This window comes from Ostrea edulis, chromosome 8 (genome assembly GCF_947568905.1).
Source record: "Ostrea edulis chromosome 8, xbOstEdul1.1, whole genome shotgun sequence".
In the NCBI taxonomy this organism is placed as follows: domain Eukaryota; kingdom Metazoa; phylum Mollusca; class Bivalvia; order Ostreida; family Ostreidae; genus Ostrea; species Ostrea edulis.
In genome coordinates this window covers 47995558-48067646 of record NC_079171.1, presented here as the reverse complement: position 1 = coordinate 48067646, position 72089 = coordinate 47995558, and the positions used below count along the sequence as shown (strand labels likewise).

The 72089-nt window shown below is 34.5% G+C and overlaps 2 protein-coding genes and 1 non-coding gene across 3 annotated transcripts; 1 reads left to right on the top strand and 2 right to left on the bottom strand.

The window, feature by feature from the left end:
* The first annotated feature begins 9645 nt into the window (after nucleotides 1-9645).
* On the top strand, nucleotides 9646-9719 carry Trnaa-cgc (transfer RNA alanine (anticodon CGC)). Its single transcript has one exon. It is a non-coding gene; the product is annotated as a tRNA-Ala (tRNA).
* Nucleotides 9720-32482: 22763 nt separating this feature from the next.
* LOC130049136 (uncharacterized) lies at nucleotides 32483-56925 on the bottom strand. The gene is made up of 14 exons (XM_056146330.1): nucleotides 50622-56925; nucleotides 48358-48420; nucleotides 46455-46522; nucleotides 44002-44106; nucleotides 43723-43863; nucleotides 43465-43605; nucleotides 40730-43350; nucleotides 40439-40562; nucleotides 39499-39625; nucleotides 38441-38562; nucleotides 35145-35340; nucleotides 33708-33782; nucleotides 33518-33604; nucleotides 32483-32940 (listed from the first exon to the last, which is right to left on the bottom strand). Exons 1-14 carry the CDS (start codon nucleotides 50629-50631, stop codon nucleotides 32720-32722), a joined length of 4101 nt encoding a protein of 1366 aa, XP_056002305.1. The 5' UTR covers nucleotides 50632-56925; the 3' UTR covers nucleotides 32483-32719.
* An 8043-nt stretch (nucleotides 56926-64968) lies between these two features.
* LOC125657348 (ATP-dependent DNA helicase RecQ-like) lies at nucleotides 64969-70058 on the bottom strand. Its single transcript, XM_056146331.1, has 2 exons — nucleotides 69459-70058; nucleotides 64969-66164 (listed from the first exon to the last, which is right to left on the bottom strand). The coding sequence occupies exons 1-2, from the start codon at nucleotides 69926-69928 to the stop codon at nucleotides 65240-65242; spliced, it is 1395 nt and encodes a 464-aa protein (XP_056002306.1). The 5' UTR covers nucleotides 69929-70058; the 3' UTR covers nucleotides 64969-65239.
* Between the last annotated feature and the right edge of the window lie 2031 nt (nucleotides 70059-72089).

Sequence of the window (72089 nt, the reverse complement as noted above, 5' to 3'; positions counted from 1 at the left end):
AATATCAAAACTTTATGAAGAAATAAATGACAAATTGTCAATTAAACATGAAAGCATTCTTATGTATGGTGTTTATTCAAATTATTTCAACTGAAATTCCTAATGTACCTAAATTCGAAAGGGAAACAACTTATGAAAAACTTAAACACCAATGGGTTGAATTGTGTAATGAAGTTGTGTTGACATGCAAAAATGCATGTATAATGTGATGCATCATAGAATAGCTCAAATGGTCTATTTTATGCAATTTTTGGGCTCTTCACTCACCCCTTTCTGGATGGAGAAGGTAAATACACGAGTCACAACCCCTCCATTCCCACCCTTATATTTTTTTCTGGATCTGCCTCCGTTTTGTAAATATGTTCGTAACAAATATATTTCTGTGCTCATTTGTTCCTTTATCATGTTTATGCCTTGTTTGGGGTTACACTTTTAAAAAAGTATGATTTTGAAATAAAATTTTTAAGCTTCAAAGAACTCTTTCATGTACATTTTTCAGTATACAGTTTATAAAGGATCTGAACTTACAAGTTGCAACTGTTAAAAAATCTTATAGATAATGAAATATATTGCTGAAATAATTAAGAATTCATTTTCAATTCACTTTACAGACACTAATATCTACATGGATGATGTAAAACAGTTGTTTTGTCATCTGAAAGCAACCTGTAATCATACTTGGTAAAAAATAGTGCCATAGACATTATAAATGAGTCAACTTACATTTTTTAAACTACATTAGTGAATTTTAAAACAATCCCATTTCTACATTACATGTATTTTCATAAAATTGTATGAAGTCAATATAAACTGTCCAAATTTTACAATATTAATGACACAAATGTCTGCAGTTTCTGTTCTCATTTTTATTTTTTCCTGAACAAACATATATATTATACGACTGTAAAAACGTACATTTCACTAAATGTTTTGTTCCACTCTTACAAAGGATTCATAAGGAAATCATGTGCTAAAAAGTTTATTTTAAAATTTGAGCCCTCTCATGTTTCTAGAATTGTTAGCCAAAGTTTTAAATGTCCAGATGCTTTGTAATAAAAGTTTTGAATTTCATATTACACAGAGAAAAAATGAATTCAAAATGATTTTTCAAATAAAAGATACTTTCAATGAATTATTTAGGGTAAAATACAAAAGTTGATAAATTATATCTTAATGTTTTATCATAGGATTCCCTTGAACGTTTTTTCTAAAGATATACGTTTTAAAAGAGCATAGGCATTCATTCTCTTTATACTTGGGACTATAATGCCAATCTCTTGTCATTCGAGTAACCTACACCGTACGTCGTTGACCAGCCTCACAAGAGTTGTTGATAGGTGAATTTCAAAATGAAAAACAATTTCCAACCAAGCATTTTTTTCTTTAATCTGTTAATTACCCACACACTCACAACTATCCAGCCAAAAATACTTGCAAGTTAAACTCGAAATTCAGTGCAAAATATCCTATAAAGACCGGTCTAATAAGTTTGTTTACAATAACCTGAGGAAATCTGAAAGAAATGGGTTAATAATAAACGGACTTTCGATCCCGACCCAAAATGCTATGCATCGTTTCTTGCATTTACATTTATAGACATATCAATATGGTATGTAAACACATAAAGAAGATCATTTTAGATATTTATAAATATGATAATTACTAGAACATGACAGAAAAGTATACTTGTTGAATAATTTGTAAGTAGAAGAAAACTTAAAAAACATGAAAATATATTATTTTCCCGCCATTTTTCACAATCTTCATATATTTTGTTCCGAGTACAGTAAAAACTTTCAAAAAAAATATTGAGTAAAAATTATTCAATAGCATGTACTTTATCCGTCTAGTTATAAAACTCTTTTGAAAGTGTTTGCTGTTTCGAGAAAAATGGTCTTAAAGTTGGAATGTTTTTCCGTTAGAAAATCCTTTCGTTAACTGCAGCAACGGTTACCATGGTAACACATAACAAATACTCACTGTGACAACAGAAATTCGTAAACAGTAGCCTTCTTCTTCATTTTATATAAGCCATTTGAAAATGGATGATCTTTTCATTTAACAAAACCTTTAAGAATATATAGCATTTTTATGAGTCAATTTTGGTCAAAACATGGGTATTCTATTTTTAGTAACACAGCTCTGTGAAGGTGCGTCATATGAAAAAAATATTATCACCGAATGATTTCCTATAAACAATGTTACTATATATATAAGTATCGGCTCGATCCCTGACGGTCGACTTATCACCCTCTGCCTGATTTTTACATGTAACCATACTTAACTGTTTTCCTTCGATTATTTGCAGATTTTCATTGTTGAAAGCCCGTCTCCGAGACATTTTAAAATGATTGGTCAAATTCCCAACAATGTTTACCTGTCCTACATTCCATGCCAAAATGACTTGCACGATCTGTACATTTCTAAGGGCGTAGTTTGAACGATCTGTACGTTTCTATGGCCGTGCCTTGATCATGCACGGAAGTATTCTTGCACGAAACGATTTGTACGAAACGCTGAACGGTCTGCACGAAACGCTGAACGGTATGCACGGATAGCTGAACGATTTGCACGGAATGAAACGAAACGCTCTAGTGGTGTTGTAGCATGCTTCAGGGTCTGTATGTAAATGTCGCATCGAAGGCTACAGCAAGATGTTTTTCCCATGTAAACGTTTTTGATAAATAGACAAAACAGGTCAGCTACATATATGCCAAAGGAGCACAATTGGTGTCCATGGTAATTCCAAAAATCATAATTTTGTTTTGAATGATCACAAAGGGATAAGCTTTGACCTCATTTCACTGCGGTAGCGGATTATATTGGCTCATTTTATCTAATTCTACTTATGAAGAACAACCTGACTGCGTTGGTTCAGGTTAGCGTCGCTGTGGCCCAAGGCCTTCATGTTTCTTTCTCTTCGCGGGTGTAACATCTTTTCTCGTTCTAGGTACCTGATCCCACTTTTGGAATATCAAGGACTCGTATTTCCCCTTCTCTTGATTTTGTATGCTCTATTAGACCTGTTGAAAGGGGATGCTTGATCGTCCTAGGTACCTGATCCCACATCTGGTATTTACGGGGGTCCGTGTTTCTCATACTCTAAATTTTGTTTTTGTTATGAGATTGGACACTGTTTATTATCTATACTTTAAGAAGACCAAAGTGAGTGTTACGTACCTATTGAAACAGAATGAGATTTATATCCATTCTCTTCAAATCCTTGATATGTTCCACCATCACTCTCTGAAAGATCGTATATCCATAGACATCCAAAGTTGTCAAGATGATACTTGCTTTGATTTTGTCCATCGAAATCAATATCAACGCCGTTTTTTTGCCACGATAAGTCCTGGAAACTGCTTTGGAGTTTTATCTTGTTTTCAATTTGGTACACCCCTGAAACAACGTGATCATAACAATATAAATACATCTGCCCACCTATGTATTACGGTGAAGTGAGATTTTTTACATCTAAAAAGAATACAAAATTCAGAGTATAGCAAACATGAACCCCTCGACATACCAAATGTGGGATCAGGTTCGTAAGATTAAGCATATCCTGTCAACCGGTCACATCTAGTGAGAGCCCTATATCTTGATGAGGTATCACCAGCTATTGGTGAACGGCTACAAATTTAGATATATCCAGAATATCTGCCCGACTGTGATGAATGGTTTGTATCTAAGCATAAGATTTGAAATTCTGCATTTCGGACTCTTACAGCACATTTTACAAACAGATGCATTCAACAGTCTATTGGAAGTCCCATGGGTATGATTTATGTTCCTTTGTTAGCTTATTTGTTTTTATATTCCTATGAAGCAGAATTTATTCAAGAAAACTTCTACGTGAAAAAAAAATCTTATATATATTGACGAGGTTTTATTTATTAACAACAATAATTTATTTCATATGTCGATTCGACATTCCTCAGTGAACTCGAACTGAAAGGCACCATATAGTCATACAAGTCTACTTCATACTTAGATAACTATTGAAAGTAGACAAACTAACAACTAAACTCTATCACGAAGGGGGTGATTACAATTATGTCAGTAACCTGCCTTCATTTTAAAAACTAACCATACGCAGAACAAGCTCTTTCATATCGAATAAGTTGAGATATATCTATGTAGCAATATTCCATTATGACATGCATATGGTGTTTATATATCTCAACTGATTGGCTATGCTAGAGCTTGTTCTGGGTGCATTCAGTTTTCAAAGCGAGGCAGGCTAATTACAGCCAAGGTGATAGCAGGGGTTTCAACAATCTGAAGTCAGTATTTCGCAAATCCTTTGATACATGTAGTTAAAACGATATAGTTTGCCAATACGAACCAGCATTGGGATAAAATGTTGTCTGGCGTGTTTCATACCGATTGTTACGCCGTTTTGGTACACTGATTTTGACCAAGGATAACTTCGTTTGCCTGATCAAGATATAGGGCTCAAGACGGGCGTGACCGGATGACAAGGTATACTTAGTACTCCTGGGCACCTGCTCCTACCAGGGGTCCCTGTTTGCCTAACTCTTTATTTTGTTTTGGTTATAGTTGTTTTAAGATTGGTCCCTATTCGTTATTTTTGCCTCTCATGTAATGCTGTTTAGGTTAAAGACTAGAGACAAGATGTGTATTTGATATCAATAGAGAATTTATTTTGAATGGCTATGAAATTTTACATAAATTATATAAGATGTTGGTAATTTTGAACCAATACAATATTCCAACTGATTTTCAGATTGAATGTCATATTATTGTTATGCCCTTCTTCAAATAAGAGGGGTATATTGCTGTCGTTCGGCCAGTATGTCAGTAAAGGCTCAATATCTCGAGAACTAGACATTCGATTTTTCATATTTGGTTTGGTTATGAGTATTTAAGGACCCTTATTTATTCGTTCTTAAATTGCAGGTAAAAAAGGTCAAAGATCATTCCACTCTGGATATAGCAATGCACTGTCTATTCAATATTTGAATAACCCTTTCATAAAACCTAGGCTGAGAAGTATTAAACCTAGGATATTGACAAACAAATTGATGGTGCAAGGGTTTCAAACGTCTCGTTTAAAGTCAGCATTTCGCAATTTCTATGGTCGTTATTAAGATATATTTCGTCAATACAACCTATCATTGGGTCAAATGCTGTCTGACGTGTTTCATGGCGATTGATAGGCCGTTCTTGGGACGCTGAACTTTACTACGGATAACTCCGTTTACCTGATCAAGATATAAGTCTCACAGCGGGTGTGATCGGTCGACAGGGGATGCTTAGTCCTCCTAGGCATCTGATCCCACTTCTGGTGTATCCAGGAATCCGTGTTTTTCCAACTCTCTTTTTTGTATTACATATATTTAGCTCTAAAACTTCATAGTTATTTCGGATTTCAAACATTTCGGTTGAGCATCACTGAAGAGACATTATTTGTCGAAATGCGCATCTGGTGCATCAAAATTGGTACCGTATAAGTTTTACATATAAGAGTTATGATATTGATCACTGCTCGTTATCTTCACCTGTCATGGTTATGCATATAACATATAGACATACATATATTAGATATATGCTCACTGCTCATTATCTTCACCTTTCATGCAAAACAGTGAAAAAGAATTTCATTATCTACTATGTAAATTAATATAACTGTGTACAATGAAAAATAAGATAGACAAGCCTTGCAGTTCATTGCATGGTCGCCTCAGAAATACAAAAGAATGTCATTCACATTGTATTACTTAATATTACATGTATTATATATTGAAAATTATGTACTGCTTGTAACATTTCACACATGAAATAATTTACGCTTGTCTGTTAGTGAGCTAGGATAGATAATGTTGATTGCATTCATTGTGAAATCATATTATTCGTAGTTAATTTACACATTATAACATAATCTGAATAGGACATCCTTTTGAATGTTTATGTATGATATAAATTGTATTTTCAGATTGGTATATTTATTGTTAAAGACAAAATTTTGCTCTAAAAATGTGTTGTATAACTCAAAAATGTAATGTAATGTATGTTTGAACTCATTCGTGAATGCAATATGATGATATTTAGCATTAACCGCCGTGAGTCTTATATTTTGTTCAGGTAAACTGAGTAATGTGCAAATGCAACATTTTCTTGAAAAACTTAGAGGTTCTATATTCCTTATATCCCAGTGCAGTTTGTGTTATACTTACTAATATAAAGTGTATCAGTCTCGTTTTGAATCCTTCTCGAAAGTTCATCCCTTTGCAATTCTACTCTTCTCGTTTTCCTCCGTTTTGCTTTAAGTCTTTTAATGTGCAATCTGATTGCTACAAGCACCAGCAATGAAACCACAAGTAATATAACTACCGGAATAATGATTTTAACAAATATTCCACTGCTTTGATTGTCCTCATATGTCTCTGTTGTACAGTTTGTTATTGTTCTGTTACACAAGTGAGTGGTCGTATTCCAAATCATCATGGTTTTTTGGGGAGGATGTAAACATACCTTCTTTCAGACTTATCTCCCTTTCACTACAAAAAAGGTGACTAGACATGTTATTACATATAAAATGAATTCAAATCCCTGTGCACCTTATTTTTGATTACTTGTATACAATGTGAAAATAACGAACAGTGATCAATCTCATAAATCCAATACACAATACAAAATAGATACTTGGGCAAACACGGACCCCTGGACACATCAGAGGTGGGATCAGGTGCCTAGGAGGAGTAAGCTTCCCCTGTTGACCGGTCATACCCGCCGTCAGCCCTATATCCAGATCAGGTAAACGGAGTTATCCGCAGTCAAAATCAATGTGCCAAGAACGGCTTAACAATCGGTATGAAACACGTCAGACAGCATTTGAGCCAATGTGAGGTTGTATTGACGAACTAGATCGTTATAACGACCATAGAATTTGCGAAATGCTGAATTCAATCGAGACTGTTGAAACTCTTGTACCATCAACTTGTTTGCCAGTAGCTTACCTCGATTTAAAAACCGACTACCGGTATACGCAGAACAAGCTCTTGCATATCGAATCAGTTGAGATATATAAACACCATATGCAGGTAATAATGGAAAATTGCTGCATAAATATGGGAAGTTGACGATGAAGAAACTGAAATCATCCCGCTTGTCATACAGTTGAGTTGTCAGTTTGCCGTTAATGCCTACTTTCAATTAAATATCTAAGTATGAAGCAGAAGTGGACGACTATGTGGTGTCCTTTATTTCGAGCTCACAGGGATATATCAAATCGACATACGAATGAAAGTTAGTATTGTTAATAGACAAATCGTCATCGATATATCTAAATGTCAAATTGAAGGCCATAGCGAGAGATTCTTTCTTCTCGTGAAGAAGATTTTGCTTCATATGAGTATAGAAACAGGTCAGCTAACATAGGAGCACAATTCGTGCCCATGGGAATTCCAACAGACTGTTGGAAGACCTGATCACCAAAGACCACGAAGATATTGTCAATGAGGAACTTGTGCGTGGAATCAGAGTGGTGTTTAACAAAGTAAGTTTTTGAATGACTGATCACTGGATATGAATATTTCTGTTTTCCGTTTTTGTTGAAGAAGCAACTGTCTATGATGTCAAAAAGTCTAGTCTTTAATTTATCGTGAGGAATTGTCATGTATAGTGTTGAAAAGGCATAGGTTTTAATGTTATTGATTTGGGGAAAATTCGGCGATTTCAAGGTTACTAAAAGTTCTTTAGAATTTTTTAGAATCCACATTTGATTAACACCACTTCTGGCATATGTAGTCGCACAGTAAGTTTGAAGTTTCTCCTTCACAGCTGTTAATATTTTCGTGAGGAGCAAAGATAGGGGCTTGGTAGAGTACTTACTGGATCCAGCAACGTATCTTTGTTTGTAAGGGTTTTTATGTAGTTTAGGAATCCAGTATAAGTACGATAACTCATATTCATTCGATCCATTGACTGGGACATTAAATGTGTCTAAAACCGAAGCATGGTTTTGAAGAAATTCATCGTTTGAAAAGGCAGTTGGAGTATAAGTATGATTACCAAAAGTGGAATTAATACCAAGTTCGTTAGAATACAGTTGTAATAATGAGCCTTACAAACAAAGACAATGTTGTTGCTAGCTTTTTCAGCTGGAACTAAAACACATTCGTCATGTAACATATTTAATTCTTTTAGCACTTCTGTTTTACTAAACACAGAAGGATATATGGTACGTACTTTTGTTTTCATGTGTGTAATGCGGGATTTTAATATCCGTCTTATGATTTTAACCCATTCTGACAATGTATCAAGTTCTTTTTTTTCATATTTAGCCCATCGTCTGGCATAATCTTCGACATAATCCTTAATAGAGATGAATTTCTGTCACCAATTAATAGACCAAAGTTCTCTGTATTTAGGACCTTTTAGAATAAGCGATTTGAGGTCCTCATGTTCAACTGTATCAACATCACTAGTAATGACATGTCCAGCTGGACTATAGTTGAAAGAAGATGAAGAACAAGAACATGTTGGTGGATTACGTATAAGATGGTCTATATTTAGGCACTTCAAAGTTTGTTTATAATTAAAAACTTTGGATGCAATAGTAGAAGTATAGCTGTAGGAAATACAGAGTGTAGACTTGAACTGAAATAAGTTGGAATACACGACTGAACCCTTTTATGATGAAGAATGTTGCTTATGTTGACGGCATATATTCCTTTGTTTGTAAAGGACAAGGTACGGTTTTAGCCAAATTCTGCCCGGCGTTTATGGAGGAAAATTATTTTGCGTTGCAGATATTTTCCTGTCAAATTCCTAAAAGAGTAACTTATAGTAACTCTCAAAAGCATATGGAAATCAACTCATCTACGCGCATGCGTAGTACATAATCAAATAAAGTAAGGGCTTTCAGGCTATTTGTGGTGTTTTCATGGTTTTTGTATTGATAAACTTGTGAAATTGAACACCTCTTCCCTCGTCGCCCGGAATAATTTTTATATGGATTAAAAATTTACTAAATAACTTACAATTCCTCTTAGTTTCAGCCCGGGCGACGATGGAAGAGGGGTTAAAATATCAGTTGAAAGATGCTAACAAATTCGCCATCGTGACGCAATTTGCGTTGATCGTGGCGGTTGAAGAGGAAACGAGAATCATTTGAGTAGTAAATATATTTTCAAATAATATATGCTCATATAGTTATTTATTTAAACACATTGACATTTATTAAAATCATCATAATAATAATAAAAATCCGGATAAATTTAAGCCTATCTTACAGACCGGATGCCATTTTTGTTGTTATGACTATAGTGTAAACAGAACGGTATATAAATAGCACCAACCGACGATTCGTGAGAATTCATGTTACATACCAGGCAAACTACATTTAAATAGTTTATATAACGATGGACGATTCTTTTAATAAATAATATATTCCTTGAAGATTCAAGCATTATTTTTTACCATTCACATTCATTTGATTAAATGGGAAACGGCATGTAACAGCAGACGACAATATCCACCTAGGTACGTACGTACATCAGTGACGTATTCAGCGCGAGTGTAACATTTTATATTTTTCAAAGACAACAATTTATGTCAGAAAGTTTACGATGGTTATTCAGAAATATAAAATTTTAAGCACACTATTTGTAAATTTACACCACCGCGGTGGCCGAGCGGTTAGAGCGTTCGCCTCGCAAGCGGAAGGCCCGGGGGTTCGAATCCCGGCCGCGACAGACTGAAGTCGTTAAAACAGGTAGTGACAGTTTCATCGCCAAAATGCTCGGCATCAAGTGTGAATGTCACGGGTCCTTGGAGATGACCTTAACACCGGATGACCGGTGTCACAATATGGCACTGGGGGTCTTCAGTGTTCTTCTATATCTGCAATGGTTACAAAACTATTTCATTGTTTGGGGAACACTAATTCACTTTCATTTTTGAAAACACAATACAAAACAAAAAAATTTTGTGTAGCTAAGATAGGGATTAATATACATTTCTTGCAAGGCACTTTTTACTAAGGAATATATGTTACTCATTAAAATTATTTTTAAATTGAGGTGCCTGAAAGATAATTTGCTCCATATGTGTTACTCGGATCGTATTAGGCCTACTATATGCATTTTAATTTACAATGATTGAAATAGATTATAGGCGCATAGATCGTTTTTTGGTTTTTAAAAAAAAAAGGGGGGGGGTTGACTTCTCGAAAACATTGACAAACACAAAAATAGGGATTTTGGTATCATTGGAGTGGGTTGATTACATGTATCCAGTGTATCACTTACAATTACATTTCATCTATCTTTCTCTACTACTATTTAAAATGCAGTCCGGGGGAGGGGGGGGGGTACACAAAGCGAATACACAACATATGAATAGATCTATATATAAATATAATATTGAGACTCGCAGTATTGAGCATTCCGTCAAAATTTTGTTTTTCTCCATTCAAGATAAATATACAATGTATGTATATACTTGCATAATGAGAAAATGCAGTTTAGATTTGAATGGTTTTCTTTTATCATGGGGCAGGGGTTGGTTAGCAAGTCTTAAGTTTTATTTCTCTTGTATAAACTATCGAATGATTTTTGTATTTAACAACTTTTAAGAGGGTTTCTTTGAGCAAAAGTGGATACAATGACACTAAATTGCGCAAACCAAGTGTTGGGGTGTACCAGCTTTGTATCGCTCAGTTGTACAGTACCGAACACATTGACGATTTTTTGTGGAGAAGCGTGATAGTGGTGAGAGAGAGAGAGAGAGAGAGAGAGAGAGAGAGAGAGAGAGAGGAGAGGAGATAGCGAGAGAAGAGAGAGAGAGAGTTTTGTTTGTTTATTTATTTTACGTCCTTTCGAGAACTTTTCTCTCAAATTGAGAAATCATCAGCTGTATGTGAAGTACCACATATAAAACCTATGATTAGCATTTAAGGCTATAGCATTGATTTTTTTTAACGTGCCAATACCTGTTGTGACACAGGACCTCCTTTTTTAAGGTCACGAAAAGCTGAAGATATCGAATAGTGATGAATTCGAATTTGCGTAATTTCTATAAAGAATACAAAATAAAGAGTAGGGCAAACACGGACCCCTGGACACAGTCGAGGTGGCATCAGGTGCCTATCTGAAAGACCCGTGATTCTCACTTTTGTCGAGCGTTTGTCGAAGAGCACATGTATGTCTACGTCTCAGGTTCGACGTGGCATGTCATGAGCGGGGTTCAAACACACTATACCTCCCGGTCACGAAGCGATGGCCATACCACTGATAATCCTAACCGTTTCATAATTATCTTCCCTTTGAAGTTGTGTTTCTAGTTTCTCAGAAACAATGCGTTTTTTCCTGAGTATACCTATGAAATGACATTTTGCTCCAACTTAATACCACGCATATAATATTGAGAATATACATATATGGAATATTGCGTATGCCAATTAAAAACAAATACCGATGAATTCTATTGTGTTCCTATTCGTGAAGAATTACATTGGTGATAACCCAAACTTCGCATAAAATTCAGTGATTTGAATTTGAGCTGCCTTTGATGTCATCATTTTTTTCCGAATGCACGCGAGACTCTAACAAATATAAAAAAAATAATCTTAAAATTCGCCACAATAAAGGAAGTTGGAGACAGAAATAAGAAATCACTGTTACCAGCATATAACTGTTTCTTTAATTAATTTGGTGTTCAAACCATTATATTTCTGCACCAGTAAAGCTTTCCGCGAATACCTGCAGTTTTTGCCCCTGTGCGGCATATCTGATGTGGTTTCAATTTCCATTTAATACCCATTCAAATCAGTACAAAAACCAATAATTTCTCATTTATTAAGAATTAATAGTTCTATGTGTGATACAGTTTTTATTTCCTACTCAAAACATCACTTGGGGAGAACTCTCGTATATTACGTCAAAATTAACGTCAAATTTGGTGACGTCGTCAGGTTAATATAAAGTTTTCCGTTGAATATATTACAGCTACTATTGTAGATAAAGAATAACAATGCTCATTTTCATAAATGGCACATTCTCAAATACCAGATTTAGTATTTTGGTGAATTTCCTTGACAGGGCAGATTTTGGCTAAAACCGTACCTTGTTCTTTGAGCTGAAGGAACTGACGGCATGATTTGGAAGGAATATCACCCATGGTCCGTGCTGGATAATAGAGCCTGTGGTAGGCAACATCCATAACTGTTTATATATTGTTTAACGTCCTTCTCGAGAATATATCACTCATATGGAGATGTCACCATTGCCGGTGTTGTAGAGTGAGCCTCCCCCATAATGAGACTTCCCCTCGGAAGCCTGGCTCTAGAGTGAGCCTTCCCCCGGATTCCTGGCTCTAGAGTGAGCCTTCCCCCCTGGGGGAAGGTTCACTCTAGAGCAGGAGAACCCCGGGGAAGTCTCACTCTAGAACCAGACATCCCCGTGGGAAGACCTACTCTTTCACTAGTTGTAGAGTCAGACTTCCCCTCATAGCAGGACTTCCCCCTCCATTTATTACTGGTAAACTACTACATGTATCACTTTATAAAGATTGTTTAGATACCAGGACCTTTTTCAGCAGGACATTAAATGATTTTGCTTAAGCTGTTCATCAAACTCAAGAGAGGAAAACGGGGGATAAAACACATTGGAATTGATAAGCCATTTTGTTTGACCCATATACCTTGAACTTTGACCCACACAATACCTATGCCGTGGTTAGTTTTAGAAGTATGAAAAATGAAATGAGGATATTTCGAATTTATGTTTCTTCTCATCTGCGTACAAATATCAGTTATACTTTTAAACGTGTACAACTTCAGCTAGAGAGGTAGGTAAGTTGGTAGATAGGGTACTTTTGAAATAAGACAATAATAGCTCAAAAAGTTCTTTGTACCAACCACATATTTTACATCAGTAATGTATTTGAATGTTTTGAATGTTTCACTCTGCAAAACTAAGTCATTCAAGGTCTTTTAAAATGCCTCTACCAACCCAATTTGTATTAAAATTCCATTATTTAACATCAACAAAGTTTCTTCTATCTAAATTCAAATAATCTGTAACAGAAATAGGGCTTTCTTTAACTCTTGATAGAGCTTTAAACACATCTTTCCAAAACACATTGTCAATATGATTTACAAATTCATTAAGTTTTTCTTTGGATAGGTGAAAAATGAAATCCACATTTCTAAGATTTAAAATACTATGCAATATATGCTGTCATATACCCTCATTATCAGCAATAAATAAATAAAATAATAATACCATATATATATAACACCCTTTTCATACACTATGTACGCTCAAAGGTGCTTTACAATGCATATATACTTTACAACAGAATGTTATAAACATAATACATAGGAAATAAATAAAACATTAAAAGCTGTACCTATCCTAATCGTACATATAAAACATGAAATCACAAGATACCATAAATATGCTAGATATGAATAAACATCAGCAAGGTACCTTTTGACCCATTTCAGCTTAATATAAGATACCAAATGTACCATATTTAGTCCCCCTTCATCATAATTACCCACAATTGTATTTCTTTTCAACTTTTCTACCTTGTATCCCCAAATAAATTTTAAAAAAATATTTTATTCAACTCTTCCAGTACTTGTTTACGTGGCTCAGGCAATGCTGAAAATAAGTGTATGGGTTTGGGAGTGCTAAAGTTTTGATAATTGTGATTTTACCTATTGAAGTTAAATCCCGTTTATTCCACAAACCTAGCAATTTTTAATGGCATTGAATTTAGATTGATAATTACATAAAGTCATGTCTTCCAGATGTTCTGTAAATACTATTTCGAAGAGCTTAAAATTGCTATTTCCCCATTTTATTTTCAGATCATTAAACAAAGTTTCCGTCGAACCTGATTTGCTCCCCAACCAAATTGCTTGTGATTTTGAAATATTTAAACGTAGTCCAGAAATCATTCTAAACATATCAATAACTCTCATAGATTCTCTAAGTGATTTCTCACTGCCATCTAACGTTAAAAAAGTCGTCCGCATACTGGCCTAATTTATTTTATTTTCCACCACAGTTACACCCTTAATATTTCGATTTTCTTTAAGTGCTTTTGCCAACAATTCTACTGTAATAATAAAGATATATGGTGCCAATGGATCTCCTTGTCTACAGCCTCGTTCAAGACTGAATAATTTATATAAGTTTCAATCGTTAATTATACAACTGGTACTAGAGGTGTATAAAGTAAGAGCCATTTTACAATAGATTCCCCAAAATTGAAGGACCTGAGTGCCTTTACAATAAAATCCCATTCCAATAAATCAAACGCTTTTTCAAAATTTAATAATGATAACAATCCTGGCTGATTTTCCTTTTTTAAATTGTCAATCAAATCATACAAAAAACTAATGTTTTCACCAATAAACCGTCCCTTTATAAAACCCTTATGAGAGTCACCTATGATACTTGTTAGTACTTCCTTTAAACGATTTGTTAAGGCACTAAAACCAATTTTGTAATCAATATTAATAATGATATTGGTCGCCAATTTATTATATAGCGTATATCTTTTTCTTCTTTGGGAATGCAAGTTATTACACCTTGGGATTAAAACTAAAAGACAAATTGCTGATTTAAAAAACGATGCAAAGTACATCATGAATTGTTGGGTCCAAATCAGTGTATTGTACAGAAAATGAACTCTAGTTCTTATGTTAAATTTTTATAACAAGTTTTGAAGGAAAAGGAGTTCATAGCACCACAACTCAAAAGAGAGAAGTGGGAAGCTTATCTCAGTGAAACTATTTCAGAAAAAATGTTGGGAATTTCATTATATGAATTCATCTTTATGCACAAAAGAAACAAAATTAATTTATTTTCAATACCGTATTCTTATGTGTTATATAAATGTAGCTACAAATTCTTTCCTTCGCAAACTTCAACTTTTAGATAATGAAACAGTCAATCATATTTTTTATGACTGGGTGTATCTATCTGCCTTCTGGAGAGATTTTGTGAAATTGTACAATGCATTTGTCAAAGGTTATAAAATCAAAAAAAGAAGTGTGTTACTGGGCAATATTGATGGAAGTTGTTTGGAAAATTTTCTTTTGTTTTGTTAGCAAAAAAGCACATTTATTACTCCAGATCACGGGACTCAAAACCCAAATTGTCAGATGCAATTAATTTGTTTAAATACTATAGAAATTTAGAAAAATATTGTCAAAATGTATTTCATAGCAAATCCAAAATGCTTGGTAAATGGGCATTGTATGATAATATAATGGACAAGTAGTTTGTTGAAAATCATAATACATTTATATGAAAAATAAAATAATTACCCTTATCTTTGAATGTGTATGTGTATATATGTATGTTTATGTGTATATATACTTATGTGTGTGTATGTATATATCATATATGCAAATCATATATATAATTCACTGTTAATGTTGATACAGAAGGTGCACAGAGTAATTGCAAGTGTGAATAAGCGAGTGTAGATTATACAGTTTGAATGTTTGTATGTATAAATGTGTTGAAAATACACAAATAAAACTTTTTTTTTAAAGTAGGTAGGTAGGTAGATAGGTATAGATAGGTAAAGAGGTAGATAGGTAAGTAATTCCCTGCCCGATAAACTAAAATTTATTTCATAGTTTGCATAGGAGGGGATGAAAGCGGGGGTGTCCCTCTAGAGCGAGACTTAAAGAGGGTGTTATGGCTCTAGAGTGAGTCTGCCCCCTAGGGGTAAGGTTTATTCTATATCACGTCTGCTGGGGGGAGGCTCACTCTAGAGCGAGACTACCGGGGGAAGGCTCACTCTAGAGCCAGACTTCCGTGGGGAAGGCTCACTCTAGAGCCAGACTTTCACAAGGGGGAAGGCTCACTCTAGAGCCAGACTTCCGTGGGGAAAGGCTGGTTCTGGGGGGAAGTCTTGCTCTATAACACCGGTAGTGGAATGCGATTTAACGATTGAGTGATTGTTTGGGGGTAAAACGCCAATTCGACATTGCTTCAGACACCCTATGACAGTTAACTAAATAAGATATGGTCGGTTTTGAAGTGTTTTGAATTTTAACCTAATGGCTCCCAGTGAGCCTAGGGTTTTGGGGTTGTTGTTTTTTTCGAAAAGCAAAGACACTTTTTGTGTGTAATGAAGGTTGTGATCATTGACATATGGCACCACTTATGTCCAATCCAACAAATTTGAGATGTTTTCCTAACATATAGCGTTTAAGTCTGGTGTCTTGGGGTAAGGTTGGGCAATAATGGGGGATCAAATGCTGATAGATATAAGACATATCTTTTCAAAAATATCGCTTGAAGTGTACTAGCTAAGGCTTTCATATTTTGTATAACCATATATTTTCAGTCATATGTCAATTTGATATATCCCTGTGAACTGAATATAAAAGACACCACATAGTCGTTCACCTCTGATTTATACTTAAATATTTTATTGGAAATACATATTAACGGCAAACTAACAACTCAATTTTATGACAAACGGGATGATGTCAGCATCTCCATCGTCAACTTCCCATATTTATGCAGCAATATTGCAATATCACCTGTATATGGTGTTTAAACCTCTCAACTGATTCGAAACACAAAGGTTTCCTGTGTATGGTCCGTTTTTAAATCGAAGCAGGCTACCGACAAACAAGTTGATGGTACAGGGGTTTCAACAGTCTCGATTGAAGTCAGTATTTCGCAAATTATATGGTTGTTATAACGATCATTGGGTCAAATGATGTTTGACGTATTTCATACCAATTGTTAAGCCGTTCTTGGCACATTGATTTTGACTGCGGATAACTCCGTTTACCTGATCTGGATATAGGACTCACGGCGGGCGTGATCGGTCGACATGGGATATTTCCTCCCCCTTTGGTACATCCAGGAATCTGTGTTTATCCCACTCTCTATTTTATATAGCAACACCGAAAAGGACTTGAGGTTCGCATTCCGTGCGTTTGTCTGCCGTCGGGCCTGAGGGAATCAGTTTTCCGTATCTTTTTCACCATTATTGAATATATTGATTTCATATCTAGTACATTGCTTTACCATGACAAATCACTTGTTTGCTGGGTTATTATAGTGATCATTGTCTTTTTATTACAATATTTAGAGCAAGGAGACATGCAAACATCTTTATAAGATATACCATTTATTAATAAAATTAGAATCTAGAATTTACTTTACATATTATAGATTGAAAAATTATGATATAATAAACAACCTTTGTCTGTTGGTCTTGCAGAGAATTGAAATTTAAAAAAATCAGAATAACCCGAAACAAAATAGCATTATATTCCCTCTCTCTTTTAAAATGCCTTTAATAAGTCAAGTGGTCGCGTTATTCACCATGAATCATTTACGTATCTGTGCAAATAAGTCATCCGTGATTATCTTTAAATTGTATTATTTCCTTCATTACGATTTATAATTAACAGTATACATAGATATAAAGTGTCTTGGTGTATAGGATGATCCTATTGTTTGGACCATCAAGCTTATGAGATTCATCACTAATCGTTATCTTCACATTTCATACAAAATCTTAAAAGTCGCTAACGGGGTATTTCAAGGGGGTATATGCATCAGAAAACCCTCTTGTGAAAACAGGGTCTCGAGCAGAAACACGATCTATAAACGTTTCGTCAAATCTTGCATTAATTACTATTTATACATGTAACTACTTGGATGAAATTACTTTTATGATTGATTGCAATTACTTACAGACACAACTTGCATATTCTTCAATTTAGCCATTACACAATATCAAGGTATAAATACTATATATTCCCAGAGAGAACACAAAGTGTGCACTATTTTTTTCAAATAATGAGGTCACTAGAAAATCAATAGTTAGAATCAATGTCAATATTACTAACATATAGAATATATTTTATCTCTTAACATTTGATGTACAATATACATACCTTTTGATTAAAATTTTAAGAATAAATCACAATCCTAAACCTGTGTATTCTGTAATCTATTGTTTCTCTTCATGAGTGTGAAGTATTGAGCGACGAACACCCTTGTTCTATTGATTTAAAAACCAGTCATAGTTTAACAAATATATTCGCAGTGGATATAAGCGCTGAATACCTGTTTGTATTGCCTTTTAAATATCGTTTTACTTCGATGGGCTTGGTGTTTTATCAGTTTGCTTTTTGTGACTTTCTGAAACCGAAAACAGGACAAGCGACGTGTAATTTTATGACTTTATTGCTTGACGTCTGGGGAAAATGCAGACGTACAAAACAAGCATTTATAATCAAGGAAGAAATACAAACAACAATGTCATTGTAAAGATTTGAAACCTACGGTTGCACAAGTAATGAAATGTGCAATTGGAAATCATTAAAACAATATTGACATGTTTAATTACAGACATTCAATCAACATTTATTATCACCAATAACAGACAATGTAACAAATGTAATGTGTGGTAGCACAGTTATATTCATTTTACAAGGGTTCTTTTTTTTAAGTTAGAAATTCAACACTACAGACAAACAATAATAATAATAAATGAAAAGTCTTCGATACAAGTGATAGGGGATTTAGAATGAAATGGGGAAACTAACTAATTGATAGAAATTCGTTGTGCTATATGGACAAGTAGTGTACGATAACAGATTTATCACATGGCTTCATTAACAATATCAGATATAATTCCAGTTAATAAACTTCAACTCCAGTTATCAACGGATTCCAAAAGGAGGTCAAACAAAAAGAATAACACTAGCAAAATCTACAAAACCTCAGATAAAAGCAACTACAAAACACCGTTGCGACTTTGTTTACAAATTTCTGAATGTAGTGCACAAGTACTGAACTGTGTAATATAATGCCCCCATGGTGACAATGATAAGGACAACGTGCGAATGAGTGTGCTTATTTACCAAATGGAACTCAAATCGAAATACAATGGACCGAAATGGAACTTAAATGCAACCAAATGGACCCAGAGATGCTAAAACTACTCAGTTGAGCACAATTATCAACTAGTTCTAATTGTAACGTGGACCGTTACATATGTTCCCCAAACCTCACCCATTTTAAAAGTGATGTATTTGTGAATCTATAGCAAAAAATCATTTAATTTTAGCCTTTAATTACATGTACTACGTTCAATATGCTCATTTCAGTACCAAGAAATGAAAGAAAGCGTTGCACTTGCATACATGCGCACGCGTGTATGATTCCGAATTTGTGTTGCTGTTGTTCAACAGGCATTTGCATCATATACTCACAGTATGAATTTCATAACGTTTGCACCAAATATAAGGAAGTTATAGCGATTTTAAAATCGTACAATCAGAATTCAGCACACGTGCATGTACGTGCTGAGCAGTAATTCTAACCACAACAATCTGTAAGGAGTACCAAGGCACATCTAACCCGCTCATATCAATAGAATTTGATGAAAACCAAAAACATTATCGTCCTTTAAAAACTGAACATTTGAAAAACGTTGCACGCGCATTTTGTTACACCAATATATAGTACACATATTGTCTACGTATGCTGTGAATATCATCTCATTCGCTTCATCAATAAGATAGTTACGAACGTTTTAGTATTATCCAATCAAAATGAAGCGCACGTGCATACGCGTGCAAATTGGTAATTTTGACCATGCAGATCAGTTAAGGGTCTCAATATCTACCTATGATAAGAATAGCAAGCCATTTTAATGAACAACAAAAAAGTTAGACTGATTCCAAAGTTAGTGTACAAATTTTGTAATGCACTTGCACGCAGACAAAATAACTATTATTTTTCATATCTACAAATGATTTACTACCATCCCATTTAGGTTTCATATCGATCCCTGTAATATTCTGATTTTCCATTTTTGTTACCAAAATTGCAGTGCACGTGTTCGCGCGTGCATGCACGTTCAGACAAAATGACTATCACTCTGCACATCTACAAATGCGATACTATCATCCTGGAAAGTTTCATATCGATCAGTTTTGTAGTTTCTGAGAACACTACCGGACAAAAAAGTACCGGAGAAAAAGAATAATAATGAGCTATAACTGTGTTGGGATGCCAACACAAATGTCTCCGAACACCTCCCCATGTCAGAAATGGTTTTTGATGCCAGAAATGGACTCAGGATCCTCAAAAAAACCCACAAACTAAATTTGGTTGAAACCCAACGGACTTGATTTTTGGCCGCCATTTTCTTCAATGGCCGCCATTTTGAAACATTTGAAAATAGATTAAAAGGAAATACTGATGCTGGAAATGAACTGTGGACCCTCCATTTACATCAGAAACCAAATGTTGCAGAGATTTTAACACTTTCAAAAATTTTGGTATATGCCGGCCATTTTGAAAATGGCGGCTCAATTTTTTTTTTTTTTTTGATGGTGGGAATCGATTCGGGGACACCAAATACCCTAGAAAGAAAATTTGGTTGAAATACGACAACCTTGATTTTCTGACGTTTTTTGGTCGCCATTTTGAAACGGCTGCCATTTTAAAAATTTGAAAAGTTGATTGCATCCCTCCTAATGACCCCCTATCAGGTCACAAAGTTTGAAGTGGTTGAGTCGAAGCACGTTCATAAAATCGGGCGGACAAATTTCTCACTAAAGAAGAGGAAAAATAAGAAGAAAATAATAACGAGCTATAACTGTGTTGGGATGCCAACACAAATGTCTCCGAACACCTCCCCATGTCAGAAATGGTTCTTGATGCCAGATATGCACTCAGGATTCTCAAAAAAAACCTAGAAACTGAATTTCGTTGAAATCCGATGGACTTGATTTTTGGTCGCCATTTTCTTCAATGGCGGCCATTTTGAAACATTTGAAAATTGATTGGAAGGAAATACTGATGCTAGAAATGAATTGTGGACCCTCCATTTACCCCAGAACCGAAATGCTGTAGATATTTCAACACTTTCAAATATTTTGGTATATGGCGGCCATTTTGAAAATGGCGGCTCAAATTTTTTTATGGTGGAAATGGACTCGGGGTCACTAAATTACCCTAGAAATAGAATTTGGTTAAAATCCGACAACCTTGAGTTTTTGACGTTTTTTGGCCGCCATCTTTAAACGACGGCCATTTTGAAAATTTGAAAAGTTGAATGCACCCCTCCTAGTGACCCTTTATCAGCTCACAAAGTTTGAAGTGGATCTATCGAAACACCTTCACAAAATCGGTCGGACAAATTTCTCACTAAAGAAGAGGAATAATAAGAATAAGAAGAAAATAATAATAATAATAATAACTAGAAACTTGTTGCCATGGCAACAAGACGGTCTTCCGTTCTTTCCGTGTCCAGTAGATAACCTTAAATTCTTCATTTGTTATAAAGTGGGAAAAAAATATTTGAGTAATTTGGGGGATTGAACCCGGGTCGCCAGCATGAAAATCCACCACGCTAACCATTAGGCTAGCGAGGACCTCGCTTCAAAATGAAAATTACAAATATCTAGAGTTTGGTTTGATCAATTTAAAAACAAATATCATATTCAGCATTCTATAAAGAGTCTCTATTTATCTTACCTTTATCAAAGAAAAACATTAAAAAACAAAAAAGTTGAAAAAATCCATTTTTTAAATTCCCTTCCGGTAGCGACCGGAAGTGATGACGACGTACGAAATAGTGCTTATGCAAATCTATAAGTCATGTTCTATCATCTCTAATAAGTCTCCAGTTCATATCTTTAGCCCTTCCTGTAGATCACCCGCGGAAAAAGTTCCATTTGAAAATCAGGAAATTGTCAATAACTTGGAACCGAAATAGATAAACAAAGTTCATAATAAAATACATTTTCCCTGAAAGTTTCACTGAAAACCACTGTATAGTTTTCGAGAAAACTCCTGCACAAAATTGGTCAAAAAAAATAATACCGAGCGAAGCTCGGACGGGCTGAAGGCCCGTCCGCGAAGCAAGGCTCTAAAGGTAACACGTATGTAAAAGAAAAAAGTCAAAATCAGCAAAAGAAAAAGAGACAATCTCTATATACGTTCACTGAAATTTTCGTGATCCATATGGGCGCCGCCATTTATTTTTTCATTACCTGCTTCAACAGTTATTCGTGTTTTATTTTGAATGCCAATAATAGAAGACTTTGACGTGCAATTCGTAATTTAAACACTCAGTTTGTTCAAAGTGAATAGTATAATTATCATTGTAACAGGTTTCAGCAAATAATTACATATAAAACCGTAATACGATTAAATAGATGAACGAGTTCATGAGTTTCTTTAAATAAGAATATACGATAAAATTACGGTTACATTTTTACCATTTTGAATGTATTGGTTAATTTTGTTTAGTTTTATAACGGCCTTTTTCATTGCATAGGAATGTTTTATTGTTGTTTATAATTGTTTGCTTTGAAAAAGAGAAAAAAGTTGAGGCTAAATGTGACGTCACAATACACAGTTTACGTCGCCTTGTGTTTTATTTCCCGCGTTCAATGAATAGGCGGATCCTGTAAAACTGTTGTCCCCATATAAACCCCTTTAATATTGAGATGTTACTGTGTTTTTAGCGCAAGGAAAATTTCATTAAAATATATATTTTTAAATGAATCATAACCTACCATACTTAACGGAATTATGCAATCTAATTATGATTACCACTTGGGACACTCGAATGGACATTACATGCTTCGCTCGGTCCAACGGTCACACCGTATATATATTAATAATAACTAGGTCTTCCGTTTGAACACTTCCGGTACACAGCTTTCTGTTCTTACGAGAATCATTCAAATCTATCAGAGAATGTGCCTTTTCAAGACATGAGAGGTGTGTTAATGAACTTTTCACCCAGTTCTCGTAACTTCCGGTGACGGCCGGAAGTAATATTCAGATGTGTTTTCCCATAAACCACAGCGACTCTCTATTGTCTATATTCCCTGAAAGTTCCACGTCTCTATTTGAAAGAGATCTCAAGAAAAAGAAGCAGACTAAAGAAAGAAAAAGTAGTGGCTTACTACCGACCGGAAGTGAATTTTGAAAAATAAAATTGTCTTAACTCTAGATGTTGATACTGTTCTTAAGATATTTGAAAATCATATAAACACTTGAAATATAAACGAGATTTATGGGGGGGGGGGCACAAAGACGAAAGGTATAAGAGTATTTTATCGAAAAACCGGAAGTAGCCGTTTTGACTACCTACGGGGTCAACATTCTTTGAATACTTTGAAAGAGACTTAATAAACTAGTGTAGGTTTCAATTTAAAAGAAAAAGTTTGAAATTAGTGATTCTTTCAATCACTTCCGGTTACGACCGAAAGTGATAACGAAAAACAAATTAATGTGCATGCACTATACAATCGAAAGATCTATAATACCTGAAAGTTTCATTTATTCCTCTTTAGTCGTTTTTGAGATTACCCCCGGACAAGATGATTTTTTGAAAAATGGAAATCGGACATATCTTACGAACGGAAGTAGATTTTGGTAAAATGAAAGATCGTGTCTAAGGGTACTACAATTTTCTATCATCTTCATAATTGGCAAGAAAATCCATTAAACCATCTCTGAGAAATCGTGTTGAAAAAATGTGAATATAGTAAATTTTCAACCACTTCCTGTTAAAACCGGAAGTGACGTACACTCACATATAAAATATGTTTAAGATGGACTATCGCTAATCTATAACCCCTGCCAGTTTCAAATGTATATCTATCCTCGTTCCGGAGATATCAGGGAAACAAAGTCTGAATTTGTCCACAAAATATCTAATGACGGGAAGTGAATTTTACAAAAATATTTAAGGTTACTCTAGACATTCATAGTGACTATAATATATGTGAAACTCAACTCATTAACTTGTTTAATGACCGAGATTTATGGCACTGAAAAATGAGAGAATGAATAGTCTTTCTTTGATATAACCGGAAGATAGAGATTCAACTTCCGGTGTGATCAACATTTTTTGAGAATTAGAACGAGACCTAGTAAATCAATATAGGTTTCAATTTGAAAGAAAAAAGTTTGAAATTAATGATTCATTTAATCACTTCCGGTGACGACTGGAAGTGACGGCAACAAAAATTATTACGTGCATGCACCATAGAGAAAATAGATCTATCATCCCTGAAAGTTTCATTCGATTAACTTTAGTGGTTTTCAAGTTTACCCCCGGAAAAAGTTTCTTTCAAAAACCGGAAAATCGGACGTATCTCACGAACGGAAGTGAATTTTGAAAAAATGCCTCGAGGTACCATCGTTCTCTATAATCTGTGAAAGTTTCATGAAAATCCATCCAACGGTCTCGGAGACGAAAGGGGAAAAAATAATAATAACTAGATGCGATCTCGTTGCGAGCAACGAGTGGGTCTTCCGTCCAATTTTAGATGTGATGAGATAAGAATTTGACTGATATTTTCGTTCAAAAATAATGAAACAAATATATTGTCTAGACGTACAATTTAGCTTTGGTAATGTTTTACAAATATTGATCATTTAAGTGCTATAAATTAAAGAATCTCTGCCGCTCTCGGCCACTAATTAAAGGGGTCAGCCTCTTTTTCGACAATAAAGTTAATAATGTTATTTACTGCGATACAAATTCGAGACTGATCAGGCGAGTCATGTCGCCCGGAGGCCTATTTTTTATATCATTCTAGATATATCTCGCAAAACTGAACAAATTTTGTTCTACATGTCCTATTAAAATTTTCTTGAGAAAAAAGTTATTGATTGCGACATTTATCAGACTGTTAAGGCGAGTCATAAGGCCCGTGGGCCTTTTTCTTGATATCGTTTGAAAAATCTTGCAAACCTGAACAACTTTTCTTCTACATGTCTTATTAAAAGTTTCGTGAGAAAAAAGTTAATCATTTTAACAGAAATTCAATGGTTCAGGCGAGCCATAAGGCCTATGGGCCCATTTCCTCATGTGACACTAAAGATCTCAATAAACTGTACAACTTTTGTTATATACGTCTAAGCAAAATATTTACGAGTAAAAAGTTATGATTTAAAACGTGGAAAAAAATGGGACACTTTTTTAAACTCCATTTTCGACCCCTACTGAGCTTCCATACTAGGCACTTCCGGAAATTTTTAAAACACATGTGCACAACTACAACTTGTCGTCTAACATTACTGAAAATTTCAGCGCTCTAGCTTTTATGGTTTTTGAGATTTTGGCCGGACAAAATGGTCATCTGAAAATCGATAAAAGTGGGATAACTTCCAACCGGAAGTGATTTTTCAAAAATCCAACAAAAGATATAAACTTCAGATAGCAATGCATCAACCCTAAAAATTTGAAGTAAATCGATCAAGCCATCTCTGAGAAATCCTCTGAACAAAATCGGTAAGGAAAAAAACAAGAGGCCCATGGGCCACATCGCTCACCTGAGTCACCTTGGTCCATATCAGAAGATTTTCCATATCTATTTGCATGTAAAACCGTAGTCCTTATTATGGCCCCAAACCTTCCCCTGGAGGCCATGGTTTTTGCAAACTTGAATCTACACTATGTCAGAAAGCTTTCATGTAAATGTGAACTTCTTTGGCCCAATGGTTCTTGAGAAGAAGATTTTTAAAGATTGTCCCTATATATTTGTATGTAAAACTTTGATCCCCTATTGTGGCCCCATCCCACCCCCGGGGGCCATGATCTTAACAATTTATAATCTGCACTATATCAGGAAGCTTTCATATAAACCTCAGCTTTTCTGGCTCAGTGGTTCTTGAGAAGAAGATTTTAAAAGATTTTTCCTATAAATTTGTATGTAAAACTTTGATGCCCCCCTTGAGGCCCCATCCAATCCCCGGGGTACATGATTTTAACAAACTTGAATCTGCACTATATCAACAAAAAAACGAAAGAAAAAAAAGATTTTTTTTTTTACCTTTTGACCCCCTATTGTGGCCCCATCCGATCCCCGGGGGCCATGATTTTAACAATTTAGAATCTGTACTATATCAGGAAGCTTTCATATAAATCTCAGCTTTTCTGGCTTAGTGGTTCTTGGGGGAAAAGATTTTTAAAGATTTTTCCTATATATTTGTATGTAAAACTTTGACCCCCTATTGTGGCCCCATCCGACCCCCGCGGACCATGATTTTAACAATTTAGAATCTGCATTATATAAGGAAGATTTCATATAAATCTCAGCTTTTCTGGCTCAGTGGTTCTTGAGAAGAAGAGTTTTAAAGATTTTCCCTATACATTTGTATGTAAAACTTTGATCCCCTATTGTGGCCCCATCCGACCCCCGGGGGCCATGATTTTAACAATTTAGAATCTGCATTATATAAAGAAACTTTCATATAAATCTCAGCTTTTCTGGCTCAGTGGTTCTTGAGAAGAAGAGTTTTAAAGATTTTTCCTATATATTTGTATGTAAAATTTTGACCCCCTATTGTGACCCCATCCGACCCCCGGGGGCCATGATTTTAACAATTTAGAATCTGCATTATATAAGGAAGTTTTCATATAAATCTCAGCTTTTCTGGCTTAGTGGTTCTTGAGAAGAAGATTTTTAAAGATTTTTCCGATATATTTGTATGTAAAACTTTGGTCCCCTATTGTGGCCCCATCCGACCCCCGGGGGCCATGATTTTAACAATTTAGAATCTGCATTATATAAGGAAGCTTTCATATAAATCTCAGCTTTTCTGGCTCAGTGGTTCTTGAGAAGAAGATTTTTAAAGATTTTTCCTATATATTTGTATGTAAAACTTTGACCCCCTATTGTGGCCCCATCCGACCCCCGGGGACCATGATTTTAACAATTTAGAATCTGCATTATATAAGGAAGTTTTCATATAAATCTCAGCTTTTCTGGCTTAGTGGTTCTTGAGAAGAAGATTTTTAAAGATTTTTCCGATATATTTGTATGTAAAACTTTGGTCCCCTATTGTGGCCCCATCCGACCCCCGGGGGCCATGATTTTAACAATTTAGAATCTGCATTATATAAGGAAGCTTTCATATAAATCTCAGCTTTTCTGGCTCAGTGGTTCTTGAGAAGAAGATTTTTAAAGATTTTTCCTATATATTTGTATGTAAAACTTTGACCCCCTATTGTGGCCCCATCCGACCCCCGGGGACCATGATTTTAACAATTCAGAATCTGCATTATATAAGGAAGCTTTCATATAAATCTCAGCTTTTCTGGCTCAGTGGTTCTTGAGAAGAAGATTTTTAAAGATTTTTCCTATATATTTGTATGTAAAACTTTGGTCCCCTATTGTGGCCCCATCCGACCCCCGGGGGCCATGATTTTAACAATTTAGAATCTGCATTATATAAGGAAGCTTTCATATAAATCTCAGCTTTTCTGGCCCAGTGGTTCTTGAGAAGAAGATTTTTTAATGACCCTACCCTATATTTACCTTTTCTTGATTATCTCCCCTTGGAAGGTGGCCTGGCCTTTTATTTTAAAAATTTAGAATTCCCTTTACCTCAGGATGTTTTGTGCCAACTTTGGTTGAAATTGGCCCAGTGGTTGTTGAGAAGAAGTTGAAAATGTGAAAAGTTTACAGACGGACAGACGGACGGACAGACAGACCAACAATAAGTAACTATGAGCTAAAGTTTTATGAGCTAAAAGTTTAGTTTATATTTAAGAGCCAACTGAACCAGTTCCAAAATTTGATATTAATCAGTTAAATTATGTCCATCATTCATGGGCTTGAAGATGTCCAAAGTTCATGAGCTTTTTGATCTTTATTATATCATCTAATTATATGATCAATAAAAATTGTTTTACAACGTATCAAAAGTAAAAAACTTATCAGCTTGCAATTAAATGTCCACTTGTTTTTAAAGACAATAACACCTTTAAGTAAGTATCCATTTGACCTACATAGACTATACTTATTTAGAGCTAATAAGACTGGAATAAGTAATTTAACAAATTCCTGTATAATAAACATCAAATAAGGTCAACTTTTGAATAGGAATTGTAAAAAGGGAACAGTGTATACCGGTAATAAGTTATGATGATTCAGGTTTGATTCGTGGGGTGTCTTTTTTTGTCTTGTTCATCATCATTGAAGTATTCCAATACATATGTACTTCTGATCTCTTAATAAGTAATCAAAGCCATTTGTAGGCTTACGTGTTCAATAAATTTTGAACCAAAATTTCCTCCTAATTGATGGACACTTTAAGCTCCTAATCTTTCTTTATAATAGGACACATTTAACTCTTTAATTGTGGACTACCCCTTTCCTCCTTATTGATGGACACTTTTAACTCCTCATCTTTCTTTACAACAGATGGACACAATTCTTTATGTGTATTCCTCTTTCCTCCTAATAAATGGACGCATTTTGGTACATAATCTTTCTTCGTTATAGATGGGCACATTTAACTCTTTATTTCTGGACTATACCTTTCCTCCCTATTGATGGACACTTTTAGCTCCTAATCTTAATTTAAAATAGATGGACACATTTACCTCTTCATTTGTGGACTATACCTTTCCTCCTTCTTGATGGACACTTTTAGCTCCTAATCTTACTTTAAAATAGATGGACACATTTACCTCTTCATTTGTGGACTATACCTATCCTCCTTCTTGATGGACACTTTTAGCTCCTAATCTTACTTTAAAATAGATGGACACATTTACCTCTTCATTTGTGGACTATACCTTTCCTCCCTATTGATGGACACTTTTAGCTCCTAATCTTACTTTAAAATAGATAGACACATTTACCTCTTCATTTGTGGACTATACCTATCCTCCTTCTTGATGGACACTTTTAGCTCCTTATCTTATTTTAAAATAGATGGACACATTTACCTCTTCATTTGTGGACTATACCTATCCTCCTTCTTGATCGACACTTTCAGCTCCTAATCTTACTTTAAAATAGATGGACACATTTACCTCTTCATTTGTGGACTATACCTTTCCTCCCTATTGATGGACACTTTTAGCTCCTAATCTTACTTTAAAATAGATGGACACATTTACCTCTTCATTTGTGGACTATACCTATCCTCCTTCTTGATGGACACTTTTAGCTCCTAATCTTACTTTAAAATAGATGGACACATTTACCTCTTCATTTGTGGACTATACCTATCCTCCTTCTTGATCGACACTTTTAGCTCCTAATCTTACTTTAAAATAGATGGACACATTTACCTCTTCATTTGTGGACTATACCTTTCCTCCCTATTGATGGACACTTTTAGCTCCTAATCTTAATTTAAAATAGATGGACACATTTACCTCTTCATTTGTGGACTATACCTATCCTCCTTCTTGATGGACACTTTTAGCTCCTAATCTTACTTTAAAATAGATGGACACATTTACCTCTTCATTTGTGGACTATACCTATCCTCCTTCTTGATGGACACTTTTAGCTCCTAATCTTACTTTAAAATAGATGGACACATTTACCTCTTCATTTGTGGACTATACCTTTCCTCCCTATTGATGGACACTTTTAGCTCCTAATCTTAATTTAAAATAGATGGACACATTTACCTCTTCATTTGTGGACTATACCTTTCCTCCCTATTGATGAACACTTTTAGCTCCTAATCTTACTTTAAAATAGATGGACACATTTACCTCTTCATTTGTGGACTATACCTTTCCTCCCTATTGATGGACACTTTTAGCTCCTTATCTTACTTTAAAATAGATGGACACATTTACCTCTTCATTTGTGGACTATACCTTTCCTCCTTATTGATAGAAACATTTAAACATTGGAAATGTAGATATTTCGAAATATCATTGAGAGATCTCTGGTACAATACAAGTTTCAAATTTTTTGACATCTATACATTCATTTACAGATACAAATGTAGTCTAGTTCAGTCCACTCTTTCCACAGTTGAGTCCCATGACCGTTTTCTTTGGGGGAAAAAACTTTTACATTTTCTGAATTATTTTGCAGTTTGTAATTATAAAGAAAAAAAAAATCATAAAACAATATAAGACTAGATATTTGGCAGCATACAGAATCTTTAATCAAGTGCAAAAACTTCGAGAAGTACATGTAATCTGAGCAACATGTGGATTCGACTTGATGACAAGAATGCTATTTCATACTACTTTGAGGAAAAAAACATGCTTTATGAAGATGACCAATGCAAAGTTCACATTTTCATAATTATCTGCTCATTGGCGTATGTAAACATCATACTAAATTTTCACTTATCCTCTGACTTCATCTAACGCGATGTACACATGTATATATATGGAACAAATCTTTACAAAACGAGTATTTACATGGTTATTTCAAATGGACTATACTACATGTTGGCACGAAATAGTCAGAGGATTAGTAAGTTGCAAGAAAACAATAACATTGCAAATATATTTAACTTTTAGAGATGGGGTTCATAAATCTTTTGTAGGAATCAATAAATCCAATTCAAAGTATGGTCGGAAAAATGTTTTTAGAAGTTGCTACTTTCATTTTTTTTAAATATACATGAGGGTATGAACTGTGACGCTTTACGCCTACATACTTCATAAAGCGCATTGATTTGGTACCTTGAATGCTATAAAATTCAAGAATATCATTAACAAATGTAAAATTCATCCACTAATGCATTTTATTTTTTATCATTAGTGGAAGAAATTGTACATATCTTCCAATTTCAATTTTTATCATTAGTGGACGATTCGTCTGTCCTCTAATGAAAAAGTTTTTCATTAGCGAATGATTTATCAGTAATGGTTATGATGGTGAATCATTAATGATATATTTTTTGCATTAACGAACGCAAATGCATCTGTTAATGCAAATTTTATCATTAGTGGATTTTATATCATTAATGGTTGCTACAATGGTGTCATCATTCCCATAGGCAAGTGATACTTAAATTCTATTTCCTTTCCTATCTGCAGACAATACAGTAAGGCTATTTCATAAAATGAAGAAACGAATCATTATTTAATCAAATGTCTTTATTCAATCAATTTAAGAAAGCGATAATAATCTCTACAATCGCAAAAAAAGCATGTAACAAAAGTTTCTTTTTAAAACGGCCGTTACTTTTAAGTTTCAAATCTCTGTTGTATCTAAATTCTGATCTGAATTACAGTCAAACAAAGATGAATATGTTCTAGAAAATATCTGACATACCATAACCTTGCTATGTCAAAGTTTTACAGTGAACAGTTGGTCAAGCCATGGTTCAGAGGGTCAAACTCAAACAACATGTACATGGCAATATATTAACTTTTGAAGGATCCATAGATTCAATATATAACAAAGTAAAATAATCAGATGCAGGATGATTTTTGGCTCAGAAAAGAGACTTGTATGATAACCAAGGATCCAAGACTTTTGTCAAAATTTGGATGGGTGGGTGGGGGCTGGGAACAACCCAATAGGGCACAATCTTAGACCTCATTTAATTGGTTGCAACACATGGATAAAAAAAAAGAAAGAGTTACGATGGGCGATCTGAATAGTAATCAAATCTCTTGACCATTCATGTTCATAAAAATAACTTGGGACTGGGGAGGAGGCGGAGGTAGATGACGCATCTTTTATCAGTTCAATAGTGTCCAGTACTCCTATCAATTTCTCTTGACACAGAATCAACTAAAGAATACACCGATTTTAAAAGTATGAATTTTCACCATACATGTAAATGATGATCAAAAGAGCCCTACCCAATTGCAACAACCACCATGCCATAATCTTAAAAAAATTGATGCATTTTCACTATTTATTTACAAGTAATAGATCCACATCCTTACACCAGAACCAGAGGCCTCCTAGCCCGTCACAACCATGTGCCTAATTTAGCAGGAAAGATGCACAGGAGTAGAGAAGAGGAATTTCAAAGATTTAAGGCATTTTCAGCAAAGGGCCCAGGGGTCATGGGAAGAGGCCTCCTTGTTCATCATATCAATTAACTTAGTTTTTCTGCTAAATACTCAGGAGTAAAGGGGGATGTTTTTGAAGACAATTTACAGCTTTTATCAAAAATCTAAGCGCCTGGGAGGTGGGGGTCATGAATGTTGACCTTTCCTTACAGATGTTAAACCAAATCTAGTCAAGATTGGCTTAGTATTTTCAGGGAATTTAAAAATGTTCAAAGTTTAGTAACAATGTGTATGGTTAGAATGCTCTTAACAATGTGGATACAAACAAAACTTGGTTATATGGATCCAAAATTGATAACTGCTTTCAAAAATTGACTTAAAAAATCCAATCAGGAATTGCTAAGTCAAAGGTCAAGCCCAAGTTAGCACAGTTAAAATGCTTTCTCTATAAAGATATAATTCTTATTTCAGAAATAATCATAGTATTTCAAAAATAAGTTGAAACACAAAACAGGACAAGCAAGGTAACTATAAGAGGAAGAACAATGTCATTTAACTCCCCCAACCATGAATTATTTCATTTACTCTTTGAATAAAACTGTCCAATAAATATGAATGCAAAAACTGCTGTCAGTAATAATGTAATAAAAAGAATCTTTAAAAAAAATATTTAATACACTATAGATCTGGTCTCACTAACTGGAACCTTTGTGTTAAGTTTATGAAAAATTCTTGTACAATTTCTTTGTAACTGAGTTGAACACAAAATGAAATAGAAGAATGCAAGACAATCATGATGAAAACTATGTCCTTTCACTTACAGCTTACATCCTGTGTATTTGTCATTATTGATTATTAATCTGAATGAGTTTATCTGTTCAGATTTTTTTTATGTCACTAGCCTAAGTATACAGTGTAAGTATGCTGGAAAAAAATCTGTCCTGGCCTTTTGTATGACTTTTCCTTTCAGAATTCACTTCTTCTTGCCAAAGCTGCAGAGAAAATTATTTACTTTCTTTTTTATGGTCTCCCAATTTCTTAAGTGAATGCATCCTCCATTTTTTCTGCTTAATTCAATTGCTCTTTGGCACTCCGCTCTACTTGGGCAAGTTTTCTTCTTTTTACCATCAAAGTATTCCTCAAAATATTTTCTCATTTCTTCTTCTTCCTCTTTAGTCCATGCCTTTCTTGTACCTAAATGGTAATGATATTTTTAATGCATTTAAGTTGTTTTAAAATGACAACATTCGCTTACAATGTACATGTACTTCATTTAAAATCTCCATGAATCTTTTTCCACCAGTAAATTTAATCTGAACTAATCTGCAACTTGGCACTTGGCCAACAGAATACTCAATGCATCTTGACATGAGCAGCAAGAAAATATATACCGTAGTTAGGGGTGGGGATTAAAGTTTTTTTTTCAAGATATTTGACCAATTAAATAATTAGGGTGTAGGGGATGATCCCGGGGTACTTGCCTGACATAAGAATCAATGCATCTTGACATGAGCAGTAAGAATATATATGGTTTAGGGGTGGCAACTCAGTTCTAATTCAATCATTGTGCACATGGTACAAGGAATGTGTTGTTAACATGTACATGTTGACTTGACTTACTCCCTTTTTTGTTAATTTGTAACTATTATCCAGGTAATATAAGCAGTATTTGAGAAGAAGTTAATAGTGTTCAAATGGTAACGCACAATGACAGAAGACGAATGATTGAATAGGTCATCTGAGTAATTCTCTTCTCAATTATACGACTTACTCTTCTTAGGTTTCTTTCTCGTTACTAATACATCCTCTTCAATGTTCAACGTGTTTAGTGCCATGTCATCAAGAGCTAGACCTGTATCTGGTAAAAAAAAAATTAAATATAAATAAATGCTTAAACCTGCTCTCAGAGAATTGCAGCCTTGAGGTGACTTAAAAAAATATATTTCAAATCTTCCTAGTACCTTCTACTGAAGGAGCTTCTTCTTCTCTATGGGCTTCTCCTTCTCCGAGGACAATGTCTTCATTATCAAGAATGTCTGAAAAAGAAGGATTGAAAATTACAGAAACAGAAATATCAAAATTTTAATTGAGACTAAATGAATACCCTCGCAAGCGCGGGAAATCACACTGTTCAGTTGTTAAGAAATTTAATCACTGACCATTTTGGCCCCACCCTAATACTAAAACCCCTACCCCTGGGATCATCAAATTTACAATTTTGGTAAAGGGCTACCTGGTCATTCTAAATACATGTATCTGTTTAGCTTCAATTTAGTATCAATAGCATTAAAGAAGATGTCTTCTTTTAAAATTCTTTTTACACATAAATACTATATATCAAGTTTGGCTCCGCCCTGGAGTCAGAACCTCTACCCCGGGGATCTTGAAATTTACAATTTTGGTAGAAGACTTCCTGCTCTATATCACTATGCATTTAGTTTTTCTTATACATGTGCGGTTCTAGAGAAGAAGATTTTTGAAAACTGGTCACTTATTGGCAGTTTTTGCCCCACCCCTAATGCCCCAGGGGTGTAGGAGTCCTGAAATCTACAATTTATGTCTGCTTTGTCCCAAAGATGCTTCATACCAAATTTGAAAAGAATTGGAATGTTAGTTATCAAGAAGTTAAAAATGTTCAATTGTTAACTCACGAGGGAGGACACAGACCAATTGCAAATTTAATAATTTTAATCCAATACATTTTTTGGGGGGTGAACATGTTAGGATAACTACATTGTCCTAAGTGAGCGTAGCGAGCCAAAAAAGAAAAGAAAAAATTAATTTTCCACAAATTTATTGGAATTTATAGGGCTAATATAGGGAAAATGCCATTTTCATGCAAACATATAGGGATTATAGGGGGTTATCAAATATATAGGGATTTTATAGGAATTATAGAAAATATAGGGCCGCTTGAAGGCCTGGCTACTTGAGCATCTTCTGGAAATTTCCATCAAAACTAAAATCGCAGATTGAAGAAACGAATTGTTGCATTTTATTTAATTAACAATTATCACATCCTAATTCCTATATATACCTTAAATCAATTTCCTATTAATATATTGACTATTAACGGATTTATTTAATATTATATTATTTTTTGCTGCCATTTTCATAAAAACTCCTAATGACTTAGATCCCCCAAAACGTGCTATTTCAGGGTAGTTTATCGTAAATGAAAGTAGGTTTTAAATTGATTTCACAATAATTGCTGATCAGTAAAAATCAATTATAGTTTACGGACATCATCTCAAATGTGATGCAATATTAAAGGTGCAAGCAGTAACTCTGGTACAAACATTTCCTAGTTTATTAAAAAAATTCTTCATTTATAAGTATACATAATAATCAGTTTTGCTTAATTCTCACAGAAAAGTCTACAAGGTACATGTACTTGCCTTCAAAAGTAATATCTTTTAAACTTTTCCCATGGAACTTCCCAACTACATTACATTCCTGCATAACCATAAGTTTGGCAATTTCAAGTCTTTCTATTAGACCTGATGTGCTGCGATAATGTAGTTCATGAACTTGCATTGTGTGTCCCATGTGTCTACACAAGTACTTAAGTTCATGATCCTTGAGCCCAATAACCTAATAATGACAAAGTACAATACACATTTTAAAATAATCATCATTTTAAAACAACAAATTACCACAAAATGCAACTTAAGCTTCTTACCACCAGGAAATTGCAAGAGTTAACTGTGTCGATTATAAAGATTACAAGCTAAAAGTGTCTATCAATAAGTAGGAAATAGGTAGTCTACAAATAAAGAGTTAAATGTGTCCATCTATTATATGGTAAGATTAGGAGCTGTAAGTGTCCATCAGTTAAGAGGATTGTGTCCCTGAATTGCTACATGTAACTGTAACAAAAGGCCCATGGGCCACATCGCTCACCTGAGTCACCTTGGCCCATATTTAAAGATTTTCCCTACATATTCGCATGTAAAACTTTGATCCCTATTATGGCCCCAACCTACCCCCAGGGGGCATGATTTTTACAATCTTGAATCTGCACTATGTCAGAAAACTTTCATGTAAATGTAAAATTTTCTGGCCCAGTGGTTCTTGAGAAGATTTTCACTATATATTTGTATGTAAAACTTGATCCCCTATTGTGGCCCCACCCTACCTCCGGGGGCCGTGATGTTAACAAACTTGAATCTGCACTATGTCAGGAAGCTTTTAAGTAAATGTAAACTTCTCTGGCCCAATGGTTCTTAAGGTATTCAATGTATAACGACCATATTTCATATCTAATAAATGGAAAGTGGGATTTTTGTAATTATGGTATCATTTTGAAGGGTTCATCAAATAGAAATAATCCACCATAGGAATTTTCAAAATTTTGTTTACTGCTTGATTTATTTCACCTAGAATTTAACATTGAAGTCTATGGGAAAAGCATGTTTTATTACAATATTTTAAAAAGAAATTATATTTTCATACAATTCTCTTGGTAGAAAGTTACATACACTTTCTCTTTATGAAAATATGAAATAAAATTAATCATTTACCACAAACATTTTCAGAAAATTAGATTTATCTTATTTTTACAAGGGCAGATAACTCTTCAAAAAAGTCTCAAGTGAAAAAAAGGTCAGCTTCTTATCATTTATCAGTCATGTGAATTTCATCTACTTCACTTTCATCATTATTTAACAATAAACATTTATGTTGATTTAAATCCTTCAAAAGTGTTCATTATCCTTTCATTATTCATGTACATTGAATACCTTAAGAAGATTTTTAAAGATATCCCCTATATATTTCTATGTAAAACTTTGATCCCCTATTGTGGCCCAACCCTACCCCTGGGGGCCATGGTTTGAACAAATTTGAATCCGCATTATATCAGGAAGCTTTCATGTAAATGTAAACTTTTCTGGCTCATTGGTTCTTGAGAAGAAGATTTTAAAGATTTTCCCTATATATTCCCATGTAAATCTGTGATCCCGTATTGTGGCCCCACCCTACCCCTGGGGGCCATGGTTTTAACAAACGTAAATCTGCACTATGTCAGGAAGCTTTCATGTAAATATAAACTCTTCTGGTCCAAGTTTTAAAAGATTTTCATTATATATTTGTATGTAAAACTTTGATCCCCTATTGTGGCCCCAACCTATCCCCGGGGGCCATGATTTGAACAAACTTGAATCTGCACTACGTCAGGAAGCTTTCATGTAAATCTCAGCTCTTCTGGCCCATTGGTTCTTGAGACATATATATTTAAAGATTTTCCCTATTTAATCCCATGTAAAACTTTGATCCCCTATTGTGGCCCCATCCTACCCCCGGGGGCTATGATTTTAACAAACTTGAATCTGCACTATGTAAGGAAGCTTTCATGTAAATTTCAGCTCTTCTGGCCAAGTGGTTCTGGAGAAGAAGATTTTCCCTATTTATTCCCATGTAAAACGTTGATCCCCTATTGTGGCCCCATCCTACCCCCAGGGGCCATGATTTTAACAAACTTGAATCTGCACTATGTCAGGAAGCTTCCATGTAAATTTCAGCTCTTCTAGCCTAGTGGTTCTTGAGAAGATTTTCTCTATTTATTCCCATGTAAAACTTTGATCCCCTATTGTTTGGCAACCTACCCCCGGGGGCCATGATTTGAACAATCTTAAATTTGCACTAAGTCAGGAAGCTTTCATGTAAATCTCAGCTCTTCTGGCCCAGTGGTTCTTGAGAAGAAGATTTTTAAATGACCCCACCCTATTTTTGTATTTCTGTGATTATCTCCCCTTTGAAAGGGGCATGACCCTTCATTTGAACAAACTTGAAATCCCTTTACCTAAGGATGCTTTGTGCCAAGTTTGGTTGAAATTGACCCAGTGGTTTTGGAGAAGAAGATGAAAATGTGAAAAGTTTACAGCGCCGACGCCGACAGACAACAAACAAATTTTGATCAGAAAAGCTCACTTGAGCCTTTGGCTCAGGTGAGCTAAAAAGAGAGAATATATAAGGAGTAAAAAGATTTAAACTGAAAATAAGACCAAAATTTTACTATTTCATAAGTGAATCAGTGAGGTGCTAGGGGTATCATTCCCCCAATTAGGAGTTTAGAGTGTTCATATTTATGGAAATACATGTATTAGTATACAGTTAAAGTACATCATTGAGGTGCAAACATATTTTAGCGCAATCAGCAATGAAAACCTTTTGGCGCAAACTTATTTTAGCGCAACGATACCACCTGGTCATACTTTAGTATTTTTAGATTTTAGCACACAACTTAATTTAGTGCAATCGTACGTCTGCGTTAAAGGAGCTAAAATAAATAGTGCGCTAAATATTCTCATTTTACAGTAGTCCATTCCTAGCGATTTTTAGGGAATTATCCACATTTAACAATCTATATTTATATAAGGAACCGAGTTCAACTTTGTTGCAACTCGACTAAAAATCATTAGAGGTATAATAATGTTCCTTAAACAGTACATAAAATGTTTAGGTATAAAGACTAAAAAGTAGATTTTCACAACTTCACAATTTTAATAAAAGTATCCTTGCTCATTGGCAACAGAATGACAAAATTCTGAATTTTATTTTTGCTGCTATTCCCTGCTAACCTAATTCTTTACCTGGTTATGTCAAAGAAGATCAAATCATAAATTGCTCTTAGAGACAACCAACAGTCCACAACAAAGCACAATAGGCCAGTATGAAGCAAATAAAAACTTACTTGGGCAATAGTAGCACAATATTTTCTTAGGTTAGTTGCATAGATTCTGTCAGGAAATTTAAGTGATGGACACTCTGTTCGGAGTTCCTCCAGACTGTTCCCAGCCCGCACAACATCTTCAGCTGTTAAACACATAAAAATTGCAAAATTAACCAAACTGTTATCAACACCTTAAAACAATACACTTCATGAAACAAATACCCACAGCAGTAGCTACTTTGAGAAAATAAAAAAAAAATCCATGAAAAATCTGCTTATACTTAGTCACAGAGTAAAAAATTCAAACATTACTCATGCACACACTATGATGATATACAAACAAGAAAGTTATATGAGAATATAAAAATATACATCCTGTTTGTTGACATAGCTCACCAAAATTGTGATATTTAACAGCAACTACTTTTTCTTTTGGCCAATTGATTTCCAATCTAATTAAAATTGGATCCTTCACGCTCTCGTATTTTGATATGTCACTGTGAGGATCTAACAACATTCCATATGGGGTCACCTCAGAGCGACCTTTCAAGTATGAATATACATACAAATTCTAGCCAATTAGATTCGAGCTTCCATACACAAGTCTAAAAAAAGTTCTACGGCTTCACCTCTTAAAAGTATGATGCCCTACTGTCTGTTTTATGTTGATTGAAGTTTTTCTTGCTAAAACTGTGCATCAAGTCCGTTTAATAGGCCATTCTTTCATGCGAACAACAAAAACAAACTACCATTGACACGTTTCTATATAGCATGCACCTCGCCTGGATTTGTTTACTACACGACACACCTCGGGCTTTTAGGTCAGTCTGTGAATAAGAAACACGTCCGAACTACCAGCCAAGATTTCGGCAGCAGCAATTTTATTGGCTAATTGAAAGGTCGCTCTGAGGTGACCCTGTACGGGATGTTGTTAGATCCTCACAGCAACATATCAAAATATGGGAATGTAAAGGATTTAATTTTAATTAAATTGATTGATTTCAGCTCTTTCAAGAACTAGTTTTTTAATATCCTCAATCAAAATGAATTGCATTTAAACATGTTTTATGACATCTTACCAGTATTTGCAAAGAGAAAAGGATTTCCCTCTTTTATACCAGCCTTTTTGCGTACTTCTTCATTTGCAAGATATTTCATGCTAGGGATGACCTCCTTCGGACATATGACCGGTACTCTGGTCCCATTCTGACAAAAAGAGACAAACTATTTAATTTTTCTGAATCACGGAAAATTGGCTACATCTTCTCACTAAAAAGCTCAATAAAATTGTATGGTATTCACTACATAGGTCAATATCACTTGCCAGAGACACAATAAAATGAAAACCTAAACATTTCACTAAAAATTGATTTCTTGTTTTCAATTTTTTAAAAATTCTTTGAAATGGTATTAAAATTCAAACTAAAATTAACAAGCGGAGGATCCCCTCGCAACAGGAAATGTTTTTCCAATGTGTTGCAATACACACACTCACAGAGTTAGCTCACCTTTCACCAGATATACTGTAAAATTTGGTCTTTCCTTGAATGTCAATACATTTAGCAAAGTTAACTGGTTCATATATTGTTTTGTATTGTTAACTTGCACATAAGAAGCAAGTCGTATCAACTGGATAATATTGGATATATTGAGAAATATTCACCGATAACTTTGGAAATGAATTGGATTTGACTTACTACAATGCTTAAGAAGTACGCACAGTTTGATGATTCTAGGTAGTAAGGCTTTCTTTCAATCATACTCACAAGTTTTTGTACACTAGTATACCCACACACTTTCATACACATAGCGATGCTATATCCACTTCTCAACAAGTTGCACAAAGAGATAATAAGACTTGCAGTACTGCCAAATACTTTAAAATATCCCACTTATCATTTAACTAGTTTTAATGATTTAACATTATCACAGTAACACAGGTTTCAGGTTGTGAATCTAAATACTTACATGTACTTGTATCTTAACAAATATTAAATATATTGTCTCCAAGATGCTCACCTTTCCACGGATTTCAACTAACTCTTGATTTTCTAGCATTTCCTTTTCCAATTTTGTTAACTTTTCTCTGAGAGAAAGATCGGTTTCTGTGACTCCTTTTGATCTATTTCTGTAACACTGCAGGCTAAAAAGAGAAACAAAAAATTTTGCATGTAGTCTACCAACCTTACCTGTACAGTAACATATAATGCTCTTGCAAGATGGAGCCATAAAAATAAGATTGACATCATAGACTTAAAAGCCTAATTTTTTGTTAAAAACATAAATTCAATTATATGGAACTTGTCTTACCTCAGAGCTTCTAGTTCTCCCGGTCTCCTGCGGTTGTATAACAGAAGACGTGCTTCCACTAACATGACAATGCGTCTGAACATCAAGCCACTGACAGCAGTGTAAGTTAAATCTAGAGATTCCAAGTTTTCCACTAAGTAAGAAGATAACTTGACTATGTCTTCAGGGTGAGGGAGCTCTTTTTTCCTATTAAACATTCGCTCTGACAAAGTAGATCTTGCAATCTTGTTAACTTTGAAACTCCATTCCTTACTCATGAGAAACATGAATTCTTCTCCCTCTTTCCTCATTACTTTGTCTTGTGTTTTAATGGAAATTCCTACTTTTAAAGATGCCATTCTCATGAGATCGAAACCTGTTTTGACAGCTGTGCTTGGATGCTGGAGTTCACCATCTTCATTATCATTGCAAATTTGAAGCGCTATTTCTGTTACTTTGTCAAAGTTGCCTGGACTTAACATTTCACTCATTGAACTGTCCATTCTTTCCACTGAATTTCTGAATGCCAATAGGAGGCGGGCTGCCAACCTCATATGAAAACTTGCGTAGTATTTTCTTTTTCTTTTATTGTCAATGTTTTTCATAAACCAAACATCTCCTAATGCAAGAATGAGTGGATCGGCCATACAAATCTCTGCAATTTTGTCCTTTTTCATTGAAGGGAACACTTCTTTAACAATCCTTTTGGATCCTGTAGGTTTTACTTTCCCTGTTATGATTCCTACTTGTATCATTGTGTAACCTTTGTGGTAGTCTTCACTTCTCACTGGACATGTTTTCTGATGGTTAGTTATAGATGAATTCAGTATCATCCATTCTTTACAACTAGGGCATGGACCGTACTCCTCAAGATTAAATGTGACAGTTCTTCTCCTAGGCAAAAGAAGCTCACCTTCTTTATGTCTCAGTACTTTCATGTTATGAAGGTGATCACCCAAGTTTCGTAGCAATTTCATATCTGAAGTCAGCCTTCTCTCCAACTCTTTAATTTTCTCCTGATTCGTGTCCTTCATCTTACAGTCTTTCAGCTCTTTAATGGCTTTCACCTTGTCATGGTTTAAATGTCTACGTTCAAGATGACTTTGTATGTTGGTGAATATTTCATGACAGTAAAAACATGCATGCACACAATCATATACCCTATTGTGCTTGGAGTTTGCATTCTCTTTTTTTAATCCCTTAATGAAAACATTTGGAAACTTTTTATCAAACAGACAATCATTTTCATCAAGTTCTCTCTTGCATGGTGGGTCGTCCAAGTTTAAATAACCATCTTCTGATGTAGTGATTTTCTTTTCCAAAACGGATACACAATCAGATCCTCTCTTGCCTGGTTGGTCATCTGATCCAATACAGTTCTTGTCCAATCCTGAAGCACTGTCTGGAAAGTTGTCTATATTCAAATATCCATCATCTGTTCTAGTAATGTTCTTTTTTAATCCTGCAACATGATTCTGTGACTTTACGACTTTTTCAACATTTTCAACATCAGTGATTGAGTCACTGTCACTTCCATCAGTTCCTTCGCTTTCTACAATATAGTCAGGATCATTGAAATCATCAAAATCCTCAAAGTCGCTGTCGGCCTTCAACTGCTGACCTCCGTAAATTTCTAAAAGATCTCGGTCACTCTCTGGACAGTTCTGTTGACCTCCGTCTAGTTCTGGACAGTCTCGGTCACTCTCTGGACAGTTCTGCTGACCTCCCTCTAGTTCTGGACAGTCTCGGTCACTCTCTGGACCGTTCTGTTGACATCCGTCTAGTTCTGGACAGTCTCCGTCACTCTCTTGACAGTTCTGTTGACCTCCATCTAGTTCTGGACAGTCTCGGTCACTCTCTGGACAGTTCTGTTGACCTCCGTCTAGTTCTGGACAGTCTCGGTCACTCTCTGGACAGTTCTGCTGACTTCCCTCTAGTTCTGCACAGTCTCGGTCACTCTCTGGACAGTTCTGTTGACCTCCGTCTAGTTCTGGACAGTCTCGGTCACTCTCTGGACAGTTCTGCTGACCTCCCTCTAGTTCTGGACAGTCTCGGTCACTCTCTGGACCGTTCTGTTGACATCCGTCTAGTTCTGGACAGTCTCCGTCACTCTCTTGACAGTTCTGTTGACCTCCATCTAGTTCTGGACAGTCTCGGTCACTCTCTGGACAGTTCTGTTGACCTCCGTCTAGTTCTGGACAGTCTCGGTCACTCTCTGGACAGTTCTGCTGACCTCCCTCTAGTTCTGGACAGTCTCGGTCACTCTCTGGACCGTTCTGTTGACATCCGTCTAGTTCTGGACAGTCTCCGTCACTCTCTTGACAGTTCTGTTGACCTCCCTCTAGTTCTGGACAATCTCCGTCACTCTCTGGACAGTTCTGTTGACCTCCATCTAGTTCTGGACAGTCTCGGTCACTCTTTGGACCGTTCTGCTGACCTCCGTCTAGTTCTGGACTATCTCTGTCACTCTCTGGACATTTCTGCTGACATCCATCCATTTCTGGACAATCTCGGTCACTCTCTGGACAGTTCTGCTGACCTTCGTTACTTTCTGGACAGTCTCTGTTACTCTCTGGGCAGTTCTCCTCCTGACCACCAATTATATAACTCATCTGCGGATCTGCATACTCGATCCAATGCTCCTTATCATAATTTGAAAATATTAAAATTAATCCTCAGAAGGATTTGTAGGTTCAACTTAAACTTTTGTAGACAATAAATGTATGAGAAACTCAAATGCTGCACCTTTTTCTTACCTTGTGACCTTTATTCATCCTTCTTTTCTTTGGTCTTTGAGCCTTTGTATGGCTAATGTGGTCATTCTCTTTTAGTGGAGTGTCATCAATACTCTCTGAACAGATACTCTTCTTCTGACCTTCAGATTCCATCCACTGCTCCTAATTATTATTTGAAAATACTAAAATTCATCATACGAAGGATTTCTTGTTCTTTTTTTAGACAATAAATGCACAAAAACTTTTCCTCTGTTTCTTAACTCTGTGTCTTTTTTTTACCTTGCGACCTTTGTGTATCCATTTTTTCTCCGGTCTTTGAGCTTCTGCAGGTGCATGACTATTTTGGTTATTCTCTTTTAGTGGAGTGTCATCAATACTCTCTGAACAGATACTCTTCTTCTGACCTTCAGACTCCATCCACTGCTCCCAATTATTATTGAAAATACATGTACTAAAATTCATCCTCAGAAAGATTTCTTTGTAAACTTAAATTCTTTTTCGACAAAAAATGTATAAGAAACTTTTCTTCTATTTCTTAACTCTGTGTCTTTTTCTCACCTCGTGACCTTTGTGTATTCTCCTTTTTTTTGGTCTCTGAACTTCTGCATTGCTCTTTTGGTTATTCTCATATAGTGGAGTGTCATTAATGAGTAGGCAATCATCCTGAAAAGTAAACACCTAAAATGTTACTCCCAAATTTTGAATGATTAAAATAAATTTCATTTGTTAGACAATATACATTTATAGCATGAATATTCGGGAGATATGAAGATTTAATCCCCCAAGAAAATTCTTATTTCCCAAAGGCATCGCCCGAGGGAAATATGATTTTTCTGGGGGAATAAATCTTCATATCTCCCAAATATTCATGCAATAAATTGTTTATCATACTGAAACAACATACCGCTATAGTAAAAACATTGAGTTCTAACAGTTTCAACTTTGCCTACTCTAATAAAGCAAAAATGTACATGTACCTTTCTATGTTGATTTTTTATTTCTTTAATCATTCAAATTATGTATTAGAGTTGAATTAGTTTTCTGATATAAGATGAATTAGAACATTTATACACTTTATATATCAATTAAAATCAAAATAAAATGTTGCTATGGTATCTAGGTGTTTTTGCAAAGTTATAGTAGTCTTTCCCAGCTGAGCTGTAATTGAAAATATAAGAAAAGTGGATATATGAGCAAAATTATAAATGACCATTTACCACTAACTTCTTACATGAAAGAATGCAATTTGCATTGGTAAATATTGTATTTATCGATTAGTTTGAGTTGCATAAGCAACACATGTCCACTATCTCCTTGAAACTACACAGCAAGTTTCAAATCAGTTCTCAAAACCATAACAAAAAAGTGAGGAAAACCAAGTGGGGACAGACTGACTGACATACAGACCGAGATAAAACCTGTACTCCCCACGGTTTCAATGGTAGGGGAGTGTCATAGCCAATTGTGCCTCATGTGGATTTCATGTGAAGAGAGCAATTACATGATTTTCACATGAAATACACTTCACATGAATTTTATATGAAATTTTCTCGCATGAATTTCACATGATTTTTTTGTGTGCAACATATCACAAAATCATATCTACATATATATGTAAACATGAAAATCACTTCATGTGAATTTCGCATGAAACGTTCTCACGTAAAATTCATGTGAGTGCTCTTTTCACACGAATTTCACATGAAATTCATGCGAGGCAGAATTACTTGTGAACAAGCATTAGAAAGTATTAAGAGTTAATATCAATGATTGTTATGAGGTATCATTAGCATGCTTGAGTTAGTATATGTCACATTCTTTAATTTTCAAGAAAAGAAAATCCACATTTAGGTATAGGACTGGGACAATTATATAAATAAACCAACTTTATTAGTAACAAAGTAATTTTGTGGACCACAAGCATCAAAGTAGTCCGGGACCACAAATTTACGATTTAGGTTTCATGATGTTTATTCATTGTGCATCTATTTTTACTTGCAAAAGTTGTCTGTCCACGACTACTGATATTCATGCCAAAGAGGTCTCGCATTGTTGCAAATATTTTTTGCACACACTAATAAAAGTTGGTTTAAACTTATCTCAATAGGCATATCAATACCATTCAATGAAATATCATTTTTGAAAATCAACTTTGATGTCATTTATGAAAGGTGAAGATAACGAACAGCGACCGACCCCATAACTCCTATAAGCAATACAAAATAGAGAGTTGGGCAAACACGGACCCCTGGACACACCAGAGGTGGGATCAGGTGCCTAGGAGGAGTAAGCATCCCCCGTCGACCGGTCACACCCTCCGTGAGCCCTATCTCTTGATCAGGTAAATGGAGTTATCCGTAGTCAAAATCAGTGTGCCAAGAACGGTCTAACAATCGGTATGAAACACGCCAGACTGTTGAAACCCCTGACCATCAACTTCTTTGTCAGTAGTCTGCCTCGATTTAAAAACTGCCTCCTAATTAGTGGACAAACTTAACTCCTAAAGAATGGACTATTTTTCTTCCTCATAATTGATGGACAATCTTAGCTCCCAAAGTCTGGACTATTTAACTGCCTCCTAATTAGTGGACGAACTTAACTCCTAAAGAATGGACTATTTTTCTTCCTCATAATTGATGGACAATCTTAGCTCCCAAAGTATGGACTATTTAACTGTCTCCTAATTAATGGACAATTTTCACTCTCAAGTACAGATTTTTCATTTGCCTCTTAATCGCTGGACAACCTTTGTGCCCAAAGTATGGACTATTTAACTGCCTTCTAATTGGTGGACAATCTTAGCTCTTAAAGAATTGACTATTTATCTGCCTCCTAATTGATTAAAAATCTTAGCTCTCAGTCTGGACTTATTGGACTTTTTATCTGCCTCATAATTGATGGACAATCTAGTAGCTCTCAAAGTATGGATCACTTATTTGCCTCATAATTGATGGACAATCTTAGCTCAAAGTATGGACTATTTACTGCCTCTTTATAATAACATAAGTTACCTTGTAACCTCTCTGTTTTCCTTTCCTCTTAGGTGCATGTCCCTTCTTAAGTGCACCATCCTGACTTTCTACAAAAAATAATCTAAACATTTGTAGACATTGAAAATACAACTGAATGGATGCATAAAAATAAAGCTATGAAACTGCCAATAACTAAAGTGCTCAAGATTGTCCGATCTTCTGCACACTGAATTTTTAAGTGCTGTTATCTTCCTAAAAGGTGTTGCCAGTTTTTTTATACATATAAATTAAAATTAAAAGAAATTTTACTATAGTATCAAGTTATTTTTTTTAAAGTTATAGAATTTTTAGCCAGCCGAGTTGTAATGGAAAATATAGGAAAAGAGGAGACTTGTGTACAAAACTTTTAAATGGCAGACTAAAGTGTGAAACTCACGAACTTTAAACATGAAGGATATGGGTTCTCTGTTATATCACTTAGCAAAACTCACTGATGATTAGTAACATGCAATAGTAACACTATTAGACTACCATAAAAGCTGAAATATATGACATTCACAAATAATTCCTGGATTTAAGAGTTATCAAATTTTGATGAGGAGTGACATTAATTCATTATCATTTGATTTAAAGATACTTTTTTCTTTAAAACTGACAAAAAGTCATCTAAAGCCCAACAGTGCTGCTCGAACAGCTAACAGACACCATTAATCTTAACCTTGGATTGAATGATCCCAAAATCTGTAGATGTCTTCCTTCAACAATTTTCTACCTATGAAATCATGACCAGATGACCATACCTATTGCACTTTTGCTCTATATTCCTTGTAACTACCAGATTTGTTTGTAACTCCATAGATGCAAGTCAAAATGAACAGCAATTGCTCTGATGGCATATTGACAATGATGCACTACTGCGCATCATAGAATAAGCCAGTAGAGTAATAGCAGTTTATAATGCCATGGTCAAAAAAAAAAAAGAAAAAATTCTATCGCTTTATCACTTGTATCAGCGTGTCTCAAAATAGTATTTTTTAAAATGCTAGATGATTTTACAACAATTAACACTCATGATCAGCTTAGACAAGAAGTCTAGTGTACACTGACTGTTTAAATTTACCGCCCGGATCTGGAACGCAGAATTCCAGATAAACAAGACAAAATATCATTTAAAAATTCCATTCCCAAATAAAATAGACCGGAAACTGAAGCATCCAGATAAATGGCATCCAGATATCTGAAGTCCAACTGTATAGCTTAAGGGAATGTATCTAAACAATTTCAAGATTTTCATATCATTGGTATAAGGATCATCCAGATGACCCCCCTTCAGGAGACTATGCCTACATATCAATTGCATATCATTTACTTTAAAAATTGCTTGTTATTACTAATATATACTCAGATTGTTTGCTATATGCCTGGTAAGAGAGAAGAAGATTTTTTAAAGAATTGATGCATTTTCCCTTTCTGATCAATAAAGCCATGCCCTTGCACCAGAACCCCTGACCTGGGGTAATGAAATTTACAATTTTGGTAGAGGACCCCTTGCGAATCATTACTATGTACTTTGTTTGTTACATGCCTTAGAGTAGAGAAGAAGATTTTTATAAAATGCATAAATTTTTACAATTTTTACCCAAAATTTAAGGTCCCTTATGGGTGGGGGTCATGAAATTTATAATTTATGTTCCCCTCACCCTACAGGTGCTAAATACCAAATTTGGTCAAGATTGGCTCAATAGTATTTGAGAAGAAGTTGAAAATGATCAAATGTTAATAGACGACAGGAACAAACATGGATCGCAAAAGGTCACCTGAGTGATTCAGGTGACTTAAAATTGCTAAAAAGTGTTGCCAGATTAACTGACATGATGGCTAATAAATAGCACCAATAAAAGAGATGCGAGTCTAAAAAAGATCATCTGGTTATTTTGATTACCTTTAGCCCACTTTAGATCGTCCAAAAAGCACTGTAGGGTCTTTTTCTTTCTTGCAAGACAACCTGAAATTCATAATTGTAGAAGAGCATCAAAAATTAGGCCAGGCGTGTTGTTCATCTTGGAGGTATTTACGTTAACAATTACATTGACGTCCTTTTGTATCTTGTCCATTTCAGTAGAAATAAACGTTTTCAATACTGCCCCAGATTTGCACATGGGCATGGACCTTTTACCCAGTCATTTTAGTAAAGGGCCCATTGATGAGTATTATCATGTAAAAAATTTGTCTTGCAAGTCTTATCCGGTTTCTGATTAATTAAAATATTAAATTATACAGATGTCCATTATACTGAGATGTTAGGAATATAAAACATAATATTTTTCTTTTCATCTTACAATTGTACAACTTGGCATAGAAAGAGTTTACCAAGTTTGAAATCTAGTTGGGACTATATTTTCAGTGGAACAGTGGTGTATGAAAATATAACTTTTTTTTTTTTTTGCTAATGTACCGATAAATAAATTAGGGATGGTTGGGGAACCGGAAACACACTATTTATTTATTCAGGCCTAATCAATGAATGTTTTAAAATTACAGTCAAGGCCATCTTTAAAAAATTGTTTGTTTGCCCTCTCCTGACCGACTGACAAAAAAGTACCTGACTCGAGATATTTTTATTAACAATTAATCTAAGCATAATTTTTTTTGTTGAAATCCAGTTGTTTGCACACCTTTTTTCTATTTAATTTTGGCACAAATTTTGGGGAAAAAAAATTTCCCTACCTACCGACCCAAAGATTAAACATCGAGTCGGGAGTCGGCAAACCAACAAGTTGGTAGGCTCGACTAGTAAAGAAAATAGATCCACATAGTTTGTAGGGCTGAAACGATACGCCCCCGGCCCTTAATTCACGATACGATACATATTGCAATACTAAAGCCACGATTCAATACTTTCAATACAATTTACAGAAGAAACCAATAATAACATTGAAGAAAAATTTAATTACCAAGATTCACAACCATAATTTTCAAAGCAAAATGTTTCCAAACTGCCAAACGGTAAGGTGCCTGTTGGCTCTGTAGTTTAAACTGATAAAGATCATTATTATTTTCGTCAGACTCAAGGCAAACAACAGTCTGAACGTTATTGAATGCTATTTTGTCCCTCATGCAGGTTAAAATAATAAGTACAGGCTGAGCCTAATATATTTTACTGAACCCGTTTGTAATAAACATATCGAACTGAAAATCGAGGCAATGAATCGAACATTGAATCGAGCGTTTATATTGAACAGTATCGATATTTCGGTGAATCGTTTCAGCCCTAAATTAGTTTGTGGCAATAAAATAGAAACTAAAGTTTGTACTTGAACTTGATCAAAGTATGAACTTTTCTGCCCAATGTTAAATTCATCATGCATGTAAACAGCTGAGATAGAGTTCATGCCAGTTTGGAAAGAAAACTCTAACAAATTATCACCATGACAAAAAAATGACTTGCTTTTAATTCAGTTTCTTGCCAAAGTAATTGTTAGGCCACATAAAATTAATTTTTAGATTCCCATTCTTGCCCGCCCCTATCAAAATGTCCCACCCAGCGCTTTTTATTTCAGTTTTAAAATATTGGTTAAGACCACGAGCATGAACCCTAAACAGCATTCTGTTGTCAACACAAGCAAAAATAAACTAAGAAGAAAAAAGGAAAGAAGCTAAATTGTATGAATCATATACTTTTGGCCTTTTCTTCCCATTCTGTGTTATTTTGAAATAGCTCCACATCATCTCTCTTTAGAGAAAATCTACAGAGTGACATGTCATATTAATTGCCTATTAATTGCAATGTTCATCTTAATTACCATTAATCACAAGTATGAGAAATCCAAATCCAATTAATACTTCAGAGGTTTTCTTTTTTAAATTTATTCGATTATGCATTTTTTTTTCTATTGAAAAACTATATATAGGTTGGTAAGTTAATAATAGAAAAATATTAAAAAGCTGATGATATATACTTTATATGCCCCAACCATTTCATGGCAGGACATAATAATTATGATGGTGCAATGCCTGCTGATTTTGCCTGAATCAAGTCAAAACAAAGTATGTTTTAACTTTTTGATAAAAATCGAACTTGGAAACAAGTATTATGTTAATATAATATAGAAATGGTTACAATCTAAAATATTATTTACCATTATTTACTTATTAATCATACCAAGTACTCTTAAATTCTGCTTGTACTAAATAATGAATACTCACATAGCATCATCTGACAAGCAATAAACTTTTATGTTACAGTCATCCTCAGATAGTAATTTCACTGGCCATCGCATTTGACAGGGCACACCTTTAATTCTTGCCCATCGAAACATTTTCAACCTGAAATAGAATTTTCAAAACTTTAGTATTAATGATTTTGCATTGTTCACAGGTTTGAACCTCCTAGCTCTTAGCCAGAGTTCGTTTCCACACAATCCTATTTTATAGATGAGGTCTCAACGTGAAGTTTGTGGTGCATCATTACCGATTTCATGACAAACTCAAGAAATTTTTTGGAGCATTTTTTCTTCACATCTTGTTTTTCTACAGTTTTATTTCAGCGTGATATTCAGCATATTAAAAAATAAAATGCTACTGCAGGTACCCTTTAAGTAAAAATTATCATAAATATCACCCATGATTTTCAAGGTTTTTTTCCTTCAGACCCTTCGTAGTTATTTTTTTATGTGCTGTATTAAGCATGCTGTCTAGGTCTACAAACTTAATAGTGAATTTCCCCTTTCTTTTATTAACTTCAATTTTCTAAGTGTCCCTACATTTGCAGTCATCATTACAACAACAGTGTGCACATTAGGCCAAAAATAAAAATAGTTGAGTTTCTGCTAACATTCCAGAAAAAATTAGGGTAGGTAGGTAGGGAATAATTTTTTTTTTTTAAATTTTATTTTTCCAAAGTATGTGAAAACATTATAAACTCCAAGAAGAAATTTACCTTACAGGTCTATTATTGCTTATAGGAGTTAAGAGATTGATCACTGTTCGTTATCTTCACTTTCCATTATGATCTATTATTATTATAACTATAAATGTTCTATTGAATTTTATACTTTCAAAATAAGTTTTGCTTAAATTGGATTGCAAGTAAACTTGACTTGAGTGTTCATTTTTTTTTCTGTAGAAAACATTTCGATTTACAGGTATAGTTCTAAATAGCTGTCGAATGCATTACGTCATTGTGTACTGTATAGCACGTGCGCTTCGTCAAAGTATTTACCGACAGATCACAGAGTAGATAAACGAATATTTATTGGACATATTCAATTTAATCTTGCTTTATATGCTAAAAGATGGCTACAAACGCATGAATTATACTAATAAATCATTTTTAATGTCGAATGTTTATGCTATTTTTAGAACGACCGGTGATGGTTGGAAAAACCCACACGTGCATTAACAAGTGTATTACTTTGACGGTGTATAATATCCGACAGCGATTGATTATTTTTCACTGTAATAAATGTTTTTATCCAAAATGAAAGCTGAATATGCACCAGTAAATTGTAATAAGCATAAATTGACAGCTATTGCATCATACCCCGTGTCGTGATTCGCACTCGAGTTCACCACAGGTGTGAAACATGTGACGCGAGGATTCTAGTAATTTGAGTTGTCCATGAATTAATTTATAACTGATCACAATTTAAGTAAGTCTTTTCTTAGTATTAAGATGTTATATCATTCATGATTTATGCATAGCGGGAAGCATAGCGGCAATGTGTGATGCATGGCGGGAGATCGTGAATTCATGGCGGTCCCGCCATGCAAAAACGGCCTGGGGAAACACTGTCCATATAATATTTTAAGGAAAAAAAATACTTTTTTCATAATATAAGAAAACTTCAATGCTGATAAAAAAAAAAAAGATCTCACCTTCTATAATTCAATAACATACTTCTTATATTCAAACCCTTTCACCGAGCAGTAAGAGACAGTTGCTTGCAATTCAAGAATATCATAAAAAAAGAAAGCATTGTGTCCATCAACAAAGATTTCCAGCACATCAAAGTCACAATCTGCACACATAATACATATCTCGGAGAATTCAAATGCAGACATTATGATTAATAAACCAACAGGCAAATCATGGTTATCCATAATTCCTTGTAAAAAGTAACCACTTTCCTCAATCCTTCTTGGTCATAATGGAGTCACAGTTTCCCAGTGAACCATGGGAAAATAATGACAATGTCCATATATCACGAGTTAAGCTAATAGTAATGGACATATACTGATTTTGATACTCGTCTAATTTGCAAATATTGTGAGTGAAGTATTACTCATCCAATTATTATGAGCTGGGCCATCATTAAAAATATTTCAATTTGCCCAAATCCGACTCATGATTATTGGGTATGGGTAGGTAGGTAGGCAAATTCTTTTTTTTTTTTTTTTTTTTTTTTTTGAGCGCCAGATTTTCGAAACTGAATATGTACAAATATAATGCAAGCAACAGATGTCTCTCCAACAAAACTGAAGATTTTAGAATTAAAAACACTCAACATTCAAACTGAGTTTTAAAACTGTGTAAAACAATACATCATATCAATGACAGAACTCAGAAACACAGAATTACATATGGGGAAAAAGTTCAATGTTCAATGCATGATTCTCTCCGATTGTCAGATCCTTCTAACAGTGTCAAAAATCATATACCGTATTTTGCCGCAGTTGTGTTTAATACCCCCCCCCCCCACCCCCCACCCACACACACACACTTTGGGCTTGAAAATTCGGGAAAAAACGCAATTCGTGTGTGTAATACGCAGCAAAAATTTTGACCAAGCGGTAATCTTAACTTTATACTTTGCAGTGATTTTCAATGAATTAATTAATTACAAACAAAAGAATAAGAATTTGCAAACCGGGTAGCTATATTTTTGAGACAACATGCAGTCATCTTGACTTTCAACATCGCTGTAATCTTCGCTGAATATCCCGGGTAATCATCGTGTTAATTTCAGCAAAGCACGAGAATTTGTAGCATTAAAGTTTGAACAGACTGGGCATGTCTTTGTTGAAACTTATAATCATTTAAATAGTCGATGTTGTAAAAATAAAATCAAAATATTAAACTAGCATTTAATTTATTGTAATGAACATACCACCAGTGATGTACATTAGGTGCGATATATCAAACCTCTCGTTAACTTATAAAATATGGATACGGTAGAGAAATGAAAAATTCAAGCACAACACTCTGGAATTTTGTTTCATGAAGATGGGTATTTATCGTATCCATACAAGTCGTTTGTACGGCAAAAGAAAATGTAATACAGTGTATACCGACTCATGGAAATCGGACAGCGTGCTAATTCATGCTGCATTTTTTTCCCTTCACTTTAATAAAAAATGTGAAAAAAAATTATCGGATATTTCTTCACCCTGAGGCTGTATCTGACAAAATCAAATGACAAGCGTAGTGCACGTACTCAACTATTGCTAGTGATGGGAATCGGTGAGAATTTCATAACCGATGATTGGTTCACTGTAACTAACTAATAATCGATTATAATCGGACAACTAGAAATTTTATAATGAAGTCATTTAACTACTGTACAAGTGTAAATAAATATTTTGTACATTTATATTTGTTGTTTCTATTGCTGTCAGAAAAAGTGTAAATGAATTTTTTCTGTGTGTATTTGCTATTTTTTTTACTATCTTTAATTACGCACAGATATTAAAAGCCAATACGACTTTTAGAAGGGTCTACGCGGCAAAAAAAACAACAACAAAAACCAACAACAAAAAAACGGATATCGTTTGCTTCAGTTATATCCCCGTATATCAAAGTCGCATGTCATTAACTGACGATGATCCGACATAATTAAAATTCAGCAAAGAAAAATAAAGAAAGAAATTCAAATTATTAAAAAAGAACCAAAAAAAATTTATTTTCACCAATCGAAAACACAATACGCACGTGCTGAGTAAAAATTACCTTTAAAAACGGGTTTTATTTACATATTTCAAACATGGCTTTGCTTGTATCAAGATTCTATTTGATGGATATTCCTTAGTTTTTTTGTCTGAATCAAAAGTAATTCGAATGTCACTGCCCTGTGACGACGAACATGCAAGTACCATGCGAACTTGTTTTATTCCCCGGGTATGGCTATCTAGATCAATGCCTTTCGCTTCCATGTGCGCCGCCATTACGATAAACAAAACAAGTCGTCAAGAAATCAAAATCTAAAAAACTGATTAATTGGAATAAAATTTTCATAATCGAGCGCTTAGAATGTGCCAACAATCGACTGATTTTCGATTATAATTGATGATTGGAACATCACTAACTATGGCTTCGTAAAACACGTGCTGGTCGCCGTCTCATTTCTTTTGCTCAAGAAAAGTTATTTCAAAGTTTCACATTAACATTTCATTAAAATATATTCATCAACCTTAGAGTAACTAACTTTTCAGTGGCAATTCATTTTCCAATCTAACTTCGTTTATTTTAGCACGTGACAAGGCATTGTGTACACATGCTAGGAAGGTGGCATACGAGGTGAAGAATATTCAGATCCAATGAATTTTGATTTGGCTGTTTCATAATAATTTGATTTCTTACATATTGTAAGTGTCATATTTTCTACAATTTTACGTTCTTGTAGTAATAACTAATTTTCTTGAGATAGATTTTTCGCTGCTAAATAGACGAACAACGCGAAAAAGCGTTCAGTATCAATGAATGCTATGTCTCCGAGTGAATCTTAACCGCCGATCGAGTTCCACCTGGAAAAAAAATGGTCAAAACCCTATATTATGATTTATAATACGCACCCCTTTCTCACACCCAACAATTCTTGAAAAGAAGTCCGTATCATATTCGGCAAAATACGGTATATATGTATAGTCCATGTTTCTTATTGTTGAACCGATATAGTCTGTTTGACACGGTCGGCTTTACTTTGTTGTCAATTTTTATCACAACGGACGAAGACAGCGTGAAAAATCCGTCTTCCATCTTTGAACACATGTTTACTAGATTTAACGTTTTCGTACATGTAGTATGACAGAGATAAAATTATAAACTGCGTCTCGCAAAGACTTCGCGGGTTTCTTTCAAGCGCAAGTGTTAAGTTATTACTTCACATTAAAATTGAATACGGTGACGGCGCGGACAATTAAAAATAGAAAGAAAAAAAAAATGCCGAAAAACGGCAATAAAAGAATTTGACTCGGCGGGGTTTTTTTTCCGGGTCAGTCGCGTTTGGGCAAACATACAATATTTTTATTTAGGCCCCACACCCTCGGGCTCAAGGAGGCAGAAACCACAATATTTCCATCTACCCAAAGATGTTCTACACATTGTTTCAGAGAAGACACTGAAAATGCTCAAAAGTTTACAATAGATGCAATATTGCAGGACAACAAACAAAAACATGTAAAAATGGTTTTAAAATCTTCCTTAAGACTTCAAACTCCTACGATTGGACTTTAATTCTTTTTTTTTTTACAAAGCCAGTTAAACTGTTGTTTTACTTTCAATCTAAAGTTATGAGCTAAATATGTCTAAAATTCACGAGTTTTACAAGTCCAACATTTAGGGGTTATGAATCAGGCATGCTCTTTAAATTTTAATGACTGCAATTTTCTGTGAAGGTTTGATAATTTTGAAAAATTAAATGTGTACTACCAAAAATCAAAAGAACTACAGGGTAGCCTGTTATCTATTAAGTTTCATTAAGTTACACTCACCTTTAACAATAATGTATTTGCATGCGACAGCAGTATTGAATTACATCCTCAAATTCCACAACTGATTGAAATTCTAATACTCGTTTTATTACCATTTCCATAGACTCTGAATTAAGATAATCTTTCACAGTATATGAACACTTATAGTTATTATAAAGTGCATATGACATTATCAGGACAGTATCAGATTGACTTTTGAGGCAGAGTTCAAACATCATGATAAATTTCCTTCACAATAATGAAAATGTCCTAATAAACGTTTTCTCCATTGCATCTCCTGAACATCAGATTCCATTTCACATGTTTTTTTGAAAATACACAATAACACTACTAACATCAAAAGCAATACACTAAGGATCAAACTTAATAAAATGTCCTGAGAAATGAGGTGTTTCATGTAATCCTCCATTTTTAAGCATATCCTTCTTGGAAAATGATGCATTATGGGATAATGCATCTTGGACTGCAATTATAATCTATCCAAATATTGGGAGCCTAATAGATCAAATGAAATGTGGACCATTCTATGTTTACATACATTTTCACTTACCTGTTCATGCTACCAATTCCCAATTTACAGCTCCTCCATTACCGGAAGTTGCGCGTAAAATCTGTTCATCGATATCGAAAAGGCGCGAAGATGGCCGAGCTTTGAAGATGGCCGACATGGTCAAAGGGGAGTAATCCAAGTAGCAGTCTATAGAGGCGAAATCCAAAGTTTATGAGCTGAATTAACTTCGTTGTTATTTAGCATGTGAAGCTCATAACAATGATATTTGTGAATTTTTTTCTCAATTTTATGTGCTAAGCTCATAAAAAAATTTAGCTCATAAGTACTGCCTGGACAATATATTAAGCTCATAATTTAGAAATGTCAGAGCAGACGGACGGACAGACGGACGGACGCCGGAATACGGGTGATCAGAAAAGCTCACTTGAGCTTTTAGCTCAGGTGAGCTAAAAAGAATAAAAATAATAATAACGAGCTATAACTCTGTTGGGATGCCAACACAAATGTCTCCGAACACCTCCCCATGTCAGAAATGCTTTTTGATTCCAAATATGCAATAGGAATCCTCAAAGAACTCTAGAAACTGAATTTGGTTGAAATCCGACGGACTTGATTTTTGGCCGCCATTTTCTTCAATGGCGGCCATTTTGAAACATTTGAAAATTGATTGGAAGGAAATACTGATGCTAAAAAAGAACTGTGGACCCTCAGTTGACCCCAGAGCCCAAGTGGTGTAGAGATTTTAACAGTTTGAAATATTTCGGTATATGGCGGCCATTTTGAAAATGGCGGCTCAAAAAAAAATTGATGGTGGAAATGGATTCGGGGTCACTAAATTACCCTAGAAATAGAATTTGGTTGAAATCCGACAACCTTGAGTTTTTGACGTTTTTTTTCGCCGCCATCTTGAAACGGCGGCCATTTTGAACATTTAAAAAGTAGAATGCACCCCTCCCCATGACCCCCTATCAGTTCACAAGGTTTGAAGTGGATCTGTTGAAGCAATTTCATACAATCGAGCGGACAAATTTCTCAGGAAAGAAGAGAAATAATAACGAGCTATAACTGTGTTGGGATGCTAACACAAATGTCTCCGAACACCTCACCATGTCAAAAAAGCTTTTTGATGCCAGATATGCACTCAGGATTCTCAAAAAAAACCTAGAAACTGAATTTCGTTGAAATCCGATGGACTTGATTTTTGGTCGCCATTTTCTTCAATGGCGGCCATTTTGAAACATTTGAAAATTGATTGGAAGAAAATACTGATGCTAGAAATGAATTGTGGACCCTCCATTTACCCCAGAACCCAAATGTTGTAGAGATTTGAACATTTTCAAATATTTCGGTATATGGCGGCCATTTTGAAAATGGCGGTTCAAAAAAAAAATTATAGTAGAAATGGACTTGGGATCACTAGATTACCCTAGAAATAGAATTTGGTTGAAATCCGACAACCTTGAGTTTTTGACGTTTTTTGGCCGCCATCTTGAAACGGCGGTCATTTTGAAAATTTGAAAAGTTGAATGCACCCCTCCTAGTGACCCCCTATCAGCTCACAAAATTTGAACTGGATCTGTCGAAGCACTTTCACAAAATCGGTCGGACAAATTTCTCACTAAAGAAGAGGAATAATAAGAATAAGAAAATAATAACGAGCTATAACTGTGTTGGGATGCCAACACAAATGTCTCCGAACACCTCCCCATGTCAGAAATGGTTTTTGATACCGGATATGCACTCAGGATCCTCTAAAAACCCTAGAAACTAAATTTGGTTGAAATCCGACGGACTTGTAATTTAGCCGCCATTTTCTTCAATGGCGGCCATTTTGAAACATTTGAAAATAGATTGGAAGGAAATATTGATGCTAGAAATGAATTGTGGACCCTCAATTTATCCCAGAACCCAAATGTTGTAAAGATTTCAACACTTTGAAATATTGCGGTATATGACGGCCATTTTGAAAATGGCGGCTCAAAAAAAAATTTCATGGTGGAAATGGACTTGGGGTCACTAGATTACCCTAGAAATAGAATTTGGTTGAAATCCGACAACCTTGAGTTTTTGACGTTTTTTGGCCGCCATCTTGAAACGGCGGCCATTTTGAAAATTTGAAAAGTTGAATGCACCCCTCCTAGTGACCCCCTATCAGCTCACAAAATTTGAAGTGGATGTGTCAAAGCACTTTCACAAAATCGGTCGGACAAATTTCTCACTAAAGAAGAGGAATAATAAAAATAAGAAGAAGAAAATAATAATAATAACTAGAAACTCATTACTAGTAATGAGTAGGTCTTCCGTTATACTACTTCCTGTCGAGATCGAAGAGCTCCAATCGCATAAATATTCCATTCTACACCTTAATAATTTTCAACTAATCATACTCTTAACTTTCGACAAAAATACCCATGTTTGAGACAACTTCCGGTTTTTTAGTCGGCACTTCCGGTGAACATATTTTACATGAACAAGACCTAATCATCATCCATATTAGTCCCGATATCTGTCAAAACATAAAAAAACTTCAAAAAATGACATTTTTCATATCGCTTCCTGTCACGACCAGAAGTGACGGTTACGTACGATTCTCACATGATGCAAACACACTGATGACTGACTATCAGTCTTGAAAACTTGAGACTTCAGTCGTTCACATTTGCAGAGTATTAGCTTGAACAAATTCTCATTTTGAGGACTGCAAATCTCGCGACCGGAAGTAGATTTCACCAAAATATTTTAGATTAATTTAGACATTTGCAATGTTTATAACATACAAGAAAATTATTTGTAATACCCCATATACAAGCGAGATTTAAGGCAAAGTCAAAAACTCAATTTTTCCAGTTTTTCTCTTAAAACCGGAAGTTGCCGTTTTTGCTTCCGCTAGGATCAACATATTTCAAAACAACAAAAATGAAACAATAAACTAATGCTCGCTTTGCGTCAAAAGAAAAAATCTGAAATTTTCGATTTCTTTGATCACTTCCAGTGACGACTGGAAGTGACGGCTAACGGAGTTAACCATATTCGACAAGCCTACTTGTCATAATCTATCATTCCTGAAAGTTTGGTGCCTTAATCTTTAACCGTTTCCGAGATCTCCCGCGGACAAGATCTCTTCTAAAAAAAACGGAAATTGGACATATCTGACGACCGGAAGTGAATTGTGTTCTGGGTATCTTCATTCTCTATCATCCCTGAAAACTTCAAGAAAATCCATCCAGCCATCTCTGAGAAATCACTCGAAGAAATTTGCAAATCGTCATTTTTTTCAAATACTTCCGGTATAGAGCGGAAGTGACGGACGAAAATATTGAAAGTATGTGTACAATGGCCTAATGCTAGTTGATCAACCCTACACGTTTCAAGCGTCTATATATTTTCGTTATTGAGAAAATGAAAAAGCAAAGTTTGAATTTGTCCACCCCTATCTCACGACCGGAAGTAAATTTTCGAAAAATATTTGACGTTACTTTAGACATTTATAGTGTGTACAATATATGTTAAATACAAGTCAAACACTTGTTTTGTAAACGAGATTTAAGGCACATCGTCGGTTACCCACGGGTGCTTCTATTCGAGTATCTCCATCATCACCAGTGGGTCAATCCTATTCAAATACCTCGTTTCTCAAAAATATGCATGAACTTTTTGACCTTTTCTTATCCAATGAAATCATCGGTTACATATACCTATTGATCTTCTGCTTTGGAGATAAATATGGTGGCCCATGTTTACGATGCAAAAAGGTAACCAAGGGAAAAGTTGTGAAATATGTAGCGAAATTATCAAAGACAAAAAATCCTACAGACAGGTGAAATCAAATGTAGATTTTTGTCAGTTATTTTTAGAACTGAACTTGGAAGGGTTACGTTTGCAAGTTTTGTGTTAACAAGTTAAATAGACTTGTCAGAATTGACGACGACATTAAAACGAAAGTAGCGAAGTTGACCGAGAAACGGAATGAGTTGTTGGCAGAATTAAAAAATGCTGTCGGTAGCAAAGTACTTACACCTGTCATTAAAAAACGGGGACGACAAAAAAAACACCAACCATGTAAACTAAAGGTCCGAGGCTTGTTGTCATTCCCAAATTCTCCTGGAGCTAGTGACGTGCGTGACCCAGCTGATTCCTTAAAGCCATTGAGAGATGAATCAGCAGGAGAGAGATCTCAGCAAGCTGCAGATGTATTGGATGAACAAATTCAGCCCTTAGTTGTAGACAGTGTACAACCTGATTCACAAACTAAGTTATACCATGAAAAGGACTTTGATGTCAAGGTAATATTAAAATAGTATTACTTTTATTGTAGTGAAATATGGGGAGTGAATCTCTCATTCAAAGGTATTTCAAAGATAGAAAAAATTCACTAAAGATATCCTTGGAATGCACTGCAAAACATCCTATTGCTGGTTGTCTGGCAGAACTCAACAGACTACCACTTACGTCCAAAATTTCATTCTAAAATATAAAGTATAAAATATTGGAATCACCTGATAACTTCTGATTCTTTGGCTTTTAAACTTTACCAATTCACAAGTGATTACAGTACTTGGAATTTGGGATTTTCAAACATTACAAAATATTCAATTTCAACACCTTTTACCAAAAATAATTTAACAAAGAATCATGAAAAGACCAGTGTACTCAGGAGTAATCAGAAAAAAATCTTTGGTTCAGAAAAACTTCAATATTTTATAATATATATATATACAAAAAGAGAGAAAATGAGAAAAAGAACTCCATTTGTTGATTTACTCAGGAAAAGATCTGAGAGATAATTCTCTCTTAGTAGAATTAGATTGAGTTCACATAAAATATTGCAAAAATTTAGAAAGTGGTAGATATAATTTCACATAAATAATGAAAGATGTGGTAATGCTTGCCACACTGGTGTGATTGAGGATGAAATTCATTTCTTTTTCAATACATGTACAAATCTTATTGTAAGCTAAGAAACACCTACCTTAGAAATATCTATAATATTAAACAGAAAAATATTTTTCTGGACATTGAAAGATACATGTTACATGTATATATTTAAACAGTGATATACATTAAGTCTTAAAAATTACTGTGAAATTTATAAGAAACTAATCCAATAAATGGGCCTTTGCCAATTATTGTAATTGTGTTTGTGTCAATAAATATTGTATTTGTATTAAACAAATACTGTGTATACAAACACCTGACATGTAAAAAAAAAAATGCATTGGTAGACATTGAAAACAAATAGATCATGTTGATACATATATTTCAAAACTATTGAAGGGAGATGGTGTATATTAAATTTACTCCAGCATGCTTGGGGTTCATGGCAAGCTACTTTTGACATATATATATGGAAAGTTAATCGAAGCTCTATCTGCTTGGAGTAGGTGTTATATATTGTCACCAGTATAATTTTGTTTATCTTGACTTCGAAAAAGTATTGGTATGGTAATGGCTGACATAATTTCAACTGACACTGGCAGTAAACAAATACACAGAGCAGAGTGATGGCAATTTCTTGATAAAAATATTGTTCTATTTTTTTTTTTAAAATAAGATGCTCTTACATCAATGTCTTGTAATATAACCCCAAGCCATCTGTACCTACTTATCTCTATGTGGTACTGACATCTAAAATGTTTGTTTGTGGGTGAATGAAAAAATGAAGCAAAGCATACTTGACCAATTTTACATGATTTACAAACTGTCTTGGTGATTTTAATGATATATTACCATATATTGTGTCATGGTATTTTGTAGGGGTGTTTCTTTATTGATTATAATGCCCTTTTGGATTTATTAACTTCAATGTATATACAACATAACATTACTTAGGAAAAATGATTTCAACTAACTTGAAATTCATTGACAAATAATTTCAGTTTGTGCCTCTTTTCTTTTTTAAATTACTCAAATCATGACACTTAATTTTGTTCCCCAAACAAAGTTTGGGAACATATTGTTTTTACTCTGTTTATTATTATTCTTCCTTCTTCTGACATTTTTGTCCTCAAATGTTCTCCTTTGCAATCTAAGTTGGGTTTTTTATTTTTATATTTCTCAATGAAATCATTTGATATTTATATCGTTGGTATAACTTGAGACCTTAACTGTTTAGCATGGTCAAAATTACAATTTTGCACGTGCATGCACGTGTGCTTAAATTTGATAGGATATAACAGAAAAACGTATTATAGAACTTTAACGTTAATAAAGGAAATCTAATGAAATTTACAGGAAAGGTAGATATGCCAAATTTCTACAGATCCTTGCAATAAAAATTTCAAAATACATACCTTTTACATATAAGTAGATGACATTAGGCTTCTAACTTTTCATATCCTTATCTTATTATATTGAAATACTTGATTTTCTTAATTCTTTAATAATTGATATGCAAATCATGCATGAAACCATTTCAAACTATTTACTGATTTAATAATAATTAGTATATTATTGTGTATTTGATGTGTACTTTTAGATTATAGATCCATTATTTTTTGCAGAATTTTGTAAAAATTATCATAAAAATAATCTTGACATGAACATTATTTTAGTATACCATCAATTTTGATAAAAATTACTATTATATGATCTCCAAAAGAATTTTTGATTTCTTAAAAAAATATCTTGAAAGTTAAGGTCATCTAATTCCCTGAAAATGGTGTCCCTTGATGACCTTTCCTGTCTCCCTCTTAGAACCTTATAATTTGTACATTCGGGCAGCCAAGCTTTGACACATTTAGTTTTTTCTTTAAGAAAGCATCACTCAGATCCATTTTGCCCATCCCTAGATATATGCACATGATTAGTTTCATTAAACTAAGAGAATTAAGTGCTAACAACAAAACAAAAAATTAAATTTTCAGACTGATGTTTGTGTCTGCCATTACCATGCAAATATATTGACCAAGGTCTGTAAATAACAAAGACATTTTGCATAATTTTAGAAGGAAGGAAGAGACCAGAGATTGACAAATCCAGGGACATCAGCTGAATTGCAGAGTGTGTGCTAAAAGATGGACATCGTATTGTCACAGATTGGCCATCGCTCAGTCAAGCCAAAGAACCGTTTTCCAAACTTGATCCAAAGGCTATCAACAGTGGATGCAGTTTCAGAAGAGAATTGCTTCCAAATTACTACACTAGAACATGGACAGTGAAAATGTAGTCTATGTAATCATAGTAGGTCTTTGTTAGGCCTCGCCTAATGACAGGTGCCCTATAGGTATCATTTTATGTCAATGAAGTTGTTTCTTTGAAAAGAATTTCATGAACTTTACACTTGATTTCACAGAGGAAGGCCTGATTTATCAGATTTGTCATTGAATACATAGTTATGGGAGTCGGAATGCTGAATGAAACTGAAATCTTGAAAGCAATTTCACATTTTATTTATTTCTGTTAAGGTAGTTCCAACTTTGTGTGATGGTTGAAAATGAAAAAAAAATCCATAACAAGAGTTTACCAATTTTTTTTTATCCGTTCAATTAAATTTCTCTGAAAGAAATATCTCCATCATGCGAAAAGTTTCATTTGATAAAATATTTTTTCAAAAACCTATGATCGATGACATCTCATGAAGATCGATCTACCTTAATTTATGTACATGTGTTGACTTTTATAACGGGTGTGTATGTGTGTGAAACAACAATGTTGAATGTTTGGTTAAAAATAACACAATATCTAATTGCATTGGAGCAACTTTAAAATCTGAGAAAATTTTAACATTACATAATAATACCCACCCCCATAGAATTCAATGCCATAAATATTTACATAAATTTGATTTTCCTCATTCTTATATATAAAAATAAACATTTCCAATAACAACAATGCAAGATGCAATTTTTAATAATACCCGTATGAAATTTTTAGACGTACTACGCCTGGAAATCAAAGAAATCCAGGCGTACAAAAGTTCTACGTAGTTTTGAAAATACGGTTAAATTTGAGACGTACACGTATTTTGACAAAAATACGTCTCCTTAACCCAAGGCGTATTTTTCAAACTCCAGGTGGATTTTGGAACTTTGTTCATTCTAAATAGGGAAATTCAGAGACTTAGACTTTTCAAGAGGCAAATTTTTTTGTTAAATGAACTTGGTCAATTTCATGAGACGTATTATTATAAATCCAGATGGATTTTCTAACTTTGTAACTTTTTTTTAAATTGAAGCTATTCTCTTTTTTTTTTTTTTTTGTATGATTCTGTTAAATTCCCAACTTCAAGCAAATGTTGTCAGTCCCTTGATACCAAAACCTTAACCAAAAAAAAACTTGACACAAGTAGCTACATGGCATGAAATGCTTTTATCTTGGATATATACAAATTACAATGACAGCCATTTCCTCTAGAATGTATTGCAGTTGTGAACATCGCACATACAAATCTTGATAAATAATAATTACCTGGTATGTCTATTTCAATGACTGAGAATTTTGACAGAAAATTAATTACAATACATAAAAATAAATTTCATTTTTGAAATTACATGAGGGTATGAACTGCAATGCTTCAAACATGTCAAACCGGCATTCATGAAGTGGTATAATGCTTAAAGAAGCATGTCAGTAGGAAGCATTGCTTTTTCAAAAATGAAATTCATTTCTACATTACATCAAATGTATCATCATCCTCATCATCAAACTCAAAATCTGTGTCATCTGACATACAAAAACTTTCATCACTTGAATCATCATCAGTTTTGTATAAATGAAATGGGTGCTGAAACTGTAAACAACACTTGTCTTCACAATCACATTTCTGTGAGCAAATATCACAACACAGATGCTTGATACCTTTTCCATTTGGAAGAGAATCGTATGATTGTAACATTTGAAGTCTACGGCATTTATCTTTATTCTCAATGTAATTTTTCATGTCAGAATCAAGTTTGTGTGTGTGTCTGCTGTTGTAAATAAGCAGATGCAAAGCTTGACAACCATCACGACCAGCACGCCCAAGCTGTTGAACGAAACTGTCCATATCTTTAGGTGGACCATAATGTACAACATTGTTGATGCCTTTATAATTCACCCCCATACCTGCTGCACTTGTAGCAATTAAGACTCGTATTGTCCCATTCTCATCATTCATGTCCTGTCTAATTTTTTCCTTCACTGTTTCAGATGTACAAGAATGAAACATATTGACATATTCCATAACAGACTTGTCCAACACCATCAGAAATGCAGTATATATGTCTGCACAAGTTTTTATACTTGAACAAAATACAAGTGTTCTGGTACAGTCCTTTTTCTCAAGAGACAAGTCCTTTAGTAACCAACCAAATGTCACTTCAATAGGCACAGTGTTTTTAATCTTTTCCAGAAATAATTTTATGTTTTCCCTATCTGGACTGTCAATAATGTCTACACAGTTGTTTAGAGCAAGTCGTTTCCTAATTAATTTTCTTGCTTCCTTACTAGCAGTGGCTGTGATCACTAAGGCAGGACAACTGATCAATGATCTTATCTCCCCGGTCCGTGAAAACCATTCCCTAAAAGCCTGGATATGCATTGTACTTTCTCCCCTGTGAACAAAAGTGAAATTAGAAATGAATTGAAAATGAAAGAGAAACTTGCATGTAAATTGTTGACAGAATTACAAATAATGAGAACAATTGTGTTTCACATGGGGAGGGGGGGGGGGTACTGGGGTGAAAGATAATTAAATAAGAAAAGAGCCACACAAGCCGATTATTATGGACCCACCCCTACCCATGGTATGTTGAAATTAACTATTTCAATAAAGGGCAATGAGACCTGGGACTAGTAAGTTGTTAGAATTTGTTTCCCATTCCCTTTAATTTCTTCAATAACCAAGATGCCCACGGGCCTTATTAGTTCACCTGTCAGTGATGAGTCATGATGACTGATCTGATCGAAATTAAAGTCATTTCTGACAGGGTTGGCAAAAAAGTGGTCATTGAGTATTGACCGTACTGGTGGTCAATACTGGTTAAAACCGGTCATTACTGGTTAATACTGGTCGATTGAAAATATTTGGTCATTATTGTCTGTGTTATTTATTTTAAATAAATAATGTACAAATGACTGTTGAATTGGGGAAGATGTAAAAATTTCTGTAAGTATAAGTATTGTTTCATCAGTCTTCATTTTAACTGTTGAATAAACATTTGAGGGGGTGGGTTGGTGATGTTTTCATACACTGGTCATCTCTTGTCCCAGCCTATGTCAACTCTGCTGTATGTATTATATCTTAATCACTACTGTACTAACTGCCTGTGTATATAAATCCAATGAGCCATATAGCTCACGGAAATAAAGAAACTGGTTAAACCGGGGGCGGTTTTAACCGCCCAACCCTAATTTCTGATAATTTGCATGTTAGCCATTTTGAAAAATGTTCTTAACTAATATGCTTTAAAACTAGAGACAAGTAATGACCATGCATAACTAATTAACTTTAGATATATACTAAGTATATCATATCAAATTAGAATAATACATGGTCAAATCTGTATCACACTTCATATCAACCCGAGACTCCAATATCAGCCCGAGGGCCGTAGTGATAAAGTAGGTGTGTCTATGTTCATATCAGTGATGCAGAAATCCTGAATTATATAACAAATGTATGATAAAGAGTTAAAATGTGTATGCAAGGTACTAAGCAATATGCTATTAATAAAGTAAAATTTCAATCTGCTAAGCAGGAAATTCCCACCGAAGTGCTGGTATATGGTACTGGTATATGGATTTAAGTATTCTTTCGCCATTTTCACGGTATTTGTGCAAATTATGTTGCACTAGGAGCAAAAAATAAAAATCCACATAGCACATTTTTGACATGTTGCCTAGAAAGTACAATATGTATGTGTACAAGAACCAAAAAAATTTTTTGTATAAACATTCCTATAAAAAAAAGTTATGCCGCATAAAATTTTAGTAAACTTATGCAAAGATAATGTTCATGGCCAAATTTCTTATTGGTTTGGACTATGTACCAGAAAGAAGTAAATTAAAAAGAAAATTTTGTGGTTTTCTTTGAAAACAAAAAAAAAATTCATATAAATGTCATACTAATATTTTTGCCCAATTTGTCTCCAATCTTTTAGGTTTATTTACATTTACAAATACTCATAAGACCTATATGATTATCATATGAAAATGACATTGAATATTCCTAAATTCAAATTAATCTATCATAATATTCAGTATGTCTTCATTTCATTCTTCATAAATTTTGAAAATACATAGATATTTTTGTTGCGGACACTACAGGTCATCATACATTACATATCCAATATATTGTCATTTATTTTAAAATCAATGATGATAAATGTTTCTTTCTCGACTAATTCACCTGTCATAGGATCAACTCTGGAAAATTAGACATCAAAAGTTGTAGAATGGGTTTTATTTTAAATGGAATTACCATATAACATTAACCATTAATTTTCCCTCATTATATATTGTTATGCAGTTTCAAAAAATATTGATGGTGTCACAGATGTTCATTCTATTAAACATGTTCTAAGGAATGATTTTATAGATTAAATTTCATAAATTAAAGAATACTGATGACTCTTGTTTTCTTTCAAATTTTATATTGTTGCGGACACTACAAATATACTAAAGTATTTCTGATTGAAACCATCTTTGATTTGATTGAAGTAAATTTAAAACCTTAACCTCCAACTTGTTTTCTTGAAAAAATCTATGAAATCAAAAAGCTGTTGCGGACTCTACAGGGTTGTGGACACTACAAAACACAATATATCTGTCAGAAAACTTAGCAATACTGAGTTAGAGTCTGTTTCTTTGGTAGACACATTAGTAACTGTATTGCCTCTTACCAGTAAGAGTATAGAAGTATAATTCATCAGGCATTCCAAAATATGCACATGTTGCGGACACTACAGAATGTTTGGGACATTTTTATGCCACTTAGAGAAAAATGCGTAATTTTTTTCTGGCTTTAAATAATCCACTCAAACTCAAACTTTTTTATGATGTTTCATTCAGTATTCAACTCAATTTTCAATGCAAAACAAAAGTTGAAATAATGAATTAACATGTAATTTTTTTTCTTGTAAGTTTAAACATTGGAATTTTATACAATTGCATGACGTACTGGCATTTTCACATATTTAAACATTATTTCGCTAATATTTTTTCGATTTACATACAGTAAATTGCATGTAAAAGTGGAATAATTTCTCACTGATCTGGTTTCTATTACCAAAAGCCTCTTCTATAAATCTCTTTGAACAAAAACTTGAAAATAAAGCCATTTTTGAGCTGCAACAGCATAACACACAAAATATCCCTTTTTTCAGTTGTACATGTATATCTTGAATATTTTTTTTAAATAGAACATAGGACTTTTATATATCATTGGATTTGTTAAAGGTACCATTTGGTCAATATTTGGTCATATTTGTTATGGGTTTAATCATATATATTGATGTAGAATGCATTATAACATTAGCAAGTATGAATTATCACCAATACTGTGAAAATCACGTTTTGCATACGACCCTAATTTAACAAAATGCAGATGTGAATAACATTAATCTCAAGTTCGTTGTAGTGAATATGGGAAATTTCTTTCAACTGTAAGTAACAAAATAGTATAATCTATTTTGGTATATTCCCTATACTCTTTCTCATATGGAGTGCATTGAATAAAAAAACGGGATATAACAACACATCTACACGTATAATTTACGTCATGCGGCTTATAAATGGGTAGTCCTTGGTGTCATAAACAGTATAACAGCAAACACATTTTTTAATTTCGAAATATCATAATATTGAAATTTATTTTCTGTAAATAAGTAAATATACGGTTTACCTACCAATGAACAACAGTATGGGCTTCATCAACAACAAATAATCGGAAGGACTTGGATGATGACAACATATTCCGCCATTTGTCATTCTGTAAAACAGCTTCTGGTGAAGTGAAGAGAAATTGGTATTCACCAGCAAGGATCCCATCGTCCTCGTTCGCATCTTTACCAATGTAGGTTGCTGTAAATCCTTTTGATTTCAAAAATTCAGTCTGTTCCTTCATAATAGCAAGGAGGGGACTAACAATAAGTACGTGTGCAAGTTGTGGTTGGTACATGCGTTCGTAAAACAAAGGAAATGCCATGTAACAGAGTGATTTTCCACCACCAGTTCTCAGGGAGAGGAACACATCCCGATTATCTAAAAGACTACTAATTGCCTTTTCTTGTTGAGCACTTAGCTTTTCCACTTCAAAAACTTCTCCGACTTTCGTCAATAATGGCGCTTCCATACTTGATTGTTTTCCGAATATCATTTTGAAAGGTGTTACGTGATTGGTCGGGCTCTCCGAGTAAAGTTTACTCGGACGTGATTTGATTGGTTACCCCCGTCATGCATAATTAATGAGAAACGAGCAAAAATAGCATCAGACAACCACGGGTATGAGGGAGCTTGAGTGGACTCAAAACCGTGGTTTGCGACGATGTTTAAGGCATTGAAAAGGGAGAATTTGAAATGTTTTTCCTTAATTATCGGAAGTTGACGTTTCCACTTCCAGTGGGGTCAACGGTTTTCAATACTCCAAAAGATACCTCATAAAGTGGTATAGGTTTCGATTCAACAACTACAACTTTAATTTTTCGATTCTTCTTATCACTTCCGGTGACGACCGGAAGTGACGGCCGACATTTTGAACCCCCAACTGTACGCCTACAAAGTGAGATCTATCAACTCTGAAAATTTGGTGACTCTATATTTTACCGTTTCTGAGAAAAACGATGGACAAAATATCTTCTAAAAAAACGGAAATTGGACAAATCTAACGACCGGAAGTGAATTTTGAAAAAATGAAAAAAACACCTGGGGGTATTTTCAGTCTCTATCATCCCTGAAAATTTCAAGAAAATCCATCCAGCCATCTCTGAGAAATCGTGCCGACAAAAAAAGGGGGAAAAATAATAATAACGAGCTATAACTGTGTTGGGATGCCAACACAAATGTCTCCGAACACCTCCCCATGTCAGAAATGCTTTTTGATGCCAGATATGCACTCAGGATTCTCAAAAACCCTAAAAACTGAAGTTGGTTGAAATCCGACGGACTTGATTTTTAGCCGCCATTTTCTTCAATGGCGGCCATTTTGAAACATTTGAAAATTGATTGGAAGGAAATACTGATGCTAGAAATGAATTGTGGAACCTCCATTTACCCCAGAACCCAAATATTGTAGAGATTTTAACACTTTCAAATATTTCGGTATATGGCAGCCATTTTGAAAATGGCGGCTCAAAAAAAATTTGGATGGTGGAAATGGACTCGAGGTGACCATATTACCCGAGAAATCGAATTTGGTTGAAATCCGACAACCTTGATTTTCTGACGTTTTTTGGCCGCCATTTTGAAACGGCAGCCATTTTGAAAATTTGAAAAGTTGATTGCACCCCTCCTCATGACCCCCTATCAGTTCACAAAGTTTGAAGTGGATCTGTCGAAGCACTTTCATACAATCGAGCGGACAAATTTCTCAGGAAAGAAGAGGAATAATAAGAAGAAGAAGAAGAAGAAGAAAATAAGAATAACGAGCTATAAGTGTGTTGGGATGCCAACACAAATGTCTCCGAACACCTCCCCATGTCAGAAATGGTTTTTGATCCCAGATATGCACTCAGAATCCTCCATAAACCCTAGGAAGTAAATGAAGTTGAAATCCGACGGACTTGATTTTTGGCCGCCATTTTCTTCAATGGCGGCCATTTTGAAACATTCAAAAATAGATAGGAAGGAAATACTGATGTTAGAAAAGAACTGTGGACCCTCAAGTGACCCCATAACCCAAATGTTGTAAAGATTTTAACACTTTCAAATATTTCAGTATATGGCGGCCATTTTGAAAATGGCGGCTCAAAAAAAAATTTTGATGGTGGAAATGGACTCGGGGTCACAATATTACCCTAAAAATAAAATTTGGTTGAAATCCGACAACTTTGATTTTTTGACGTTTTTGGCGGCCATTTTGAAACGGTGGCGATTTTGAAAATTTCAAAAGTTGATTGCGCCCCTCCTTATGACCCCCTATCAGCTCACAAAGTTTGAAGTTGATCAGTCGAAGTACTTTCATATAATCGGTCGGACAAATTTCTCACTAAAGAAGAGGAAAAATAAGAAGAAAAGAATAATAATAAGAACTAGACACGATCTCGTTGCGAGCAACGAGTAGGTCTTCCGTCCGATTTGTTGATGCACTCGGAGTTAAAAAAAAAACAAAAACAAATGAGTCCCAATTTAGTTTCCGACTTTAAGACACTTTAGATATAATCAATTTTTCATATCATAAGCTTCTGAAGCAAAGTTGCGGTGAAATTCGTTTGAAATTCGACTCTCCAGGCGAGCCATAAGGCCCGCGGGCCTATTTCTTGATGTCATTTGTTAGCCCTCTATAGACTCAACAACTTTAGTTCTATATGTCTTTACAAAAT

Bases quoted from the DNA above. Each gene is read 5' to 3' on its own strand.
- LOC130049136 (XM_056146330.1), bottom strand. The intron at 35,341-38,440 runs GTAAGTTTTTAT...TGTCATTATTAG, and splicing joins ATTGTGCTACTATTGCCCAA to GTTATTGGGCTCAAGGATCA. The intron at 33,605-33,707 runs GTACTAGGAAGA...TTTTTTTACCAG, and splicing joins AGAAGCTCCTTCAGTAGAAG to ATACAGGTCTAGCTCTTGAT.
- LOC125657348 (XM_056146331.1), bottom strand. From the start codon at position 69,928: ATGATATTCGGAAAACAATCAAGTATGGAAGCGCCATTATTGACGAAA. The intron at 66,165-69,458 runs GTAGGTAAACCG...TTTTGTTCACAG, and splicing joins GCCCATACTGTTGTTCATTG to GGGAGAAAGTACAATGCATA.